The sequence below is a fragment of the Pieris rapae genome, chromosome 17, assembly GCF_905147795.1.
Source record: "Pieris rapae chromosome 17, ilPieRapa1.1, whole genome shotgun sequence".
Lineage (NCBI taxonomy): Eukaryota > Metazoa > Arthropoda > Insecta > Lepidoptera > Pieridae > Pieris > Pieris rapae.
Window position 1 is genome coordinate 6,560,420 of NC_059525.1, and position 71,670 is coordinate 6,632,089.

The window sequence follows — 71,670 nt, forward strand, 5'->3', positions numbered from 1 at the left end:
CAGTTTGCATAATCTTACCATCCTTTTTGACCTAGCCGCTTTAAAAGTTTCACAATCATAAATATCTCATGCTGAGAACGAAAATTGAATACACATAAAAGTGCATTTTCAGTTACTTCCACGCCATTTGTGCCAATTGATTGCGAAGAACAAAAGCTAAGCGTTAATGGCGATTCGACCGCGGAAATTGAACAGCCTGCAGGTCGAGGTGGCGACAGTAATTGCTACGGATTATACAACTGTTTACTCGTTTTTTTATTTCAATAGCAGTTCTATATAACTTAGAACTACTATAATCAACTAATGTGCCGTAATACACCTAAACAATTGCCTTTACATTCATAGTAGATTTCGTTGGCTTTCGGCTTTTTAAGTGGTTATATTAAAAGCAGGCACAATTTTGACTTTGTTTAAGAGTCAGCTAGACGCTGACACAATTCGTCGATTTTTAAATCTAAGACATTTTGGTTTACTCCTATTCCCATAGAAGTAAGTGATAACCGCACACACTAGACTAAAACTACTTTAAACCTTGATTAATGATAAAATGCTTTAAATATTTGTACATGGCATTCGAATTCGAAGCAATTCAAAATCAGCTTAAATTCAAATACCTCTCGGTATTTGATTAGTGTGAATTTTGTCAAACAGATTTGTTAAAGATCTATGCAGTTTACTATGAGGAATGAAAATGCACAATGTAAACTACATGAGATAGTAGAAGTTAATACAGCTCGTACTAAATCAGACAACCCAAGGGAGTGTTGATGCTAACCATAATTACACAGCTATAGTTTCAACTCATTGGCTTTAACTAATATGATAGTATTTCGTTTCACAAAGTACTAATGTTTAATGTTATAATTGCTAAATATGTATAATCATTATACTTTCATTCATGTTAGATTCATCTTTTTTATTATAGAACAGGGGACAAACGGACGGGAGTCTCACCTGATGTGAACTGACCCTGCCCATGCACACTTTAAAAAAGTGGGTTACGGAATTGCTACGCTCTTTTCTTGAAGGAAATCTATATGGAATAAGGGTGGTGTTGCAGACTAAAAATACCTAAAAAGATCCTGGACCAATCCAACCCCTGATCCGAAAACTCCTGTCACTAAATTCGGGAGACCCTTTACTTACTAACTACTTAGTAACTAAACTACTTACTCGGCGCTACTCGGAGTAGTTAAATCTAAAAATTATAAGGATTTACTTTTTTAAAGTACACCATACAACTGTTAACTCAATTATCAACATTACAATTTACTAACATACGAGAATATTAAGTGCTGAATAAGGCTAACCACAATGTTTGTGTTTTCAACAAAGAACCACCAAGGAGGCCGAATACTAAAAATATAATTAACTACGAATACTATTGTTACATTCTTTGATTAATTATGTTTGTTACTGAAGATAAATAATACTATTTTCGTGAATGTAATTTCGAGTTCGCTAGTATAATTTTTCCAACTCTCAGCTATAAACTCTACTACACTATAAACCTACAATAATATCAATGATTTTTAATTTTTGAAGATTATTTTAACATTAATCCTGCTTATTATTTTTTTGTTTCCTGAGTATATTTAAAAAAATACGTAAGCAATAGCTATTGTATTGACGTACCTACTTGATTGGACACAGGCATAGTCGCTACATACACACACATAAATAGATTTTAAGTTTTTTTATGAGATTAAAATTTTATTGATTTTATTAATTTTATTAATTTGTAAGTTAAAATAAAATATATTTTTTAATATTTACTTAATTTTTTAATATTACTTCTACTACTACAATAATAAGTAAATTTATCCTAGGGAAAATCCAAATACTCCTTGTATTTGGATTTACCCTTTACTTTCGCAACCAATTGGTTCAAAATGTCAACCGTCAATCATTTGTTACAAGTCAACTGCTACACTGACGGCTTGGACGTGGTTCTAGTTAGGAGGGAATTTTTTCGCGTTTTCTTGTATGAAATGTTACTTCCGATTTTTCCGTGACTGTAGTTGGAAATATCAAAGTAATTTAAGCTATAGTAAGAATTGAAATCTAGTTTTGGTTAAAGACAATTATTATTAGTAGGAAAAATTAACCTAATTCATGTACAATATTAACATAATACCAAATCATACGTTGTTTTTGCCTACTTAACGGAATTATTTATAATTTTGGATAACTCCTATTTTTATTGAAATTTATCAATTTCCGAATATTTTGGACATTCGTTGACGCTCTTTTCATTCAAAGGAGTTTAAGGGGAGTGTGCTCATTACGTCATCATTATAAATTATGACATTTGATATTTTTTACAACATATCAGTTACCAATATTTTTACACAAGTGATTGATGTGACACAATTTTTTGTATAATAACAATTATATTATTAATAACGAGAACCTAATAAATAATTTTGTATATAAAAAGAACCTCGTAAGTTATAATATAAAAAGCAGATTTCCCGAAATCAAAAAGTGACCGAAAATTCTGATTAAAGTCAGGGCGTGTGACCAAGAATCTAAACAAAGGGTTTGAACAACTGTACAATGCTCAAACTGAACCTGGATATAAGATATAAGCTTAATAATAATAAGTTCCTCAAATTCATGTCAATTTATCCGAAAATTATTAACGTTCCACATAGATATTGTCTTATCTATAACGTGTCTATCCGATCAATTAACCGCCTCCTATCCGGTCCCCGAGGTTTCTCGCTTCAATACTTGCTAACGATGTCAGTCAATTTCTATTACATTCTATGACTTATGTCACTAGGAAACTATAATCATTAAATTTAAAAAAAGAATTATAATAGACATCAATATTTATCGTATTTATGGATTGAATATAGAACAAAAGTATATTAATAACATCCATTGTAAGTTACGATTTCTAAAATATTAAACGTTGATATCACATGATATTTAAAACTACATCGTAGAGTGTATATGTTATAATTTTGGTTAAAATGGAACTTAGTTATAGCAAACATCGAACAGAAACAGACTTAAATAATTCCTAATAAAAAAATCTTACTATTATATTTTCTGATTAAATAGACTGAATTGATGAATACAATTAGGGGTATTGGTAAGTATACTAAAAACAAGATAACTAAGGTAAATAGTGTACATTTGTTGCTTTTATTTACTTACTAAAGTGAAATAACATTACGACTATGATTCCCGGTTGCAGGGAAGTTCATTCCCCAAGGCTTCGTTCGATTTCTGCGGTTTAAATGCTATTATCCAGCCATCTCTCTTGATTCTGTAAATTGTAAATGAGTTGAGTCCTGCATTGATGATATTCATAACAATAAAGAAAATGCTTTAGTTTCGTTAGGTTATAGAATAATTCCGCTATAATTTCTACATAGAAACATCATTGATTGACGCACCTTATACAGGACAAAAAAAATATTATTATATTATTAGGTATATTTTACATTTAATCTTAAAAAATATTACAATAATCGCTTCTATGATATTACATTTAAACTTAAAATCAAAATTGTCTGCAACAAACTGCATTTAGCAGTAAAACAAACCAATTGATGATGATGTAAATAAGAGTTTTATTACGTTCCTTTGCGTGTGTGCAATAACCATTATATACTCTCAGTATTCATATAGTATTTACCATTAGAAACTTCTTGACATAAAAGTAGTAAAAGTCACCATACCAATCCAAGTGTACGATGGCTCTGAACCACGATCTTATTTGCGAAATAAAACTCGTTAATAGGTTTTTATAAATGTTCCATTTATTAGTCGAGCGTAAGTGGTATAATATACATAATTACAAAGCTTTCTTCACCTTTTCATAAGCCTATGACTAACGTCTCACGAGAATGGCAAAAATAGATGTGCTTAAGTATATAATTACTGTATACCTACTTAAGTATACAAAACTTAAAGTAAGACCTAAAACTACACGCTGTTTAGCTCCAGGCTCCAGTCGCTACCTGCTCACCCGCTGACCGTTTCCTGAAACAACATAGATCCAACTTTGTCTCCCAACTGTCTAAATTATACTGTTACTATAAATACCATTTGTGATCAAATTTACTTTATTAGGTATTAGTGAATGGTTAAAGTAATGTTATTATCATATAATTTTTCCATAGCTCCATTGTATTTAGGATTCGCAAAATATATTTACTGTATAATATTAGATGGATCAACTTATATGGTAGGTAAGTACAAGTAAGAAGGAAAACTTTCCATTTTTACAAACAAGAAAGGTTCATAAAATACGCTTCAATAATTCCCAACGAGTTAACGAAGATCAGTGAAATTTGTCAGAACAATGATTGGAAATAACGAGGGGTCTATTGCGAATCGAAAATCGTAATCCCGTTGACAAAAGATAGATTAGCGAAGACACGCTGGGTCCGCGTGATTTTAATAATTCAACAGTGCGTCCGCCATCTTGTTAAGAGCAATACGCTTTAGGTTATCGGGCAACATCTAATACATTCGTCAATAATAAATAAAGATTTATGAAAAGCATTTGCAATTACGTATTGACTTTGACTTTACTTTATTGGGATTGCCAGGAAAAGGCGCCCGAAGAATTTTAGCTAAAGCTACAGCCAGTTTCAAGTTTTTTTTTATTAATAAATAAATAAAAAGCCTTTTATTTCCTACAAATTAATTTTACATATAACTTTTCACATTGACTTATTATTACGCTTACTTAACTAATTAAAATTAATACGTTTTATAGTACGTAATTTTTTAGATCATTATTCATGAATTCAGGCTGACCAATTTAACTGTAGCATTAACATTTAAGAAATAGATTTCGGTATAAATACCTATGTACATACATGCCATAACAGAGGACATTATTTTCACACTTCAAATTATATTCCTCCTTATTTCACTAGGCCGGAAATCATTAACGGAATGAATAGTATGAAAAATCTTTACCATTCACATATAAGTCGTTAAGACAAACGGAGAACAATAAGTCAGCTGTACCGGTAATGGGTATATTTGCGTCGCGAATCGGTACTAGCCATGATACAATAATATGCGGTATGAAAGCCTTGCAGATCTGCGGCCTTTAGATTATTCCTCTTGTGTGTAGTTTGCATCTGTAACTACATTGTCAAATAAATTCTTTAAGACTACGTAATGTTTTTCTATTCACTTATTACCAGTATATCGCCTGGCCTATTTTCACAAATGTCACTTATCGATCTACAGTCACAACATACTTATGTTTGAAGCATCAACACCACGCGCGTTCTATATTGAAATTTAAAAAAATCTGTATCTAATTGAACCGTTCTCGAAAAGAACATTTCTATAAAATAAATTACTATACCAAAACTATAGGGTAGTTGCTATACCATAATTTTACGAGACCTATTTCGTGCTAGTGACGATCCCCGGACGGAGACGCTCCGGCGCCGTCCCGACTGCCGGATGCTTCGTAACACTCTCACTTGACATACAATCGAGTGTGAACGCGAGACTCACTAGGGCTGTGACTATTTAAAAATATGATAGCTAAGGTTGCCACATTCCATTGTATCTAAAAGTCTGACGATTCTACTATAATTATATATACATAATATCTTTAGTGGAATAATACGGCGTCCTCCCCACTGCTTTCTGTTGATTTCTGTGTCTTTATTTCTGACATAAGTTGATATTATACCAGTGAGAGCCTACATTTGTGTATCTTTTATTTATTTCCCATTAATTTGACCAACGGTCAACTTATATGGAAAATAAATAAAAGATACACACTTATATTAGAAGCATTTTAGATGTGTTTCCTAACAAACAAATTGTTATATTTGCTACGTAAATATTTTATATCTTATTAGATACTATATTTACATGTTTTATTAATGGTACTCTCAAGACCACTTGACTATCGGCTGGCTTGTATCTGTAATACCTTTAATAAAGAAAGTATTTAGTATATTCATTTTAAAATGTAGGTACTCTTTATTTTCTTACGTAGTTATATGATCCTATCTAGTCTTTGTTGAAAGGAAAATGGCGTCGGAGTTATGCGAACTAATACAATTCTTATTTTCTACGTCACTTCATTTATTCACAAATATTATATAACTATATATATACTAGCGGACCTGACAGACGTTGTCCTGTGTACACGTCTTTCATTTGAAAATTTCAAACTTTTTTTAATAATCTAAAACATTCCGGACCATTTTGATGAAAATTATTATTCAAATGTTATGACAATATCTAACGATCCAGCACATGGTCTACAATAACACAATGATAACAAAACTTTTTTTTAATTTGACCGCAGCGCTATCTGTCGGGACAGACTAAAATTAAAATTCGAATATTATTTAAAATTTGACACTGCGATGGTAGTAGCGCCGTCAGTCGGATCCAATGTAAAACATTCCAAAATCAACAACAACTAATAAATTGAAAATTAATTAAAAAAACATTGTCCAGCGGACAAAATTGTGAATCTAAATCGGTCCAGTCGTTTAGGAGGAGTTCAGTCACATACACACGCACACAAGAAATATATATATATATATATATATAATATACATAGTATAAAACAAAGTCGCTTTCTCTGTCCCTATGTCCCTTTGTATGCTTAAATCTTTGAAACTACGCAACGGATTTTGATACGTTTTTAAATAGATAGAGTGATTCAAGAGGAAGGTTTATATGTATAATATCATCTATTAAATAGTGGAGAAGTACTGTTATTTTTGAGGTTTCTAATGTGATGTCGTAAATAGTTACATTTTTTCCGCTTACATTGCAAACGCAGGCTGAACCCTACGAGTTTTATCAAAATAATGTACTAAGTATTGTACACATTGAAAAGGTCTACAGAAAAGTCCGTGATGGTATATGTCTATATGGTATATGTCGCGTATATTATCGGGGCTTTCCAGCGACGGAAATAACAATACATAATAAAAACCTGCTTTTCATCGGCATTGCGAAGCTGGCGCGGGTCACTAGTACTTTTATAAATATAAGGATGATTACTATCAAAATATAATGACGTAACAATATAATGTAGAACTACTGCGACTTCAAAACCCACAGCGGTTTTCTTTACACTCCACTTCAATAAAAATATGGTTATTTAAAATTCAACAAAATTAAATTGAAATCAATACACAACCAATATAATTACAAGAAATAAATTACTAACTGTCATAGTATTATAGAACACCGAAGTTTCGATAGCCAGAACTATTATTAGTTGAATGGGGCACCTAATACGTTTGTTTACTGCCTCCTCGTCGACAAGGAAATGGGCAGTTATCGTCTCTCGAACGATTTGCTTCGAAACGGGGTCACAATTTCGATATCCCACTTCTAGCATAGTTATTATTTATGCTTGTATAACGAGGTTAAAAAGCAAAGTTTGATAACATTAATTGCTTGTCTAGGAATGTGTTTGTAAGGATTAAAGCAAACGTGTCACGGGACGTTTGCTTGACAAATTATTATTTATTTATTTACTAACACATGAATGTTTGAATGAACAATGAAAATTTGTGCACATGAATCATGATAATCTAATTCAAGATCAGCCTCACGTCAGTTAGTAGTTAGTACGCAAGTTAGGGATATGACGTGGACAGGTAATGTTTATACAGCAGAAATTTAAAGGAAGATAGAGGAGCTAAGCAAATAGTGACGGGAAGTGAATTCCATATCTTAACTGCTGAAACCTTAAAGGAATCGCCAAGAAAGGACGAGTTATGAGATGGGATTTCAAGGATATAGTTTTCGGAAGAGCGTAAGGTATAGTTATGGGAACATTGGAAATCATTTTTGAGATAGGAAGGAGTTTTACGATTGAACAGGATGGAATATAGGAGATGGAGAACATGAGCATCACGTCGCTGTCGAATGGATAACCAACCTAGCCGCTTACGGAACGCAGAGATATGATCGTACTTTCTTAGACCGAATATAAATCGGATACAGAAGTTTTGGAGTTTATTTAGCAATTCCTCGCTTAGATCGGAGGAGCAGGAATCGGCGTAGTCCAGTAAAGGCAGGAGGAGAGGTTGTGCCAGTGAGGTTTTAGTGCTAAAGGGAAGGAAATTACTGAGACGTCGGAGGATACTAGAGGCACCGTACAATTTGCGGCTAACTTCTTTAACATGCTGCTCCCAGGATAAATTTTGATCAAATAAGACCGAGTAAAGTTCAGACATAATAAAGTTACACCGTTGATATGTAAAGGTGGTATATTGGCCCAATCAATTCTCGTCGTGAAATAGGGGCTGCCAATAATTATGACTTAACTCTTGTTGGGAATGATTAGAAGACCAAAATTTTTGCTCCAGTCAACTATCTTTGCCAGCTCATAGTTAGTGGAATGTATGGCTTGCGGGAGATCATGGAGACTTGATTGAATGTAGATTTGGAGATCGTCGGCGTATAAATGAAAATATAAACTGACCTAAAGCGCTATAGAGCGCAAACCTACAAAATCTAATTTGCGCGGACAAATTATTATTTAATACTTATTTTATTTAACTACAATTTACGAATTTAAAATGTATACGTGAAGTGTAATTTATGAAAACAAAAACTTAAACGTAAACAATTGTTTTATTCATATCTATAATTACCCTACAATATTAATATTGATTTTTATTTCTAATATTCAAAAAACAAATATTTTGCAAATCTCCCAAATCATGAGTCGCCACTATACTTTCATATATTCGTTGAGTTTCCTGTTTCCATAGAACATTACGTATGTAAATACACATACTTTGCCAGTTTGCGACGGAAATTCGTATATTTCATTGGACGTGATAAAGCATCTCCTTCCTCCAACTTTTTTCGCTAAATGTTCCGTCGTGACGTCACTCCACTACTTGCGCACGAATAACTTTATATAACGTTGAATAGGAAATAAGTTTTGTGTAGTTTTGCAAATCTCTTTTTATACTTACTCATAGATGCGATATAGCGACCCACATTTTGTACGTCGGAAAAGCTGGATCTGAAATTCTAAAAGATACCACAAAGATACCTATCGAACATAACATTTTTTTTATAGAACAAACGGGCAGGAGGCTCATCTGATGTTAAGTGATACCGCAGCCCATGGACACTCTCAATGCCAGAGGGCTCGCGAGTGCGTTGCCGGCCTTTTAAGAATTGGTACGCTCTTTTCTTGAAGGACCCTAAGTCGAATTGGTTCGAAAATACTTCAGAGTGCAGATGGTTTCACAAAGTAGTGGTGCGCGGCAAAAAAAAATCTAAATTCCGTATTTGAATTTACCGTAAATAGTTGCTATAAATGTATTGACATTTGTGTACCTTGGGTTATTGTTCAAGCCCTACGCCCTAGTTTGAATATTCTGTAAGTGTCGAGTCTAAAATATTAAATGGATAACCGGACATCCTTTCACTAGACCACTTAAAGGCTAGGGCTAGTGGTCGCCGACCTCTGTATATGCCTATGATAATCTACTGTCTTTGATTTAAGCTAGTTATAGAGATTTAAATAAAACCAAATACATTATCGAATTAAATGCTAATTTATTATTAAATTTATCTCTCGCTGACCACGAAAGCTGATGCTCATTGTTTAAATTATGTAATTAATTCACTCATATTTAATTTTACTTACAATAAAGGTCCTAATGTAATAAAAACAGTTAGTTATATTTCAAATCTTAATACTACAGGACAATCTTATGCCAGGTATTTGAGTAAATCCACATCAATATTTTTACGTGTCAATTAGGTACATCGAAATATTAAATATTACGTGTAGTTGACAAATAGGATATTTTGATAAAACTGTTTACGAAGAAATGAAAGTCCAACTCAATTTGTATAAAAAATCTTGCCCACTCACTCGGCTGAACCAAAATACGACTTTCTAACTATGACAGAATAAGCGATTCTGAAAAAGTTACTTTTGTTGATTTTTTTTTATTTTTAAATAATTCGAACATATAAAAATCAATATTTTAATTAAAACTTGTTCATAAAGATAAAACAATAAGGTAATCTACTATGTCCAATATGGGAAAAAAATATGAATGTTATATTTCGCAGTATTTGGTATAGATGATGATGATGAACGATTCTACCGACTTCGAAGATGTCGGTTTTTAATTAGCTATAGATCAACGAGTTTGATTCTTTCGTTCGAAAATATAATTCTATATCTATATTAATATGATTAGTTACCGTTTCAACCAAATGTGTACAATTTAAAGGAATTAATTTTTATTTTACCTACTTACTTATGATTTTCTAGTTATAAGTTGATTTGTAATACCTTTTGCATAGGTATTACTGCTATCATTTCATTAAATTCACTTTGATATAGGCATTCATTTTTACAAAACAAATTTTGCGAACAATACTTACCACATTATATTTATAAGTTAAAAAAATGTAATATCTTAGATAATAAAAAAAGTTATATACTGTATAACTTTTCATAGGATAGCTATAGATTTTTAAAAATGTCAAAAATACTGCTATGAACATACTCGAGCGAGTCAGATATTGATAGCATCCATATTCTACGTATTTTTAATAATGAACATATGGTAATCTGGTTGTTTGGATGATGGGGGTGGTGAACGCAAGTGTTGAATGTGAGAAAAAAATATATTTGATCAAGCCGCGTCAGAGTTAAATAGGGGACGTTAAGTGAAGCTAATAAAAACTATCATCCAATAACCTGACAATTTGAAGTTTGGACGTGACCCAAACTCATGACCATTATCAGAATGTGAGAGCTTATCTGTGCCTTGAATGAAAAAGTGCTAGATTCAATAAAATACATAATAATTACCTATTTTTTAATTTCGAATAAACAACTGAACACAAATAAACATACATAATAGATCAACAATAGAGTATATTTCAATAATTACTATAAATTTTCCAAAAATATAACTTTGTACATAACAATTTCGGCTGCAACGAATCACAACGCAATAACCAGTTAACGCCATCTTGTAAAAACCAAATTGAAATAAATTGTTATTTTTACGCATATAGTTATTAATTCTTTATTGATTTACGTATGCTCTATATTGCCATAGATAAAATAAAACTAACTTACTAATAACTTCATAACAATTGCTGTTATTATACTTAAATTGCTTTAAACATGTCAGGATTGATAAACAGAAATATACACAATTTGTTGCCAAATAAAATGGCATTACAAATCCATTCCAAGATTCTTATATACATGGATAAAGTACAGATTGCTTGGAGTTTTACAGAAAACACTGCGGAGTTAATTATGTAAACTAAACCTTACTTCTAGTAGTTAGCACCTTTTTACGCAGTCAAAGTCACAGATCCAATTTTTTTCTGATTTAATCAAATTAAAAAAGTTGATACCTATAAGTACTCCATATGGATGCTAGTTACTATTGCCACACAGGCAGGTTGTTACATTTTACGAAAATCATATCTGTGACTTGAAAATGCTAGCAATGGATAGATAATTTGAATAAATATCATGGTTTAACTATTGTTCAATAAATACTCAAAAGATAAGCACAAATAGAAAACATTAATAATTGGCACACATACACAGCCATAACATTAATATAGGGATTTGCATTTTATTACAATGTCTTGACAAACAAAGGCTACTATGGTTGTCTTGGTTCTAACTTACTTATAAGTTTATAAGTTTTAAAACATAATGCAATGTACATAAGCTTAGTAAATCCATTTTACCAGTTCTCAGTAGTCTTAAACTACCTTTAGGGTTGACATAATAAAATCTGACCAGGATATAGGCCTTTACACAAATTCGATGTTACTGTAACATTTAGCCCTTTAGGACTTATCGCTGCAGCCGAAAAATATTTTAACTAAATTCATCTACTTACAAACCTATTCAACTATTAAAATAATTTTTAATGTGGTTGTGATACTTGCAGGACGACATTTAACATATTAAGGGCCTGTTTCACAATGTCCGGATAAGTTCCAAATAAGCTATTTATTACTTATTCGTAGGATAAATAGTATTTTTGCGTTTCACGACTGTCAGATAGCGCTATACGTCATGAAATTCGAAGTATCTTATTTGGAACTTTTATCTTTCGAATAATTTATGTGTTGCATAGCTATTTGACACTTTATCCATACATTGTGAAACAGGCCCTAAACCTTTAGGATGTATAAAATGGTATTAAATATCAATTATTTTTTGTATGGAATACATGGGCACACCTCGTATTTAGAATGATGACCCAAAAATTATCTCAAGCCTGTGATTAAGCACTGTCAAATATGTACAATATGTGCTTTAGTATTTGTATACAAAGGAAAACCTTGCATTGGTGCACAAGGTTCAGTTAAGTATACTTAATTCAATTTCTTGATGAAACAGTCAAAATATTTGTGCTGGGTCTTCCACAACTTAGTTATTTGGCCCCATAAGTTACAGTAATGACCTTACTAGCTTCTTTGTTTCCTAAATCTCAAGCATACCCTACTGCTTTTGCCCTAGTCAATGTATCATCGCACAAGTATCACAAAACATACCTTACAAACCATCTACTTCTCTTTTTCTTTCTCTTGTGCATTCTGTTTTTCTGTTTCGGGTCCCTGTATGTAGTGGTAGTTAATAAACCTAGCTCCCTGTGTCAACTGTGCGCACTCATTTGTCAAATGACATGCAAACAATAACATGTTTCGTGGCTGTACTCGCCACGCGAAACGCATAAACATCAGCGAATAGAGTGTTAAGGCTGAAAACATAATAATAATTTTGAAAGAGTTTATGGTATATATATACTGAGAACTATCGTTCCTCCTACTTATAGTATAGTAGCAAACCCCATATTAATGTTTTAAAAAGAATGAAAAGAAAAATTATGTAAAATTTAAAATTAAAACAATAACAGCACTAAAAATATATATAAATAGTTTAATCATTATGAATATGGAAAAGATAATGAAAAAATATATATCCTATTTTACACAAGTTGTGGGACCATAAATTTTGAATTAGTTTCAGACAAAAAAAAATCTTAATTCTACATAAGTATCAATAGCAGTGATAAACAATATTAGTACTATAAAGCACTTATTTTTATAGCCTTTGGATATCAGTATATGATAAATGTCCAAAAGATATGACCAGATTTCTATAACTCAATAATTATGCAATAATGAATAAGCAAATAAAGTATGATAAAATTATAATTCTACTTTTAGAATATAAAACATTTTTCAAATCTTTATGTCATAAAAATAGTGCAAAATTACCATAGTTGAATATTTTTTCAAATAATATAACTACATATGTATATCAAAGAAATTTGTACTTTAATCCATTTGAATACTTAGTTCTTTAAATGCTAATTTCTTATATGAAAACAAGACAACAGTTAAATGTTAATCTTTTTTGTGAATTCATTTTAAACAATATTTTTTTCCTATTCAGCAAAAGCATAACTTTGCTATGGCTAAATAAGACAAGACCAAAACCTTTTTAAATACAAACATAAGATTATAAGAACATGTAAAGATGAAAAACAATTGAACTGGAGATATGTTTATAGAAACACCTCCAGGGGCTATTGTTTTCAGATACAGTGTTTCATAATTCCAAGATGCTATATAACACTACAATGAACAGTGCCCCAAATCCAATCAAATGGTGTTATCAAATCTATAAGTACTACATATAGATTTCATAACATTATTCTTTTGTAAATAACAAATATTATCTTAATAGATATATTAAAATCTAACTCAAAATTTATATCATTGTTTTACTAAAAATATTCACATCATATAATAACTTACCAAATGTCATTTTACCACTAATAAACCTAGGGTCCTTTCTTGTGTCTGCTATAGCTGCTAGTGGTATACCCCAATTTGCTACTGGCCCCCAAAAATGTGTGCTGAAAAGTAAAATGCAGAAGATGTATTTACATTTTAGGAAATTAATTGTTTGTTTACCTATGTAGGCTTCAGTAATAATTATAAAAAAACTCGGAATTTAATAATTTTTGAATTGTCCAGTAAGTAAAGAAAGAACAAAGTTTTTATTTCACATAATTACTATAACTTACCTCATTAAATAATCCCGAAACTCTTTGCTTTTTAGCTGTTCCACTAACTTTTTTACCAACGACATTGTGGCTGAAAATGAAAATAATTAATTAGTAATTACATAAACTTGTGACAAATTTCTTATCAGTATAATTTGTAAGTTACGCATGACTTAGGGAACGTCTAATAAAGAATCATTTGTATGATAATACAATAATTTCTGCAATTTGTGATGAAAAGACGTTTGTTATGGTAATTGTTCGTGTCCCCAATCACCTCTGTTTTGTTAAAGGTTATGTTTAGAATTATTAAAAAAAAAATGCAATGTGTAACATTTTACTAGCTTGATGATCAAACTATACCTATTGTTCTATTTATAGAAACAATTATTTAAATTTAATATAATTAAAAGTTTTCACCAACGTCTTACGTTATCAAATATTTAATTGTACACTTATCAACTTTAGGCACCCCGCACCACAGAATACAGATAACGCACTTCCACAAGCTTGAAAGACAGGGACAGGAGGACTTTCGCAGTTCCGTACGTAATATTTTTAATTTCTGAATTGGGAGTTACCACACTAAAAAAATATTTATACTTATATAATATAATCTAAAACTATGATAGGGATATAGTAGCAAAGTCGCGCGCGCGTGGCGGGAGTTTTGTTTTTTAGTAAAATTTATAAATTTAATTTAATTGATATAAAAGATCAATTTGTATATAATTGTATGTAGTAGTTTAACTTAATTGTTTATTTTTTTAATTTGTGTATATATTCTTCAATATTTGGTAAGTTTTTATACTTTTTCCTCAAGGCCTGGAATCAGGCGAAAAAATGAACGAGCCCCCGGATATCGGGGGCTCGCCCCCCGAGGTTGCATGTAATATTGTAGTAGAAAATAGATTTTCTAAACTGGACGAGTCCAGTGTAGACACAGATGTGGATCAACGGAGTGACCGTAAAAGAATGAGATTAGGTAAAATTTGCAAACATTGTAATAAGAGGAAAAAAAGATTTGACCCGACGCGTCGTAACAAGCAAAAAGAGACTGATTGTTCGTGCCAAATACCGGATATTGAATTTCCCTCATTATGTACTGAGATTAAGAACGCTAACGATATAGATAGTTTTCAGCAAAAAAGTGACACAGCACATAAAACAAGTGTAACTGTTAATATCCAACAACACCCCCCATCAGATTGTTCTCAGTCTCCAAAAAATCCTACAGGCAGATCGTTTTATGAGGCCTATGACATAGGGCCGTTTGTAGTTCATGTGCAAAAAGTTTCTTCAGATACTGGCATAGCCTCCCTGCACCCAGTCCAATTTGGGTATTTCCTAAAGAAAAATTCATTTAAAAACATTATTAATGGTAGCATTAAAAGGATAGGCAGAAACCGAATTTCCCTATCATTTTCAGACCACAAATTTGCAAATGAATTTGTTAATAACCCTTGCCTGACAATTAATAATTTTAAAGCTTTTATTCCTTCATTTAATGTGACTCGAATGGGGCTTGTGCGAGGTATTCCCGCAGAATTTTTATTTATTTATTTATTTATTTATTTTCCATTAAATTTTCCTATCTTTACAGTTAAAACTAATGCGATAGAAATCCATTATACTACCCACACCAACTAACCTACATACAAACATTAAAAAATTAAACTAATTAAACTAAAATTCCTAAACCTTATAACTAACAATATAGCAAGCAACTCTTGTGAACTCAGCCAGCGTACAAACAAATAGGTCCACCTCAATGGAAATTTTGTTAATGATCTGTATTGCTCGCGTGAGTGGCGCTTTGCTAACCAAGTTGGAATGTGCGCGCGGTACATCCAAAAGCTTGGACGTAAGCCTCAGGTTTCTACTTGGTACCCGTAGACCCAGTCTCTCCATTATATCCGGATTATGCACCCGACCCGTAAGTATTTTAAATATATAAACGGTCACAGCTACCTCTCTTCTGAGGCGTAGCTGGTCATACCCCACCATACCCAGAACAAACAGGGTCGGGTACATAAGCGGATACAAGGGATACACTCCATACAGTCTCTTGTAGAGGTAGCGAGTGAATTTATTTTGTACTCGCTCTAACATGAGACTGTATTTAGCCTCATATGGGGCCCACACCATTGCGTTGCACTCCAAGTGACTTCTCACTAGCGCGTTGTATAAGATTTTGATCGCACCGATGTTTTCAAGGCCACAAGCTGTTCTTAATACGAACCCCAGATTTCTGTACGCCTTTTTGCATACCATCTCTACATGTCGCGCGAAACCAAGATTCGTATCAAAATAAACTCCCAAATCCTTGACCTCTGAGACTTGCGCCAAGGTTAGCCCACTAATGGTATAATTGTACCGAGTGATTAACCGTGCCCTTGAAAAAGATATCACTTTACATTTTGCCAAATTAAACTCCAATCTATTTCTCCTGCTCCAGTTAACCACTCGATCAATGTCTTCCTGCAGCCGAATGCAGTCATCTATACTCTCTATAGGCATGTACAGTTTGAGATCATCAGCGAAGAGCAAGCACTTTGCATTCTTGACAACTTTCGGTAGGTCATTCAGCATTATCAGAAATTCTAACGGTCCCAAATTGCTGCCTTGTGTCACGCCTGATCTCGTAAAGTAGGCCTCTGACCTACACCCCGCGTAATCCACGTATTGCGTTCGATCTTCCATAGAACTGGCCATAAAGTTTAATAAGTGTGGAGTGAATCCTATATGTGCAAACTTCTGCAAAAGCACGTCATTATCGACCAGGTCGAACGCTTTTTTGATATCAAAATAAGCAGCGTCTACCTGTTTTCCACTGTCCACAGCTGGGCTAATATTAGCCATATAATTCAAGAGGTTACTAGTGGTACTCCTCATAGGCCGAAACCCGTGTTGCGCTTCCGATAGTTGGGAACTCACTTGATTAAATATGCATTTTTGAAGTGCCGCTTCCAATACTTTCGCCGGACATGACAAAATAGCTATCGGTCTATGCTGTTCTACTTTATCATGGCATCTTACTTTAGGAATTGGGATCACCCGACTGGTTTTCCAACATGTGGGAAATGTTGCTGCTTTGAGACATAGGTTATAAATGTGGAGCAGTGGTTCAGCAAGTACAACGGCACAATCTCGTAATATATAAGGCGGTATACCATCCGGGCCAGCTGCCTTTTTTGGTTTAAGTAGCTTAAGTGCCTCCTGTACATCGCTCAATTGTAAGCTCCCAACATGAACTCGTGCAGCCCCGTTTGAACAACCCGCTGCCGCAACAGCTGCGCTGACGTCAAGCTTTGGCTTTTGTGTAGCATAAACAGAGCTAAAATACTTGGCAAATGCTCTAACACTATCATCAGGGGGTAACACCTCTCCGTTCTCAATAATACCCGATGGTTCTCTGTTGACTCTGTTACCATTAATAAACCTCCAGAATGACTTGGGATCTTCAATGATATTTGATTCAACAGACTTAGTATAATTTTCAAGAGCCAATGCAATTAATTTCTTAACTTCAGCTCTGCACCGGCTAAACTTTTCGTAATCTCCTGGGGATTTAGTAACTTTGTATCTCTTATGCAGCGTGGCTTTTTGTTTAATTCTTTTAATGACTTCCCTTGTATACCATTTTGGATATAAATACCTTGAGCATCGTAGGTTCCTGGATTTTTTTGGCACACATTCCTCAAGTACAGAGTTCAACTTATAATAGAAGCAATTGAGACTCTGATTTAAATCTGACGAGTACACATCAGACCAATCCACTTCTCTAACCTTGGAATACAACGAACTAAAATCGGCTTTCTTGAAATTCCATTGTAACAAGCGCTCGTGTGTTATGGAATGAAAATGAAAAGAATGGTCTCCTGAAGATATATTAGACAATATCTCCTTACCTGTAGGCAGCGGAGGAATAATAAAAATTAGACGCCTAAATTATAAAGTGCGTAACAGCTCCCCACCTGAGTGGAAGCCATCACAGACTGTTGTTATAACTTTTGATGGCCAAGCTCTACCAAAACATGTGTTTGTATGCTACAATGCCCTACCCGTGGAACTTTATTCATACCCCACTATTCAGTGTTATTCTTGTTGCCGATTTGGTCATACTAAGTCCAATTGTAACTCTCGACCCCGATGTTACAAGTGTGGCCAAGGCCATACTGGGGACACATGCAACATACAAGATGATGCAGCATCTTGCTGTCTGTGTTCAGGTCTACACTTTGCTACAAACAGGAAATGTCCAGAATATGAACGACAGACTAAAATTAAATTATATATGGCTCAGAAATGTGTATCTTATGCAGAAGCAAACAAAGTGTATGATCCTGTGTCAAAATCTTTTGCTGAAATAGTAAAGTTTTCAAACATGCATAATTCTCCTAATTCTCCTGTGCCATCTGTATCGCCTTCCTCTTCCTCGATTCCGTCGTATAGTAGATCTTATAAGAAAAACATATTTGTTAAACCAACAACCCCCAAACTAAAACGACTGGGGTATAACAAAACAGAACACTTCAGTTTAATAAAGGACTATGATGCTCCAGCTTCTCCTAACGGGATCGCTTTAATAAACAGTAACGACAACAATAACGAAACAATGTTCTCAATCTCTGATGTTATCCAACTTTTGACTGAAATAAAATCCATTTCTAACTCTGACAACAATGTAACCGAACAACGCCGCCCAACACTTGCTTCCTTAACTCAATTAAAATCCACTTATGCGTCCCGAACGCGAACAAATAATCCAGTGGAATTGCAGAAGCGCAATCTGCAATAAAAACGATTTAATCTATTTGCATAATAAATTTGAACCTTTTGTCTCAACTCTGTCGGAAACATGGCTTCGCCCGGAATTGACATTTCGAATTCCAGGTTATGTTATTATCCGACAGGACAGACCTGACGGCTATGGCGGTGTTGCCATAGTCATTAAAAATAATCTCCCCTATTCCTTATTTCCACTTCCCTCATTCGGTGATGACTTGTCAGTCATTGCTGCTATTGTAAATAAAATTTGTATAGTATCTATTTATTTTTCTCGTCCTAATGTAAATATTTTTTCTCATCTTAATCAACTGTTCTCCATCCTCCCAAGGCCTTTCTTAGTCCTAGGTGATTTTAATTGCCAACATCAATCTTGGGGAAGCACTTCTTCCAACTATTATGGAGATCAATTATTAGATATTATAGATTCTCATGGTATATGTATCTTAAACACTGGGCTGCCAACTCGTGTTACTGGTCCACGCGAAGGTGCAAGTGCGCCTGATCTATCTTTATGTTCACCTGATTTAGCTTCAACTTTGGACTGGCACCCTCTAGCATCTTCGTATGGTAGTGACCACTTTCCACTTGTTATTACTTTTCCTTCATACAAACCTATCAAAACCAATCGCTCTCCTCGTTTTAAATACAGATTAAACAATGCAGATTGGAAATTATTCAACCAAATAGTAGAGCAGAAAACTAATACTTATTCTCAAGAAGGTAGCCAGATCTCCGCAGAAATTCTTTCTCAGGTTTTGATTGAAGCTGCCGATGAATCTTTTTGCACTAAAACTAAGATCCGATCGCAAATTCCTTCACCTCCCTGGTGGGATCATGAATGTACAGCTGCAATAAAAGAAAGAAAACAGGCCGAAAAAAAATACTGCGAGCATATGTCAGAAGAAAATTTCGAGTTATATTTAGAATCTGCCCGTAGAACTAAAAAATTGTTTAAGAAAAAGAAATACGATGGTTGGCAATCATTTTGTGCCTCCATTAGTCCAGATGTCAGCCCGTCAGAGGTCTGGCGTAATATTCGTAGATTTAGATCTGCATATAATAATTCTCCTTCTTCTAAATTACCGAAAACTCTAGCTGATCAGTTTATGGATCATCTTGCTCCCCCTTCTGTACCGGAACAGAGATATCCTCCATTATCTATTCCTGCTTACATTTTTGATGACCTAAGTGGAATAAACGCTCCGTTTTCTTTGATCGAACTTAAAGGTGTGCTTAATAAGGTAAAAGACTCTACTCCAGGAGAAGATGGGATTCCATATTCTTTTTTGAAAAATCTTTCGGACCGTGTGCTGATTCTGTACTTAAATATTATAAATTCCATTATGATTTCTGGGTGCATTCCCAAGTCTTGGATCACTCAATCAATTATACCTATTTTAAAAGACAATAAGCCAACCGATGATCCTTCTTCTTACAGACCCATTGTCCTTTCTTCTGTTTTAATGAAAATAGCAGAACACCTAGTAAAAATCCGTTTAGAATGGTTTTTAGAGAGTAAAAATCTATTAGCAACGACCCAATTCGGTTTTAGAAAAAGTAGAAGCACAATGGATAGCTTAGCAATATTCACTACAGACATAAGATTAGCATTTTCAAACAATGAGTCAGTAGTAGCTACTTTCTTAGATATAAGCTCAGCTTATGACAATGTTCTTATTTCGGTTCTCAGGGAAAAACTGCTATGCTTAAACGTACCACTAATTCTAACAAACTTTATTATAGATATGCTCAGTGAAAGATACATAAATTTATTTATTGAAGATGTCAAACTATCTCGGACCGTATGGAAAGGATTACCACAGGGTTCTGTACTCAGTCCTTTGCTCTATAACATCTATACGTATGATTTAGAAACATCATTGCAGGCATCAACAAACGTACTACAATATGCAGACGATCTTCTTATATACAAATCGGGCAAATCGATTGAAAATAATTGTCAAATTCTAACATCTTCCCTTTCATTTTTAAACTCATGGCTGACTTCGAATGGTCTGGACATATCTGTATCCAAGAGCAGGGTTGTGTTGTTTTCCAGAATGCGTAAGCCTCCCCCGATCCAGGTAAAGTTTGATAATGTTTTGATTCCCTCAACTAATAATGTCAAATTCTTGGGGGTAATTCTAGATTCTAAGCTCACCGGTGTATCCCACTGTGAGTATGTAACAGCGAGATGTGAACGAAATTTAAATATTCTTAGATGTTTATCGGGCATCTGGTGGGGAGCGCATTCACACTCCTTAAAACTGATTTACAACGCCATAATCAGAAGTGTAATGGATTACGGTACTTTTCTGTTAGAACCAGGAAATGTTTCTGCTTTCAAAAAATTGGATAGTATTCAAGCAAAAGCAATGAGAATAGTCTTAGGAGCTATGAAGTCAAGCCCAATCAATTGTATGAGAACCGAATGTGTAGAGCCACCATTAAACTTACGCCGACAATTTCTATCTGATAAATTCCTTTTCCGCTGTATGCAATTTAGTAACCATATTCTTACACCTAAACTGACATCCCTGACGTATATAATCCACACTTCTCAATTTTGGAAAAACAAACGCACACCATGTTTGGTTACAAGTTACACAAGATTTACTTCTCTTAAGGCTCCTACTCACCAAGCGACTTCCAATCCTTTGTTCAAATATAGTTACGATTCCCTTATAATCTCTCCTGATATACATACAAGCATAGGTCTTGTTAAAATTGAGAAAAACCAAAAGTTTACATTTAATTATATTGTTGACACTAAGTGGCCACAATGGCATCGAATATTCACAGATGCATCTAAACATTCCAGTGATGGATGTGTAGGTGTTGGTGTAATACATTCTAACTACAATATTGTCCAAAAAACTAAACTCCCTCCTGAATCCTCCGTGTTCACTGGCGAATGTATTGGCCTATTCAAAGCTATAGAATACATCCTTCTACTGAAACTTCAAAAAACTGTAATTTTTACAGATTCACTTAGTTCTTTAAATGCCCTAGCCCGGTTCCCATTTGGCTCACATTATCAATTCCCTGTCATTTCCGAAATTAGAAACTTACTATTGAAATGTTTGAAAGAAAACTATTCCGTATCATTTGCATGGATTCCTGGTCACTGTGCAATATCTGGAAACGAAAAAGCCGACCGTATTGCCAATGAGGCAGTGGATAGTGGAGATGTGGATATTTTTGGAAACTATGCGCATGACTTGATGGCTCTTTCTGGGATTTATCTCCGGAATTCCTGGACTGAATCCTGGAATCAAGATCGTTCAAAAGGTCGACATTATCGTGCTATTCAACCTTCTATACCCATTAAGCCCTGGTTTTGGAGACTGAGATTCGGTAAAAGAGTTACAACAATACTGTCTCGTATGCGTCTGGGACACGTCTGCACCCCAGCTCACCTTGCTAAGTTTAATATTATTGACAACCCTACGTGCGAATGTGGATATGCTGAAGCTGATTTGAATCACATCATTTTTGTTTGTTCTCGGCGCGAACGGTCGGCTCTTATCGACGGTCTCATTTCCCTTCAAATTCCTTTCCCTTCATCCATATCCTGTTTACTTTCAACAATGAACCCACATATATATAAACTTTTAGCAGCTTTTATCTTAAGTAATGATATAAAAATTTAGATCTTATGAATGTATATATGTAAATATCTTTTCTTACACTCCTTTTATATCTATCTCTATAAGAATTGATCTTTTATTTTATAGATTATTTTCCTTTCCTTAATTCCGTTTCATCCGATACATTTATTTTTTTATCCGTTTCCCTGTTTTGACCCTGGGCCACAATGCACAAACCGTGCGGGCCATAATAAAAAAAAAAAAAAAAAAAAAACTATGATAGGAATTTAACTGCCTTCTCGAGAACATTTACTATTACATTACAATAATAAAGCTTAGCATTTATTATAATGAATAACAAAGAATTACCCTAAATTGAATATTTTTAATAGCAATTTATGAATTTTTAATTGACAATTATTTTTAATAATGGACAAATTATTAAGAGGCTTATTACACTATGCGATATTCAGACTGTCTTAGTAAGACTGTCTTAAAATCTAATTAGCAAGCTCGCTATTACACTGGACTGAATACCGCATGCTAACTCATTTTTACTCATTTGCAAAGCGTACGTAGTCGGTGACTTAAGAAACTACCCTAGAGTAGGAGTTGCCGAGTTTGAATGACTATTAAAATGTTATATTAGTAATTTATATTATTATATGTAATTTAATAGATACTCCATACATTCAATATGGCAATAAAAATGGCATGTCTCGGTACAAATCAAGAACAGAACCAGGCTGGCAGACTTTAGTATGTTGTCATTAGAGAATCGCAGAAAATTTATTTAAATTTATTGACACATCGTTTGCAGCTAAGATATTCTATAATAAGATTGATTGTACGAACCTTCTTTCTAAATTTAAGATTCATGTTTGTTTTTACCAATGTATCAGTGTGTCGAGCGTTGGCTAACTTTATCTATAAAAATTAAAAAAACATTCCAAAGTACTTTTTTTCTTGCAAACACGCCGTGGTGCACGCGGCCACAGAAAACAAACATGTACAAACGTCTTTGCTCTGTGACTGCCGCGCGCTGACTGAATGGTTTAGCGTGCTAAGTCTTATTACACTACACGATATTCAGCAAGTAAGCCAGTAAGCACCGCCGAACCCATTCGGTCGGTCTAATTAGACAGGCTAACTGGCTAACTCTTATTACACTAGGCTGAATCTTAGTAAGACTGTCTGAATATCGCGTGGTGTAATAAGCCTTTAAGAGCAAAGACGTTTGTACATGTTTGTTTTCTGTGGCCGCGTGCACCGTGGCGTGTTCGCAAGAAAAAAAAGTACTTTGGAATGTTTTTTATTTTTTATAGATAAAGTTAGCCAACGCCCGACACACTGATACATTGGTAAAAACAAACATGAATCTTAAATTTAGAAAGAAGGTTCGTACAATCAATCTTATTATAGAATATCTTAGCTGCAAACGATGTGTCAATAAATTTAAATAAATTTTCTGCGATTCTCTAATGACAACATACTAAAGTCTGCCAGCCTGGTTCTGTTCTTGATTTGTACCGAGACATGCCATTTTTATTGCCATATTGAATGTATGGAGTATCTATTAAATTACATATAATAATATAAATTACTAATATAACATTTTAATAGTCATTCAAACTCGGCAACTCCTACTCTAGGGTAGTTTCTTAAGTCACCGACTACGTACGCTTTGCAAATGAGTAAAATGTCGAGTTAGCATGCGGTATTCAGTCCAGTGTAATAGCGAGCTTGCTAATTAGATTTTAAGACAGTCTTACTCAGACAGTCTGAATATCGCATAGTGTAATAAGCACTTTAAGGAAAAGTCCCAATATATATAAGCATACTGCTGTACTGCATAGTAATATAGGTGAATTCTTTTGTCAATTGTCAAGTATCAAGCAATTTCAATGTTTAATTTTCAATTTTCAAACGACAAACAATCGTTTCGCTCGTGGTTCTGTTTTTATTTTGTTTTACTTTTTGGTAAAACATGAATAACATTATATTACAGATGTATTAATTGGATTTTTATTGTGATATTGTGGAAGACAGTATCAAGAAAAATGGAAAAGTGTAACACCTTTTTATTGTTAATATCCCTTTGTGCGTTGTTATGGGGTGTGGCCGGCCAGTATGAATGGCAAATTTGGGATGCTTTCGACGAAATTCGTGGAAGAATGGACAAAGTTAACCCGGATAATTGTTATATTACTCACTTAGACGATCTTTTTTTACCCGAAGACTCAGTATCTCACCATCCTGATGTCAAAGAAATAAACATAAACCCGGTATTTCCAAATCGAACAGCTTTGTTACATTTACATAATATGGCTATGAATAGGGCATTTTTCTGGAGTTACATCCTTCAATCAAGGTTTATTAGGCCTGCTATTAACGACACCTACGATCCGGGTATGATGTACTATTTTCTTTCATCAGCTGCCGATGTATCCTCTAATCCTTATATAAACGCCAGTTCAATTTATTTTTCCCCGAACATGTCTTACACGTCTTCATATAGAGGCTTCTTCAATAAAACCATGCCACGGTTTGCACCAAGAGCTTTCCGAGCTGATGATTTCAATGACCCTGTCCATCTACAGAAGATTTCAACAATGAATACTTTTTATGTGGAAGATTTAGGTGCTTTTGATTCTGGTAGTCTATCCAAAGATTATACTTCTGATTTCTACCGCATCAATGAATGGTATAATAAGTGGTTGCCTGACAGAGTTGACAAAAGACATGATACCAAAACAACATATCAAGTTGAGATAAGATATTCTAACAACACAAATGAGACATTTACATTCCATGGGCCACCTGGTAATGATGAAGTACCTGGGCCTGTGAATTGGACAAGACCATATTTTGACTGTGGAAGATTGAATAAATGGTTAGTAGCTGCTGTGTCACCAGTAGCTGATATATACCCGCGCCATACACAATTCCGACATATAGAGTATCCTACGTAAGTATATTGCATTTATAAGGTACTCTCACTAACATTAATGTTACATTTGTTTGTTTATTATTTCAGCCAACATCATTTAACAGCCATTTGTAAATAATAAAGAAAACTGAAGTAATAAGTTAAAATATACTATTTCATTCATTGATTTTGTAGATACACAGCGGCAGTGGTAATGGAGCTAGACTATGATAGAATAGATATAAATCAGTGTCCACCGAGTCAGGGGAATGATAAACCTAACAGATTTGTTTCAACGGCTCGATGTAAAGAGGAAACTACTGAGGTAAGATTCATTTTGAGTTAAAGACTAATATGTTTTTGTTTCAGCCACATAGAATTAACTGTTGTGTTGCCCAATGCCCATGAGTGGTTATTTTGTGCCATATAGCCAATAGCCAATTTATATGGCTGAGCAAAATCAATTAATAATTAGCATTTAACCATTTCATGCATAAATATTGCATATAGCTTAATGTACATATATACATACTTGGCTATGCTATGATACAAAACCAAAAATTTATTTTATTAATATTTTTCTCTATAACAGTCATCACACAATTGTTTTCATGATAGATAAAATATTACTATCTTAATTAAAACATGTTTTTTTTCTCTGATTAAACTTATCATTCTTCATACAGTGTGAACCATTACACGGCTGGGGATTCCGTCGTGGTGGGTACCAGTGTAGGTGTAGACCAAACTATAGACTGCCTGGCATTGTTAGAAGACCATACCTTGGAGAGATCATTGAGCGAGCCACATCTGACCAGTACTATAATAACTTTGACTGCTTACCTATTGGATGTATGTAAATTAATCTTTGAAATCACTACTATTTGGGCATATTATTTAATACAAATAAAGAAAAGTTAATTGTTAGAGTCTGAGTAGAAATAATTTCTTAGTCATATACATATAGTTTACCAGTACATATATATTTAATAGACTATAATACAATTCCATTTTAATTTAAACTGTTTATTATTAATAAGATTAGCTTTTAATTGGGATTATTATTATATTATCGCAGGGATCCAAAGACTACCCGTAGAGTGGAAAAAAGCTCATCCATTTCTAAGAGCATTGTATGCGGACCGTTATTATGAATATGTTAATGCTACCAGTGGACCTGCTGCTTTGCATACAGAGAGAATGAATGTATATGAAGCATTGAATTATATTAGGGGTGTGCAGCCGCACAATTGTTCCAAGTAAGTATTATGCTGTGTTTCAGAATTTCTAACTCAACCGCCTAAAGATTTTAACATTAACATACATAACTGTAAAATGCAAAGAGTAACTGTCTTGTGCCATGTAGGCATTCATATACGCCCAAACCCAATAACCTATCTGAATGCATTTTTTACCATCTGAAATTGATCTTAATCCAAATATTGATAAAAGTGTCCCAATAACCAATCAACATTGTAATAGCCATCTGTCAATACAAGCTATCCATGTTAAGACGGATCGATGTATGTGGATAGACCTTTGTATGACAATTGCAGTTCAACTGTCCCAATATCCTATCTTAAGATTTTAACTTACACCAGTTTTTAAAATAATTAAAAAGCTCTTTGATATGTTGTAATCATAGACATGAATATTTTAATATTATTTATATGGTTTTATTTACTTCATTTGGTGTCGCCAAAAATGGATTGTCTTCGTAGGGTTTGGTTATTGGGATGCAGATAGGAGATCGATTTACTGTCTGTGATCTGATTGAAAACAATCTGAGATTGTGGATTACTTATTGAGTTCGGACGATAGACAAGCTACTATAATGGTATCCCCATATAGAGTCCATGACTGGTAGAATAAGAAAATGACATTATTGTAAAAACATATGTGTTGCAGCTGGTAAAATATTTTTTAGAATTATAGCAAGACATAGGGCATTTCTAGACACTCAGGCATTGATTATTTTATTTTAAAGATTGCCAACATTTAGCCTCACTCATCAAGATGAATGTTACTATAAATAACAGTTACTTGCAATTTACGATAATTAATGCCAATTAACAAAATAATCTTTTGCCACATTTGTGGGATACAAATGTTTTGTTTATATAAAATTGAGGTTGCTAGTCTTTCCGCACAGAATATACAGAATTACAATCAAATTAAATTTCACATATTTAAATATTTTGTAAAGTTATGAATACCCTTATTTCTACAGATACAATCCATCTGATTTATTCCTCAATGGAGACATAGCATATGGTGCGGAAGAGCAATTTGAAAACCAAGCAAAAATGGCAGTGAGACTTGCAAACTTCATCAGTGCTTTCTTGCAGGTATACCTTGTTGATCTTTAAAAATCTTGCCATTATTACACATTACTTTGCTTCCTTGCCAAATTCTTGTCACGGACCAGAATTTTACATAAAAATAATTTACTTTATTTAGATTTATACCTTGTATTAGTTTTGTATTAATTAATTGGAGGCCATTAATTAAAAGAGAACTTCTATCAAATACTTGCAGTCTATGAAAATTTTGGAGTAAGTCTGGCTAATAGTACCTTATATTTATCAAAATTTTAGACTACAATTTAAAATGGCAAGTAATTATTGCTGCATTACATACTACATGCACCGAAATCGTTTATAAAGCTCTTCCCTGCAATAATGTTTTTCTCTACTTCTCTAATGTGATACTAATATAATAATTATAGATATCAGACCCTAACGAAGTCTTCAGCGGTACTCGAGTTGCTGATAAGCCTTTGACCGAAGATCAAATGATTGGAGAGACTCTAGCTGTTGTATTGGGCGACTCGAAGATTTGGTCTGCAGGTTCGTTTATCTACTGTGTTTTTTTTATATAAGTAACAAATGAGCCTACAGAGGAATCATAAAAGAAGGCTGCCACATCCCATGGACACCCATGTCACTGGGAGAGTTGCTGGCCTTTAAGATTGACTACTATTCATATGAAACATATTTTAGAAGTACCTACCTTCCACTAGGGATTTAATTATTTTTTTTTTTTCCAAGAGCGAATCGTGCAATCAGTCTTCTGACTATGAGCAGATAAGTTGTAGGAGGACTAACGGGTGGAGACATTCCTCAATAGGAATATCTACCATAATAATATTAGCTCAGACAATGTTGCCGAGCTCCAGGGTTCTTCGTCTTATGAGACGGCTTATACACTCGGGTAGGGTGAGTTAAACAGCTAGGTGGTTAGGATGATATTCCAGCCTAGTCTTGTACTTCTGGGCGTACAATTTTATTTCCGCTTTAACTGTAGGTATGCCCAGGTGTTCATGTACTTCAGCATTTTTAATGAACCAAGGTAACACAAAATTACATACTTAAACAAATAAGCAACTCGGCTTATTTGTTTAAGGATGTAATTGTGCGTTCTTTGAATTTTAGTTTTGTTAGAGTCGCATGTTGCTCCCCACAATTGTATTCCGTAGGTCCACACAGGTTTTATAACAGAATTGTAGATAAGGAGTTTGTTGTCGATGGACAATTTCGAGTTTCTACCCAATAACCGGTACAGCCTCAGGGATTTAATTAAGTAATTTGATTAAAAGTATATAATTATTATTTATTGCATATCATTAATATACCTAATATATAATTCAAGGGACATATTGGGATCGGAACAAATTCACAAATCGCACGCTGTTCGCACCATTCGCATACAAGACTGAATTAAATACGCGCAAGTACAAAGTTGAAGATCTCGCTCGGCTTAATAAGACTGGTAAGTGTTTGAAAAACATAGGACTTTGCTATTGTATCCCAGCACTAATTTGAGCATACGACGATTAACCACTCCTTATATGGAAATTGTAATTGTTTTTACAACAAACTCCCAAGCGAAATTAGAGTATTTCATCATCATTAAAGCATTTTACAAATTCGACGAATACTTAAATGATCCTTGAGATTAATTTGCTCCAGTTCAAATAATTTGTATGACTCAAAACTTAGCGTTTAAAGAGTGGTGGAGAGTTTCTTGCCCGCTCTACGTCCTTGACTTATGAACTGGTAGTAAATGTAAATTAATTTAAAATTAATTCCACATCTTTTTTGACATTCATATGTGTACTGAGTTTGAGTCGAATCTCATTAAGGGGCCAGAGTTAAACTTCAAATTATCCAGAGATCAAAATAAGTTGCGTTTAAGTAACCACAAAGGAGAGGGAGGATTCAAATAAATAACAGCTAGATCTAAATTTGTGATTTACTGTTTATATATTACTATGTTTAAAGAATTAAATAATATTATTCATAAATGTATGTTTCGAAAAAGACACTAATATTTTGTTAAGTGTGTATTGTGGCGAAGAAGCTTAGGGTAGTAAGACATTTCCTTGCCTTACTTATATTGATTGGAGTTCGCGGTTTTTCTAGAAAATTCAGAAACGAGACAGCTCTAACTGGCTCCAGTACGTCAAAAATATGTAATTTGATAGAGTTGTCTATTTAAAAATGATTACATTTATCTAATGTAATACACAAAATTTTCAGAGGAAGTCTACACAAACAAGCATTGGTTCCAGTTTCTTAAGCAAAGCTGGTCCACCAATTTCGATGGTCTTGAGAAGTTTTTCCTTAAAATGAAAATTCGTGATGATAGGGACGGCCACTACTTGAAGCAATATGAAAGGTAATTTCAACTGAATTCGACATTTCCTTATTCAAGTATAGAGTAATATAGTTGAGCAAAAAATTAAAATGGTATGTACACATCAAAATCTTAAATTAAATAAAAATGTTTTGGAAGTTTACACATACGTAGGTCACTCTCATAAACTCCTTTTTGAAGTCAGTTAATAAAAGTATACAAGAATATATACATAATTTTAATTTTCGCAGATACCCCACGTTCTACAGAGCTGCGAACTTAAAACACGGCCATTGGACTCAGCCGTATTATGATTGTACTGGACCTCTAAAACAGTGGGTCATTACATATGGAGCGCCATTCTTCGGCTGGGATAGTGTTAAAGTTAAACTGGAGTTCAAGTACGTAATTTTGACTTAAATTTTAATTTAATATTTAATGTCTGACTGTGAGTGGGCTAAGACCACATTTTCAAACTCTAAAAAACACTATTAGATAAGAGATTTTTCTTATTTTTAGTCCTTCTAGTCGTGTCTTAACAATATTTTATTTTAGGGGTGTGGTTGCGGTGACGATGCCTCTGATGTCGTTAGATATCAACCAGTGTCCGGATAAATCGTATACTCCCAATGCATTTAAGGGTACAGACAAATGTGACAGATCGTCTTCATATGTAAGTTCTTTTTCATTATGCGTAATAATATAAGAATGATGAGAACATGAAGATGTTTTTCTTTAAATATAAGAAATGTTCAAAAAAACTTTACAGTGTAAAAGATAAATAACATTACATTTTTCAAAACACTAGCTTTCATTGCAAACAATAAACATGTCACCAATAAACAAACTCAATCAACACCTAAATTACACAATTAGCTGATGAGATCTAGACTATCTAATTACTAACTATAGAGATATCTGTGACTTCATTTTAAAACATTTTTTCTATGAATTACCCCATTTCAGAATTATTTTCTTGGTTTTTTTAGTGTGTACCCATCCAAGGTCGTGGTTTTGAAGCTGGTGGCTACAAATGCGAGTGCCTACAAGGATATGAGTATCCATTTGAAGATTTAATCACATACTATGATGGTCAGATTGTTGAAGCAGAGTTTCAAAATATAATTCAGGATAAATTGACTCGCATAGATATGTTTAAGTGTAGACTGGCCGGGGCAAGTGCAGCTCAAAGTAGTTTTATTATTGTACTAAGTGTATTGTTTTTACTTATTAAGGTAAGATAAGCATAAAGAATTTGACATACAGAATGGACTTAATAATATTTAGGGGTAATAAATACATTACAGACGTATGTGTACCACATACCTAGTATGGTATTTCTACAAGATCATTTAATTAATAGTTTATTTTCTATGGCTATGGTATCCTCATGGAATGTAATTAAATAGATCAAAACTAGATGATTTAATAAGTCATACTGATATGCTGCCAATAGTTTAATACTGAAAAAGCATTGAGTTATCATAGATTATGCTTAAACATATTTTTCTATATTTATAATATTATTTTTTACTTTGCCATATTCTTAAATAAGGCATCTATAGTAGGTATGTATTTTCAGACTGCTTTTAAATGTGTTCAAACTAGTATGACATGTATGTGTAGTATATGTACTACATAGTATTGAGAGTATGTAATAAATGCTATATAAGGTCAATCTAATATTCTTGCTAAATAAGGCAGCTTTTTAAATTTCTTTTATTTAATATATATTATACTTATATGAAAAACCAATTTGTTTGTAGATCTGTACTTATTTTATAAATAATGTCCTGACTGAAAGTTTACCTCAGTATAGTAAATATGAATCTCATATACTGTCTTAATGTTAAATAATAATGATAATTTAAGATGCTTCATATTATTTTTGTTATATCACCTATATTTATACTTATCAATAAAATATACATTTTGTTGTTTAATTTTGTATATATGTTTCTTACAATTGTTTAATTTTTCTTGTACCTATAAAAGTTAGACATTCCAGGTTATGTTGTAAAAGACTTAGTTTTACTATTCCGTCCAGGTCTGTGCCTTTTATAATAAACGTATTTTATAACTATTGTTTTAACTTTTATTATCTTCCTTACAAATCAGCTGTGTAGTCTTCTGGTAAGCTGTCAAGGAAAAAATTGGCTTTTAAGAATAAAAATATAAAATATATACTTTATATTTCTTTAGTTTTTGATTACTTAGAAATAATGTGAATATTTATAAATTTAAATTAAATCTACATCGAAATTACATAATTTAAGCTACTTTTATTAGGGAGAAAATTACAAATTCGTACTTATTGCGATCGAGCAAAACACCACGTATATAAATTAGTGTTCCAACTAGACCTAAATATAAAATGATGTATATGAGCATGTAAATGATGACAAGTGATCGTAAAAAACCCATAATTAAGAAAAATTCATAATTTAATACAGTAAGTCTCCATTCATTTTTTTCCCTACATTTGTTGCAAACATATTATAGCGATTTTACTAATAATAACTGTTTATTGGCATTGCCCATTCTTGAAATAATTGTTTTTTTTCATATTGTGTAATTTAAGAGACATAATCGAACAAAGATTGTCTGTAATTAGATTAGTCAATGCAGCCCCCTGCTCAGCGGCTGATTGTAATTTTTTTCTTTTAGCTGTGAGTTTGACCAATAATAAGCTTATGCCATAAACCTATGACAGTTTATTATAATACGACGTAGAATATAAAAACTATGCTAAACTGGCAAATTAATTAAATTAAAGGAATATGGTGATTTTTTATTTTCTAATTTGTAAAGCGTAAAAATAAGATAATGTTTGTTCAGACTTAAGGTCTGAATTTACCCTGTGGTAAATTAAACTTCATTAGGAAGTAGGAACTCTTTTTTTTCAAGTGATCTGTGGTATATCTCTATCTATGTATCTAGAGTCTGTACTCCATTTAGAATTCACTACTTGTCCTGGCTTAGTCTATGGTTTTTTTATATGCTATATTTATCTACATAGGGGATACATTTAAATTTTAACTCTCAATAACATTATTAATACGATAAATTAAACAAATTTTAAAAGTATATATATATATATATATATATGCAAATCAAGTATACAATATCAAAGTAACTATAATTAAAGTGAATTCGCAGGCTAGCTAGGCTCTTAAATATCTTATATAAATCATGTCTGGGACACTATTTCGTAGGTTATTTTCTAGTTGTAATACATTGTAAATATTTAAAAACATCTGATTCATTATTTAATTATGTTATTTTCAGGCTCCCTATTCAACAGTTTGTCTCTATATAATTGTACTGCAACGGTAAGTATAAAAACAATATTTTTTAATAAATCTCGAATTAAAGATTTTATTAATCTGATATTGTTTCATGTACAGCGGTCTCTACATACAGCAACTGTCTATTATGCAGCTCGAAAAGGTACAAGGGCTAAAGCTCGTGCAAAGAAAGTCAAAGTGGAGATCACTAAAGTTGGATTTATTCCACACAACCAAAGGGGGAAAGACAAGTACGTTTTTACCAAAATAATTGTACTATTAATTCTTGTTGTATATCATAACTTTATAATTTTAGGTTAGCAAAGACAATCATAAATAAACATCTTGATGACTCTCACAAGAGTGTATCACTGGATAATGTGTACCCGCTTAGGTATTATCGCTGGCCTGTATATACAGTTGAGGAAGCTGTCAGGGCACATCAAGAAACACATCATCCATCTATGTATAATGAACCTGAGGCTTTTGTATATGCTAAGGTTGAACTTAACATGGAAGGTGTTAAGAAGGTATGATTTGATTGATACATCCACAAGGTAAAACTGCCCTTACCAACAATAAATGTTATAATTACAGAACCGTTATATTGACAACTTCTCTCGACTGACATTGCTTCCACACTATTTTCCTCAAGATGAAGAGCGCACAATTTTAGCTTTCTGCAAGGGTCCTGAATTGATTAAGCAGGTGGCAGAGGCTGGAGCAACTATGGCAGGAAGCACAGAGCTTGTTAAAAAAATTCAGGTAATAAGGATGATTAATTGATTTTTCCTGTGGTTATGTTGTATTAATTTATTATTATTATGTATATTCATTTTTATTACTACCACAAAGATTTAACATTGCTTTTTGAAATATTTAAATCAGCACTGTTAACTTCCAAAAGTAATAAATACTTCCATATTTAAGTTTTGTACATAAATAATATTGATGTAGATTTTTTAATTAAAGCTGCAATGTTCCAAAAAAGGATCTTTTAGTGCTAAAACTCAATACTTAATTAATTACGGTCCTTTAATGGCAAAATTCTAAATAAAATGTTTCCTATACAAGAGACACTGAACAAATCTTTTATTTCTTTCACAGGAAGGCACAGTCAAACTCGGTGATTATGACTATATAATAGCTCACCCAAACATCATTACAGATTTAGTACCAATCCGAGGACTGATGAAGAGACGCTTCCCTAATATCAAAGCTGGTACTTTGGACACCAATATTTGTGATTTAGTAAAAAAATTTGCTGCTGGTATCCAGTACAGAGTTGTCAAGGATGAAAATCAACAAAACTTTGGTTCTGTTGAGGTTCCTATTGGAAGGGTTAGTTTAGAATGCTGTGCCTCAAATGATTTAAAAAAGAAACAGTTTGTGACAGGGATAACAAACTAAGTTCAGTTAAATTTGTGTGGAAAAAATAAGACAACCATATAAGAGTTAATCATTTTTAATATACCCAAAAAAAAAAATCATTGATAGCCGGTCATAACTGTTGGAAAGTATTGTTTGCTTTATAAGTATTGAACTTTAACATCTGTGGCCTTTTAATGATTATTAAATAAGCATAAGGGCACAGAATTTTGCTGCAGCTTAAAGAATTCCTATGTTATTATTATTTATGTAATTTTTGAAGACATATGTAATGCAATGGTGAACTGGTGTTGTTTGCTAAGGACCAACAGGCAAGTTGTACAAAATATATATCTAATAGTCTATATATCTTTCACAGTTAAACATGAGCCCAAGCAGTATTGCAGAAAATATTGACAGATTACTGAAAGATATTCAAACTGTAAGGCCAAAGAGAGATGGACTTTTTATAACAAGGTATTGACTATTGGGTACACTTATACAATTGTTATTGTTTCTTTAAAAAAACACGTTTAATTTTATGTAAGTGTGTTTTTTTAAGCCTAAGGTTAATTATACTAAATGATAAACATATTATGTGAAAGTTCATATTATGAACTATTTATACTATCAAGAGATAATATTATAGCCTTAATGATACACCAGAGCTCATGAAGATCAGGGTCAGTGGTTGACTAGTTGTTAACACTATTTATTTTACTCAAATGATGCATTGAAACACGATTGTAAGTAAAACATAATTCGTATTTCAGGTGTATTATACTGAGCCCACCATCGTCAGAAAAACTTAAAATAGATCCATTTGTATATGTTGATCGTACATTATCTAAAGAAGTCCAAGAAGACAGTGATGATGAAGACAATGTTGCCGCTGCTACAGCATAAATTAGATTATTTTAATTAGAAATTAGCTTAATACATAATGTTTGTTAATACGAAATAAATCGTTTTTATTTTCCTTGATTTCTAACAGCAAGGAAATTTAGTTTTAGAATAAAAGTATTTATAAAATTTGATAAATTCCGATTATCAAATTTTTAATGTATATAATTTGATAATCAGAATTCAAATATTTGTTTTGATTTCGTTGTCAATTAATAGAAAAATTGAGATGACTGAATACAAAGTGTCCATGAGCGGCGGTATCACTTAACATCAGGTGAACCACCCGCCCGTTTGCCCCCTGTACTATAAAAAATCTTGTTTTGAAAAGTAATAGACAATTTATGCCATAGGTGTATATATATTTCTTGGCTGAGCGTCCTAGTCTTATGTATTAATTTCTTAAAAAATGAATAATTAGTATATGTTAATAAGAAGTGGCCACAATGTGTGGGAATAAACTCTTAAATATATCGTGTAGGATGTTTACCACTTTTACCTTAGATCTATGAATGAAAAAGAAAACGTATTTGTCAACGTCAAAAACAACAAGTTTGACGTCCAACGTTAAATTTTAAGGCGTCAATAGGGGCGTAAAATAATCCGCCATTTTGTCTCTGAGACAAAATAAATTTTTATTTTAATAGTTAAAGCTGTTTTTATTCAACTGATCCGTTGTCGAAAGTGATATTAGTAAAACTGTGCAGTGGATTAAAAGTCTGTGATATTTTTGTGTACAACTATTTTTGTTTACGTTACTACAATCTTTACGTTATTAGTTGACCGATCTTGACGTCGAAAGAAGAACTACTATATAAAATGGGTACAAGAGAGGACGAATATGATTATTTATTTAAAGGTGAGATAAAGTTAGTTTCATCGCAGGTGTAATATTATGAATAAACACTGGATATGAAATAAAAATGTCTCTTGAACTACTTTGTTATGTGCTTTGTTAGTCTTGTAATGACGTATAATAATTAATAACGGTACCGAAATGCTATGAAATATTTATTTGGTAATTTTAAACTAAAATTTCAGTCAGTAATTGTAATTTTTCTAGCCTCGGTATTTTGTACCTATATCTTGTCTTGTCCATCAGCTGATTGTATGGCAAATCGATATAAGTTTTCTTATGAGTCACCTTGCTACTCATCCGTGATATAATCAAAAACCTGTGATATCGACCCTAAAATTTCGTCATACTGAGCCTTGACTTAACTATGACATTTTTTAATGTATTTTCTTTGTTTCAGTGGTGTTGATAGGTGACTCAGGGGTGGGGAAAAGCAGTCTTCTTTCACGGTTCACTAGAAATGAATTTAACTTAGAGTCAAAATCAACAATTGGAGTGGAGTTTGCAACAAGGAGTATAGAGGTAAGCCTCATGTTTTTTGTACATTGATTATACAGGTGTCAAGTTTAGTAATTGATACTTAAAAATAAAATCGATATCTTTTAAAAATATACAAACAATCATTTAATTTTTAGTCAAATATTTTGTAATGCACACAATGTAACGGTAATAAATATTAATACATCTGGTTTTTTTATCACAGGTCATGGTCTCATAAAAGTAAATAGCCTGTTTGGCCTTTTGCCAAAAGAGTTTGATAACAGAATAATACATAAATAGCTTTTAGTATTTTATAAAGCTGTCTTTGTAATTTGTTTTCTATATAGTTCAATTTTTTTTTCTGGTTATGTGTATTTCATAGTGAAAGTGAAATGTAGGACTTTAGTTTCTTTTTTGTTGAAGCATCTAAACATAATAGTAAGAAACATGACATTTACCTATAAAAGTCTATAAAAAAATTGTTGTTTTTTGAGGTGTTAAACACTTAATTGAATGTTATAATTAAAAGTCATTGTGCTGGCTGTTATGGACTCCATAGAACAATTGTTTATACAATTATTGTTGTGATGATACTACATAATTATATAAACCTTCAAACAGTGCAAATAAAATAAAATATTAAAAAGCTATATATTTCTTACATCATGCTGATGGTATTTGCTAAGTGTATGTACAATGAACTTATTGTCTTAATACTTGATTTTTGTATTTCATATTGGTTTTAATTTACTTCTTTTGTCTTGAAATAAAATGTATTGTCACGTAATGGCATTCATTCCTTTACCAATATTTTTTACTATAATAATAAATATTATGTATAAAACTTTTGATCACTTTAAAATAACTTTCAGAAACCTCTCAAATTTTACTTATAATTTTTTTTCCACCTTATTAATCATTATCCCATTCCTATGACCCATTGATATTAATAATAATAAGAAAATCTATTAAATGAGGTTTTTTATAGTAATCACATTCTACAAAAGCCACAATGAATTTACCCATCGAATTTCTAAATTGTTGGGAAGTAATTCATTTTCTTGAAACACTGCTAAACATTCAATACATGTTAATGATGTGGAAGTTTTTATGACTATGTGGGAAGATTGAATCACAAAGATTTGCAAAGTAAACTTGTTTGATATGATGTCATTCACTAGTAATGCCAAAAAGAAACAATTTATTGGATATAAATATTTATAAACACATTTTTTTTACAATTGTGTCAATCTTATTTACATTTGATGTGTTTTTTTAGTTAGTTTTATATTCTACCTAATCTACCTATCTACTACAGTTATGTTCAATTCCATACAAGGAGCCAACATCCTCTTTTATTTAAAAATGAAAGTATGATAAGAGGAAGTGTCAGTGACCTTCTAATTATATTCACTTAACCTCACGCACTGACGTCTGCGGATTGATAGGAATAGATTGAAAATATCGCGATTTTTAAAGACATCCAGAATATCTTCAGTAGTGGTTATAACCATCATGGATTTTGTGAAATTCAAACAAAAAATATGTACATTTAGGCAATTTGATAGTATCACATCATTATTTAATAGACATCTAAAGTTATGCTTTAGACAAGGTTATGCTTTATATGTAGATATCACAAAATTAATAAAATCTTTAACTTCATATCAATTACATTTAAAATTCTAAAACAATAATCTATTAATGCATACTTATTTGTTCACCTGAAAAGTGTTTATCCAAATATGTTTATTATAGTCCAACTTTTATTTTATTTGTATGAACTCTTTAAATAATTATAGTTTCAATACAAAAGAAATATAATTTTTCTTTAAAACTTGGAAAAAAGCATTGTTTCTTTTATTTTTAGCTATATGTATGAAATTTCAGGTGGACGGAAAAACCATAAAGGCACAGATATGGGACACTGCTGGCCAAGAGCGTTACCGCGCAATCACGTCGGCGTACTACCGAGGCGCTGTGGGCGCTTTACTTGTGTATGACATCGCAAAACACTTGTCTTATGAAAATGTTGAACGGTGGCTGCGTGAGTTAAGGGATCATGCGGACCAGAATATTCTAATCATGCTTGTCGGGAACAAGAGTGATCTGAGACATCTTAGGTTATACTTTATGATTATTACACTACAATATCTTTTGAGTAATATTAAAAATATCTATTTGGTAAACCTACCGCTTACCTTTTTTGATGCCCTATGCTATTTTGCTTTACATATTGTTAAGTTGTAACATAAGTTGCACAAATCCATATTTTTTAATCTAAAATGATGAAGAAATTTCAGTTGGAATAGATTGACAAACAAGAAGTTTGTAAATGTGAAATTAAAACAATGTTCTTAAAAGTGTGGTGTTAAACAATGTATGCATTATGCAATTTCAGATCTATCCCAACAGAAGAGGCAAAGGCATTTGCAGAAACAAATGGTCTTAGTTTTATCGAAACATCGGCACTTGATTCTACAAATGTTGAACCGGCATTCCAAAACATTCTAACGGGTAATTATAATAGAATTTGTTTAATTTTATAAAATAGTAATATATATATCTATAGTTAAGTGTATAAGGCAATTCTTTTGTTCAGTTATACAACCAATTCAATAGCGCCCAGTGCCTCCAGATTTAACTAAGTGTATCTTATTGAAAAATATTACACTCCAAATTGAAAACCTAATTAGTTTTTTTTTTCAAATTGTTTAAAATATATGGATTGAAATTAGTATATTATGACAAACATATAACTAATCGAAAAAGATTTAGATCAGTCAATAGGAATTACTAGGCCGAATGACAGAATGTGACATTCCTTAATGTTGCTCTGTAAGTAATGTTATGTTATTAAATTTGGTTGGATTGGTTTTACATTTACTAGACAGAACTAGGTTATGATAAATGTTTTTCGCATATTTCATATGTATCTCGCAATCATAATGAAAACCGTATCCAAAAATTAGTAAAGAGAGAAGAGTTTAATTTTTATTTTATACTAAAAATGATAAAACCATGGCTCCTAATTTAATTTGTATTGTCTTTCATAAAACTTCAACGTTAAATTACGTTCGCGATAAAACCAGTAACCACTTGTTTATTGAGAGACAATCTTGTTTCAGAGATCTACCGGATCGTGTCGCAGAAACAGATGCGCGATCCTCCGGAAGGTGACGTCATCCGACCTGATGCAGAACCGGCTGATCTCCGGCCATCTGCCGCAGACTCAGTGCGCAAACAGTGCTGCCAGTAGACAGGTATAGCAATACAATCTGAATATTCAGTATTTTTTATTAATACGTATGCCAAGGAAATGCACATTTAAACCTAAACGTTAACCACAGTGAACAGTTATTTAATTTTAAAAAGAAAAAAATTAAAAGTAAAAATACTAGACAAAATAAAAAACTAAGGTTTAAAAAATGTTTTTTTTATTTCACTATGTTATTAAATTAAAGTACGTTAGTATAAGTTCGCCCACATATAGCTATTAGCATCGTCCACAATTATTGTCTAATAAAAAAACATGTCTTTACTTCGGGTCTTCACATATCCTAAGTTTGAGACTATGTACTTGAAAAAGAGTGATATCTTATTAAGTTTACGATATTGGAGTCATACCGCTGATCACGACTTTAATAAATCAGTTTGCTCTCTTTTACTAGAGTGAACATAGAAGACTAAAATTGTGACGGTTAATGCCGACGTGTATCTCGCTCGTATATGCATATTAAGTTTATCATATCATAAATACATTTTTCTAATTAGAAATAAAGTTCTCTAAACATTACTCTAATAGGGAAGAGTCGCGATCAGACGGTCAAATCTCTTTGAAAAGTTTCGAAACAATTATCAGCACCACTCAAGCCCCAATACCCAACATACAGTAAATAAATTATTTCATTTCCATACCAACGCCTATTATCAAAATATTAAGTATTTTTATTTTAATACTGGTATACAATTAAATTAAATAAAAATTAATTCTGTTTTCAGGACTGTCAATCAAGTGGAAGAATGAAAGGAACTTTGCAAGATCATTCCCGAAATAAGTTGCCAGACATGGTACACCCACAAAGCTCTAGACAAGTTCCTTATTATTAGTGAGTTGCTGAAATAATTCCAATATCCTCTTTTTTGCCACAAATGTATTACCATTATAACAACTTAAAGAAGGTTCCGTGTAACCAATGTAAGGTTTATTAACTATGTTATTGGCTTCAAATTACTTCTAGCTAGAAACTTAGACACAAATTATGTGTTTGTTTTTATTTTTTATTATTTTTATATATTTTATCTTGTGGCAATTGAGTGATCTTCATATATATCTTGGCGTTTTTCTATAAAAAGGCACTTGACTAGATGCGTTAAGCTGGCAACCCAGTGCGAGCTCATGTAGATAGCTTTCTGTAATTTAGTGTCGAAAAATTCAACCTAAAAAAATTACCAGGTGAAACTTTAACATTTCAAATGGTAATTGCCTAGCCAAGACGTCAAAAATATTTTGTCCCTTCTCATTTGGAATTTAATGGGATTTCTCTATAATAGTAAATTGAAATGAAATACTAAAAAAAAAATATCAATACAAAAGTCTTCAAGAACTTGACAGAGAATAGAATGGCGTCTTGACGAGGTTCTAGTTTCACTGAAAAATGTGAAAAGTGTGTAAACGCAATGCACTTCGGTATTTCATTGTCGCTTTAACAACCTAAGCGGTTGTCAAATTTAAGTTTCTTTTATTTCTGGTGAGTTTATTGCCGTTATTCTAATAAAATCGGTTATCTTTTGCATGGTAACCCTAATTTATTAGGGTTATCACAAACTCCTAAAAACGGTGTAGTAGATAATTGATATTGTATTTATTTAGTTAATAAATCTATGTAACATCGAGTATTCGTTCGTACGGAGATACTGAGCAATAATTTGGGCTGATATAAATAGCACACAATAGCTTCATAATCTGATTGTTCGCCACGGTTATGTGTAAATTATAATGTTAAGTTAATAGTTAAAAGTTATGTAATCGGGATGTGTATAATAAACCGCGATTGCAAAAGACCTTTGTTTTATTTATAAAGTCAACAAAAGCTATGAAAGCCCTAACGACGGAAATGTATAGGATTGATTATTTTCATGATTTTATATGGTCTATAATATACACAAAACCGATTAGCTAGTAGTATTGTACTAAGAGAAATGTTAGCTTTTTTAATGATCATTTAGTTATTGATATGTGCCTTTTGTGGTCAGTAAGACTTATTTATTGGCTTTTTTTTTCATTGTTGACAGCACTTTACATTTTATGTTATGAATGGAATGTTACTTTCAATTTGCCAAATAAATTTTAAATTAATAAAATTTCATTTTTAAATATAACACAGCTGTAAGGAAGTTTTTTTTATATTAAATGTTAGCAGCTTTATAATAAAGTTTCGATCCCATTCGTCTACAATTTATTTCACATACTTTTTTCAGAATTGAAAGTATTATTCCTATGCCATATTTCAGGGTGTTGCAATAGTGTCGTTGTGTTGCCATCTCAATACTCAGCGTTATGGTGTTGCCATATTGGTCTGTTACAACGGCACAAGCTTTGAAGATGTATTAAAATATCTACATATGCATGGTTATTTTTAGTGCCTATCTGTAATTACTTTATTAAAGACAATTATAATAAATAATGTAAATGTCTTGTTTTTTTTTAATTACCCTCTCATGATTTTACGAACTCCTAATTCCTATTTTATTATGTCTACCCAAGTATTTTTTATCTATAATATTTCTACAGAAAGAGTCTCAGTTGGTTCTGCTATTGATCTTTATATTGATAAAATAACTAACCCCAAATGATTTACGCCCAAACCCAATAACCTATCTCAATCCATTTTTGACCATCTAAGATAGACATCTTAATCGAAATATTGATAAATAAAGTGCCAATAACCAATCGACGGATTGTAATACCCATCTGTCGATACTAGCTATCCATGTTAGGACGGATCGGTGTATGTGGATAGACCTTTGTATGTAAGTGACAGTTCAACTGTGCCAATATCCTAAGATTTTAACTTAAACCAGTTTGAAAAAATATTAAAAAGCTATTTGATATGTTTAGAACATTGACATTATATTTTTTGTACGGGTTTATTAACTTAATTTGGTTTATATCGGTAAAATGGAAAGACAAAATTGCAAATTGCATTCTATCCGTCGCCAAAAATGGATTGTATTTATGAAGATGGGTTTGGTTATTGGGATGCAGATAGATCGATCGACTGTCACGGTCTGATCTCATATTGTGCATTAATTATTGGATTCAGGCGCAAATCTATAAGATAAAGCAAGACTAAATGCTACCATGACGGCGACGCAGCCATATTATAATTTCGAAGTTCAGACTTACACAAACAATCATTAGAAAGCATCTATTAATAAAAAGAGGTTTGTAACATCAGATAATTTATTGTGACCTTATTCTACTTCTTATAATAAATTCTTAAAGCAAACGTGTTGAAGGATGGAGGTAAAAAATACTATATCAATCAAGGACCATATCAGAATGCCAGTGTTTAAATTATGACTGTTAATTCCACAAATTTAAGAGGCTAAAATACTGGAAACTACATAGGACTTTTACTTCTTAAGCATACTTTCGACAAGCGCTTTGAATGCATCTAGACCTTTCTCATTGGCTTCTTGGTATCCGGGAGCTGTAGTCTTGACTGTTTCATACCACCTGAAAAGACAAAAGTTTTCAATGCTTGAGTAGAGGGTAACTTCATTTAAAAACTGGACTCAATAAAAAATAAAAATAAACATGTATTAAAATTGGAGAGATATGAGTATTCCGAGGTAAAACGACAAATGTACTTTTTTCTTAGAAGTTGACTCAAGACATTCATTCAATATTATATACATATTTATAACTTTTTACACTCATTAAAAATAATATCTACATTATTATACTTTGAATACTTAAAAACTTCTTAAGGGTAAATTTTCTAGAAGAGGTAGACATAAACAAATTTAAAACTCATCTAATTCTTTATAAATACAATGATTATGCTCATTTAAAGTTACCTTTTAACGTTAGCGTATTTCTTGAAGTCGATGTCAGATGCCTCAAAGCTGGAGACCCCAGCGATAATACTCAAGTCAGCCAGAGTTAGATTGGGCCCGGCTACATATTTCTGTCCTTCAAGGAAAGTATCCAACAATTTCAGGGCATCCTCTACTTTTGCTAGCTTGTCCTTGTCGGCTGGTGCGCCGTAGAATAAGTGTGGGTACTAAAAAAATATTTATCTGTGTTTAACAAAATGCTATATCACTAATAAGTCATTTCCAAGCAACACGAACATTTTCAATTTTGTCATTCAGTTCTACAATACATATATTATTTTTTTGTTTAGACCGTAGAAGTCTTTGCATAATTAAAATATTTCGTTTTAATATATTCACGAATAAATTACTTTCAAGGGCGACTTTCTAAAAAACATGTTAATTTGACACTTCATGATTTAATTGAAATTCATTACATATTTTTTTAATTACGAGTAGGTACGTTGGAGCGTGGGGCAACTAAATCCGTGGGGCCCGTAGCATTTGCTACGCAACCTACGTGGCTAATCCGGCACTGGTCATTATATTAATTCACGAAGAAAAACAATATTTTTACGACTATGACAGACTTAACGTCCATACATGGTAAGGTACTTACGAAGTAATCGGCAAATCTGTTGTACAGAGTTCCAAGATCATAGTTCAGACGCATGTCAACCAGGGCCCGAGCTTTAGGGTCTTCAGGGTAGAGGGTACTGCCCTTGCCGTACTTGTTCACTAAGTAAGTCATGATAGCTCGGGACTCGTAGATAATAAGGTCGTCATCTACTAGAGTCGGCACTGTGTGTTGTGGGTTGATCTTAAAAAAAGAAGAAATGTTTTAACTGACTGAAATCTGTTGCCCTTCTATAATGGACCGGCAATTAAGCCTCGATAAAAATAAATTGTGTATTTGTATCTAAATATGTATATAATATATAATATTATATATATTTGAATAAATGTTATGAATTTTTTTTCTATGACTAGAACTAATAATATTGTGTAGTAAAATGTATTTATTTATGCCGCTGAAATTTTATATCGTGATAACATTTAATCTATAAAGAATATAAGACCAATTTCATAGGATAGTGATTAAAATCTCTTGTTTAAGATTCAATTCGATCTTCAATGTGCGTAATCCTACTCAACGTGGACGCATTCCGTTTGAAAGTTCGATTAAAACAAGTACGAGCAAACGAGGACGGAATGCTTGTTCACTTCTGACCGGTTTTACCAATAGCGTGGCACATAGTTTATTATACTTATAACTTATTAAAATCGCTGTTAATATATTTTTATCACAAACATATTTTGGAATGAATTGGAATTATTATTATTGAATAATTAATCAAACGTATTATTGTACATAACAAAATATAGGGTGTTTATAGAAAAAACAACTTTAATTTTTAATGTATACATCGTAATGTATATGTACTGTGTAATGTACCGTAGATATGTGTGCTCTACGGTCAATATTGGTTAAATACGCGTGCTTATCTACAAGAAACTACACATATAAAAACGTGTGTAATAATGACAATTCCTAGATTATTTTATTCAACAATGCATGTCTGCAATATGTATTTTAATTTCTATAGCAACACATGAAAAAATTGTTGCGTGATCTACAGTAAAACCAATTAACCGACAATCGCTCTTATGAAGTGACTTTTGAATTACCTTCAAAAACTCAGGCTTAAGATGTTCTCCATGATGCAGGTCAACCAATTTCAAGTTCAGGTTGAGGTTAAGGGCTCTCGCTGTCAATAGTACAGCACGGCATGGAGCCGAACCAGGTACGTAATACAAATCCATAGGCATCCTGTAAAATTCATGAACGTGGTAAAATGATTACCCATTTAATTTATAAGCCCTAAAAGTAAAATATCAAGTTACAAATCATACACACAAACCTAAGCTATATTAGAATAGAAGTTTTTAAATTTTGATGTTGAAAACAGAAACATTGAAAAACTTTAAAATATAGGTAGTTATACTAATTTGTACTAATACCTATTATAAAGATAAAAATTTGTTATATGACCACGCGATGACGGGACAGGCCGAGGTCATGTAACAATGAAACTATGTATATTTATATAGGTATTGATTTTATTATGTGAACACTACGGAATCAATTTTGGGACTACAATTTCTTTGACTTATGTATGTATATCTCTTTGATAATTGTTTATCCTGTCTCATAAATATATGGATATGACACTCCGATAATCTATACTTATACCTAAAAACCAAATTTTAGTGATTCATATCTAAGAGGAACAACCCAGGGTTTCTTTGTATTTATCGAAGGCCATCATCTAAGATAAATGCTAGGGAAAGTTTCGCATCAAGGTCACAGGTAGTGACTTGTAACAAAATACTAGTTGAGGTAATACTAGTAAGATTTGTATTTACTTTATATTCATTTTGTAAATAAAGTTATATGTCGTTTTTGATTTACGAAAGCGTTTAATAACGGATAAAAAGTTTGTATGTTTATTTGCCGATTCAACCTAATATGAGATTGAACCTAAAACTGATAGATTTTTTTGCAAACAAACGATATCTTGCAATAAGAATTTGATCGCTAAAATTTAAATCTAGAATGCATACGTAATATACATAATATGTAATGTTATTATAAGCTTAGGCTTAAATCATTTAAAGCTTACGACCACATTCAACGCCTCACTTAAGTTTAAAAAGCAAAATGATAACTTACATCGATAAATAAAAAAACTTTAGTCAATTTTGTTCCAACACAATTCTCAAAATTGAGGTCAACAAACGAAATTGAAGCTCTGACTCTGAGAAACTGAATTTTGCAGTTCGGGTCATTGAATCGTATCGCAGGTAGACAGGAAGTATAAAACCAGTTAATGGAACTAACAAAATTTTTAAGAAAATTGATTTCCTTCTCCACAAGCCACTTTGTATTTTAATAATTTTGCATTATAATTACCCTTGCAAATTCAACAAAGATACAAATTGTGTAAGCCCTACTGCTAGTACGAGTAATCAAACTAGGTAAAAATATGGATAGACACAGCATAGCAGATAAGTCGTGTCGTAATTTATCATAAAACAGCTAAAACATTAAAATAGGTCATTACTAGTTACAACAGCTCTTATTGTTGTAATGTGATATCTTATTATTAAAAGATTATTTTTAGACACAGATTTTACTCGACTCCCAGCAAACCTTTATAATGATAATAATTATCAACTTAAACATACCTATCTAAATTACGTACTTAAAGATAACATGCAATTCCAATCTACAACTGTACCTATGTATGTAGTAGGTAGGTACAGATCGTTGAAATTGTCAAACAGTTTTGATGGTGGTTACAAAAAGGTTGTTTACCTAAGCCATATTTATTCAATATCTTTTACTTTTTTCAGTGCATGTTCTACATTCAGTAGCCAATGTAATAAATGTAACTATAAATTCAAACTAAAAGTTTCTTTCAACAGAAATCCAATTTAGTCATTTTATAATAAAAAAAACGCTCTATTAGCTGATTCCGAGAAGTTTATAACTGACAACTCTAAATTTATAATACATAAAATAATTGTATTCCGTGACAATAGCCAATATCTTAATAATACGTGGCTCATACACTTACTTAACAATGGCAACTCAATCGATTGGAAAAATATACCTGTCATTTTCATTAACAATATTTTGAATGTTTCAGGAATTAGGATTGTGTTTTTATGTATAGATAACTCTTATCATTGTTGAAGATCAAGGACACGTGACTTGTGTAAAACACAATTAGATAATGATTGTAAAAAGATAATTACGAAAGAAAAAATACTGAACAGGACAACATACAACAATATCAATGATTGGTTAGTTTTGAGGAAAAAAAATTAAGACATCTAAAGCAATATGGAAGCTTCTAAACATAAATACAGTCTGAATAAGTATCAATTCTTTATGACTAAGATATAGGCATCTAATGAAGCTTTCAATACACCAAGCAAGCCAAGGCCGATGGGTGGTAAAAGTACGTTAAATTGTATTAAGAAAACGTTAAAATTTGTTTATTGTCGGGGTACACGACCTCAATAGGAAACACGCAATCCCCTACAGCATAGATAAATTTTTATTTCCGCTGTGATTCTTTTCGGCTAGTAAGTCTTCAGTCAAAGAATCATTCCAACCGAGAATCAAACGTAGTACGCCACGTGCGTTTGCAAATATGCCACGGAGGTTTAAAGTAAATTATTATTTATAAAGAACTGGACAGACGTCTGGCCACAATCCCATCTGATATTAAATCAGATGTGGCCTGTTGGGCACGTCTATCCAGGAGATAGAAATGAACCCATATTGAATTGTCTAGGGAAGAAGAATGAGAGCAAGCACTCCTTTTTCTGGGGATGATAATAACGAAACTCCAGCGTGCTTCAAGATATTAAGCGTTGATGGTAATATATATATGTTGTAAACGCTGTTTCGTTACAAGTAGGATATTTCAAACAACTGTTTTTTCGTATTACCTTGACAAAACTAGTGCGTGGGAAAGTAATTAATTGTTTAATGCCTTGTACTTAATAATAGCGTGTTAATATTTAAACCTAACATGCTTTTGGTCATATATCACACGATAAATAATTAAATAATATTTTAATAAAGTAAATCTTTGAGGTTTTTACCAATAATAAATGTATAAAATATACTGTTGTTCCGACTTAAATAATAAACGGAATAAATCACGTGTTTCGGTTTTTTAGATTTAACAATTAATTAAGTCCTTTATTTTTTTTAATATTATTCTGTTAGTGCTCAAATATACAGTTAGTTACACAAATATAAGATTCGTTCACTTGAAGTAAATTATGCAATTAGGTATTATTAATATGTAGTTTCCTTAATATCCGCGCTATTTAAAGAAACATAGATAAGATACTTCTGTACAACGCGGGTGACAACAACTTAGATATAAATAAGAAATATAATGTCTATTGGAACTACTAAAAACTTTTAAACCTTTAATTTATTTATAAAGTATCATATAAGTATGTATTTGCAACTTTAAAAGAAATAAAGTATCTCAATAAGATTTTGGTTTTAAAAAACTATTTATAAATATTCTAAATTCACCTCACACTATCCCACAACGAAACTACACTACACAAAAAACTTACTTTGAATGTTTTCGTTGACGTGTTAACACTATAGCAATCTCACTGTTTGTAAACGGTGTTCGTGGTAGGGAAGTCGATTTATACCAGCCAGTGACGCATACTTACCGCACGAGTTTTTCCCATTACAAATTATACTGACTTCTATCCGTGACTTTACATGTTATTTTTTCTGTGTAATGTATATAAACAAAATATATGAACAAAAATCTTCTCAACAGAAAGTTCTAATAATGTTAATTACGAAAAACTTCGTGTGTCTAATTGGGCGTATAATTTCCAAATGTTATGTTTATGTGAATTATTTTATTAGTTACATTATGCATCATAATCTAATGCAAAGACACTTTACAGATAATCAAGATTTTCAGATTCAATTAAAACTTATGTATTATATGGAACCCGATAAACTTATGTATTTCAAAAATACTTTTTCTCAATAACGTAAAATAATAAGGCAGAAAGTGACAGCGGTAGTAGGTTGTAATTATAATAAAATATTAGTAATCTCTATAAAAATTACGATAATTTTGAATACATTAATTGCTTTGAAAGCCCAATAAATGCTCTGAATTTTTTATACATATAATATTGAATTACTATTGAATAAATTTTTTGGACACAAAAGTTCAATATTTAATTTTCTATTTACAGAACTTCGTTTAAATCGATTTTTAGTAATCATGGTCGGAGACTGTATGTAAAGTAATATACTATGTACGTACGAGTTTACAGTTAAATATTAAAATAATATTATATTTGTTAAAAAAAAACTCAAATTTATTATTTACAATTTATTTTAAATTTATTATTTAAAATTTAACTGAGCATCTGCACTCATACGTGCAAACAAAATACGGAATGAATATTTGCAGTGTTTAATATGCACTTACACCTTAATTACTTAACAAATTAAGGGTGCATTTAATGAAAGAAGTTGTCGTTTTATCAGTTTTTCCTTATACAGCCAATGTTGATTGCCAAACTTATTGATTTCCTTAAATGTGTGATTATTATTCATATTATTATGCAGAGAACTTAAGCGTATACAAATAAATTTGGAACATTTGACTTGTAACATTAGTTATTTTACCTGTGGTAAAAATATAGAGTTTTTTTGCAATTATTCGTGACTTGCAAAATTTCTTATCGATGGAACTATTTAATGTACAGATAATTATGTATGTCACTTTTATTAGATTATTGCTATACAATAACAGATAAACTGTACCAGACTCTTTGTAATCCAAAAAGAATTAAATTCTTATTTTTCAGTTCAACACCATTTCACATAAACGGTTTATTTATAGGATTTTTATTAAGAAAGTTCATTATTACAGAAAAAGATTTTAAACAATTTTATTTTTAGGTTTGTAACTCGTCGATCATTACAAAAAAATATATTTTTTTAACTCAAAAATATATTTTTATTGTTAAAAAAATATATTTTTTTGGTACACTAAAGATACTTGAAGCCTCAGAAGTCAGAACCTCAGAAAGTATCTTTTGTAATATAATCGTCTAACATTCATAGAGAATATCAAACCTCTTCATTCTTCGACATAAAATATATTTTTGTTAGTGATGTAAACCTAATATTCACAGACTGTAAGTTATGTAATAAATTTACATTAATTCGTTTTACGTTATTATTTTATTTTATTATTAAATATCTAATATGAGTTATTTCGAACTGAAATCAGAAGACTGATTATGAGGAAAATGCCGTAAATTAATAAATTTGGAAGTCTGGCGGCACTATCTGGTATGAACCGGATTGGATTTTAAAATTTAATATAGGTACATTTGAAGTGAATTTTAGAAGTAATTTTTGAGAACTTATGATTCCATAAGATCAAATATTGAGGGCTACTATTACGTAAGAGCCAAAATTTTTACAAGTTAATTAATATAATTTCTTGCAAGGATGGTTAGGAATGGAATGGATATTTATACAAGAATGTTATGGTGGTACAAACGAAAATTCGCATATTCTGCCACACATAATGCGTGCAAATTTGTCATAAAAAGAATTTTACATTATGAGTCATATCAATTAGTCAATTCTTATATAATTTGTAGTGATAAAATGTCACTGTTTTAAAATATATTGTTATGTTATTACAAATTAATATTAATTATAGTGTTTAACGCAAATAATAATTTATAGAATAATACATTTTCTCCAAAAGTATTACATTAAGTCGATTTTAATAACTCTAGTATGAAGTTCTTACAATGCTTTTAGTAAATTATTATAAACTTTGATCGGTGGCAAAAGGTGTTTTTTTTGTATACAATTCCAGATTAATTTTTGGCACAGCCAATTTCTCCCATGTCTTCTTCGACATATGTTTATTACCGTTCACTTAAAAATATTTATGGTTTTGTGAATGAATAAGGACATTTCTAAAAAATACATTTATGGAAGAGATAAAATGTTTGAGCTTCTTAACAAATTTACTTCGACTGAATTTTCACAAATTTTAATTCCATATCTAAGTACTTATTAATGAAACTTGCATGATAAGCAGCCAATACCGTATCAAGGTTAACTGTTACAATTTGTAGTGAAATATTACCCATTAAAAAGTAAATTGTGTACGCATTGTAAAAAAATTAACGCCTTGTACACGAAAACTCCAATAAATAATAATAAAATGTATGATAATACAGGCTTAGGGGTTACCCTAATATTTATTTAAGTTATTAAATACAATTCGACTCGAACTAATGACAAATTTTGACAAATGGTATCAGACACTAAATTTCACCTACACCCGAACCCAATAATTAATCCACAATCTCAGATAGAAAACAAGTGACAACTGACAGTCGCTGGATCTCCTATCTACATCCCAATAACCAAATCCTACGAAGACAATCCATTTTTGGCGACGATTAGAATGCTATCTCTACTCTCTTTAGACTCATATTTGATAATTAATATAAACCAAATAAAGTAATTAAATCCGTACAAATGATATTAAAATATACGTGTCTATGCTTAAAACATATTAAATAGCTTTTTAATTATTTTAAAAACTGGTGTAAGTTAAAATCTTGTCGTGTTTTGTCTTTGTCTTTATCTATTGGTATGTCTCAGATGGACAAAACTGTATTGAGATAGGTTATTAGGTTTGGGCGTTCCAGCTTATGACACGAGAAACTCACAACTGAACGGAACTGTTAATGTAACTAACTTCATCAAAATATATATTTAGGTATGGTTTAGATAAGGTAATAAATAAGGTGGTAAGGTTATTCTATGATTGACAGCCTTCTAGAGTGGTGTTCATTGTTCAGCGAAATTGATCCTCGGTCAACGCCTGTAGCCTGGCTAGACTTCGCCCATATCGCATAACCACATTCAAAAGATTCAAACCCGTGACGAACTACAATGGCAGATCATGGCATTATTATAAAGGTATTTTGTGTTATTGTGAAATAAACTCCATTTCCTTTCGGATACGACTTAAAATTGTATAATACAGGTATGGTTTCGTTAATAACGTTTTGTAGGCGTTTAAATATGTATTGTTTGGGGAGAGTATTTCTCTTGTACATTGTACACAATAAAACCCACTTTATAGGAGAGCTCTTATATTATCTGCATAAAATTTAAAAGTATATAATATGTAGTGACATGATATTTTTGTATGCGTTTGGGAGGGGCCCTGGATGGTTAAGATACACATATCAGGCCGGCAGATGGCGCTGCAGTCGGTACTCTCATACATTCCGGGTCGGGTCGGGTCCGCTACTTTAGAATAAATATCCTTAACAAACACTTTTTCATAAACAAGTTTGGATAAATCATTTATTTCTTATCACTAACACGCCTTGTATGTATCACCAATGCTAGCAAATGTCATTAAATAAATTATACATTGCGTAAAATAAAATTAAATGTTAAAGATTTAATGAAAATATGTACTTAGAATTAACTACTAACTGCCGCTCATAGATAGCGCCTTTTACTTCACGGGATTCACGGATGAGTTGCTGGTCTTTCCCGACCCACCCTGGAATAAAAACGTATTGGATTTCGATATAACTCGCGGTAAGTTTCTTAGAAATCGTAGGGGAGGTTGTACTGCAGTCGACCCATTATAAAGTGAGTCGTCCGGTAATAAATGTCACTAAGAATGTACACGCTATGCAACTCGTTATCGATACTTAGGTCCCATGATGAAATTAACTTATATTAAATAAATTATTAACTATTTAAATATTTATGAATATAAATATACCTTTAGCGTATGATATGTAATTAATCTACGTTTGTTTGATATTTCATTTTTTATCTACGGTGGTAATTTTAAAAATTCACATGTTAATTGTCAACATTTAAATATTTTTATTTTTGTGAATGGTGATATGAAATCTTATGGTATAATAAACATTATAAATTCCTAAAAAACGTCAATTAATTATACTGGAAAGAATGATTTTAAGTAAATGACGTAATTGGTCAAATATCCATTGATGTAAATACCTTAAAATGGGTGATAGCAGTGATTCTGAAGAGTTCTATGATGCGGAAGACTTCACACCAGCAAGAGGCTCAAAGTAAGGAAACAAATGTTTCCATACAATTTCCTTTTTATCCGGCTTTAGGTTAAAACTGTCTCTGTAAAATATGTGTTTTTATATAGGTTTTTTATGATGTTTGACAAGGTAACATTTGGTCTTGCTAACAGATGTTGCACCTGCCTTGAACGTCCTTGCACATACTCAAACCATAATTACGTTCAAAACAAATGTATAATTATTGAAACTGGTCTGTTAATAGGTCAAAAGGATAATTTATTGAAAGGTAAATTCATTTTGAAAGGTGCTATGACTGAGTTAAGCAGTCCTTTCATAATGTATAAAGCCACTATTTTAAACTACTTTGTTAAAAAGTAAGAGAAGACCACTATATAAGCAACCTTAATATGTCATTGATTGTGTTTATTTAATTTTTTGTATTACACTGTTTTAAAATTGTATTTCAGAAGATCATCGCTTTGTAAAAGTATCAGTGTTACCGACAATTCTAGCAGTTCCGACAAAGAGAAACCATCAACTTTAAAAACTGAAGAAGTGCAGGTTTCACCAGCTGTTTGTGCCACCAGCCTAGCTACTAAAGAAACACCTGTTGATGAAAGGTCAACTGTTAAAAATGTAAGACAAATATATACAATCTAAAATTTATTTTTATTTATATATATAGAATATATAAAACTCTTATTGTATGTATTATTAATGAAGATAGTATGGAAGACATAAAATCTAAATACTCTTGTACAGAGAAATAACTTAAAAACTGATTGTCCTGATCATATTTGAAAAAGGAGAAAATCTCTTTAATCATATATATATAATATAATGAAATAAATATTTGAAGGTGGTGCAAGGCAGACGTAGGTTCCAAGAGCTTCGCAGATGTATGCAAACTGAGGAAGAAGATGAGCCGGAGGTACCTCAAGCATCAGAACATACTTATGCATTGGAACATCCATTCAAGTAAGAGAAAGCATGTTTTTATAATATAATTATGCTTTCTATTTGTTTAAAAACTGTATTAATTAATTTATTATAAGACTCCTTTCAATTTAAGTACCACAATAAAAAAGTAAAAATAAGTATTAAACAATATAGAAGACATTGAATAAACAACAAAGTCTTTAGATTAGCATAGGTTCGCTTATTTAAATATGTACAACATATATATACACATTTTTAAAGAAATTTTATGTTTCCCAATTTGTTTCTTTTAACACTTTTACTGTAATTTGGTCTTGAAAGTTGACTAATTTGCAACTCTGCAACCAACTATGATTTCATAGTGTGATCTGTGGCAGAAATACTTTATTTGATTATTAAATAAATAATAATTTTAGCTGATTCAAGTTACGATAGCTTTTTTTTTAATTTTTAATTGTAACTGATGTTGGGTAGTCAACATCAAAGATGTATATAATCTACATGTACATAAACTGGTTGATTATATTATCATGATCCTGTTCAAATAATATATTTCAATGTAATGCAATAGTTTCGCTATAGTAAGTAAATGGTCAGGTATAGAAATATATATGTATAAACAAATATAATTTTATCTAAATTGATAAAACTAGAAATTCTCATATGATGTAATTTATAAACTGTTTTTAATTGAAGTAATATAATATTATATATACATACAAGAATATACTTTTTTCCACTATTTTTTCTATGGGAATAGAATTTCCTACAGAGTGTGATTGGCTACATTATCCTTTCTCACTAATCACCTCCAACTCAATTGAAACTGTGGGTCGCGTCAGCTTTCTACAAAGAATTCGATTGCATCCCTCATATATTGCTTATTTGCCCCCTGAACTATTTTATGTTAAGTTGATATTAAGATAGTTTTATTTAAAAAAATTAACAACCGTTTTAGTTCCCGATTTTCATTGCAATTTGTATAGTCAGGATGGCCGAGCGGTCTAAGGCGCTGCGTTCAGGTCGCAGTCCACTTCTGTGGGCGTGGGTTCGAATCCCACTTCTGACAGACTTTTTATTGCATTATGGATATATAAGTTTATTTTACATTTAAACATATAAGTATTTCACTGTAAAAGTGGAATACTTTATTATTTATTTGATGATAAGTACAGAGAGTTGGCAGTCGGATACTGTTATATATTATAGACTATTTACTAATAAATTATGTAACTAATTTATTATTACAATAGTTTTATCAACGTCTTATATTAGAATTGTATATATATATATTTATTTATTTTGCGATAATTCGATAAAATTCGTTGGGTAAAGTTTTTTAAAGCCGTACATTATAGATACATTGGTAAAAACAAACACAAAATACAATTTTTAATGTGACAAGCACTTAGAGGCAAACATGACATAATATTATTGGTATGTACCTCAGTTTTTTATGCTATATGAACTATCGCCGAAAAAAACGATCGTGATCCTGTATATATGTTGGTGAAAAAATATTGAGGATCACAATACTGTAAAACTATATATTAAATTCACTTGCAATACCACAAAATGATTAGTAATATTAAAGTGGGACGAACAATGCACGCGATATTTAAAACAACTATTATACAATAACTAGTCTGTAATTCGCCGATGACAAGAAACAATATTGTTAACATCACCCAGTTCAAAGTGGTCTTTTTGCGTCTAAGTTAATAAACATATTTCGTGTGAGGTGAGTTGGCAAGCGTATTTGATATTATTAGAATGCGAAGATTTGTCTAAGATAGCTATCATAGAAATTAAGTTATAATAATAATCAAAAATTTCTCTCGCCTATGTTCTATAGAATCTTGTAACAATTTTACTTAAGAACTATATGTTTTAATGTTTTTATGTTTACGTTAATTGTATGGCATGTTTCAACCAGATATGGATTAATCCTGCCTATTAATCCTTTAGGCTTCTGTTGTAGCTAAATTTAATGTAGTACGGACGCAGCACCTATCCTCTGATGGCGTGGACATCATCAGCTGTAATGTGTTAAAACAATTACCTTGATACTAAATGAATACTTACCCTTTCAGAATTATATCCCACGATACGATGAGCTTGCAAAGTATGACGTCTTTGGGAAGAATCGGTAGGATACTAAGCGGAGCAGCGGAATCACATCGTAAGTGATTAGTATCTACTTATAAACGCCTCTTAAGATTTTTTATGTTGAGTACCGTCCAAAAGGCAGAGAACGGTCTTAGCTGTGTCCTTAAAGATAGTAAAAGTAAAATAAAACTCTGGGCTCTACCAAGTTGATAATTAACAAGTTTTACTTGTGAATTCTTAGGTCTATATTTCATGTGTAATTTGTGATTGATGAAATTTTGATGTAATGCTTAATAGTTAATTGTCATAGTTACTCTCCTCTATTGTCGCTTCTGTTATTTTAGTGAGACAAAATCTCTATAAAAACCCTCTTATATACTACAATTACTATGGGATCCTTAAATGAGATTAACTTCTTATGACCACGTAGTGTTTTCTGGTTTGGTTTCAGCCCAATACCTGCTCCATTTTGTATTTCGGTATATATTTATATTTGTAGGCAAAAATTGATAATTAATTTACTTATTAATTGTGGGACAGATATTATCCATGTGCCATACAAGGAGTAAAGTACCGTATTTAAACAATTCTTTCAGCAAATATACGAGAGAATATGCCAGCCCCATCTTCCTCGTCTAGGGAACCCTCAACATCTGACGATCCACTTGCTACGGATCGGACACAAAACGGTACGTTTTCAAGATACTAATTATTTCGATAATTTTAATACTCTATTTTCAGCAGGTTCAAAGAAAGTAATATATTGAATGTTGTTGGAGGCTAACCTGATGTTAAGTGATCCCGGGTCCCTTGGGTAGAATGCCTAGCGAACCCCGAGGGCCCATCTTAAGGGCGTGTGATGGGCTGAGGTGGTTTTAGTGGGTAGGGTCTCGCTACCCCTCTGAATAGCAGAGGGTTTTGAGTGTAGATCCAGCCCCACAGTCCCCGCGTCAAGTTCGATTGATGCGGGCCTGCAGAAGTGCATTTCCACCTCATAAAAAAAAAAAAAAAAAAAAAAGATGATAAGTGATACCGCCGCCCAAGGACACTATACCAGAGGGCTCGCGAGTGCGTTGTCGGCCATTTAAGAATTGGTACGCTCTTTATTTGAAGGACCCTAAGTCGAATTGGTTTGGAAATACTTGTGTGCAGCTGGTTCCACAAAGCGGCCAAAAAAAATTGTCTTTGACGTTGAGGTGATCCGGGTAGAATTTCGTATTCTGCCTCCATGACCGATGATGAAACTCAGCTGAAGGCATTAATCCGAACAACTCCTATGAACACTCCATGCTGAATGCGGTAGAAGATGCAGAGTAACAATTTTCGTCGTTGATTCAACTCGCGCAAAAATTTATCAGCGCTAAGTGTTCCGATGGTGGCTTTAAGACGGGTGTCTTAAAAAAGATATAGAGAGTGTTTTTCTATGTAGAAAACGCGTAATCTTGTGTCTATATAATAATCTATCGTGACAATAATATGGATACAAAATGGACTGTGTTGAGTTTCAGGTTTTGTCATAGTTCGTTAGTTAATAAGGACTAAATATAATATTTGAAACAAATACGCAGTAGATATTTGTAAGAATGGTAGTCCACGATTCATTATATAATTTCTCGTTGCTTGAGTCAATTCTGCAGTTTTTACAAAATTTGACCAATATCTTTTTCAAATAACTACAAAATCTCAAAAGTGTACAATTCGGTATTTATTAACTCTCCTGTGTGTTCCTATATATTTTCTTTTATTTACCTGTGCACATTGAAATAATTCTGTAACGGAAATACACCAGAATTTATTATTATTAGGTTCGCGTCCAACACTATGTGAAGCTGCAAACTGAACTATTTCCGAACCAATTCGACTTAGAGCTAAGAAAAGTTCGTAACGATTTTTAAAGGACGGCAACGCACTCGCAATCACTCTGGCATTGAGAGAGTCCATGTGCGGGGTCTGACTTAATATCGAATGAGCTTTATACGTGTTTGCTTGTATAAAAAAACCTGTGTGTATTTATGTATTAGAAGTTATACTTCTTTGGCGTAACAAGATAAAAATCTTTTTAAAAATCTTGTCTTGCCTTATTCTACGTTTGTAGAAAAAAAACTAAAATTTTGACTAACTTTAGAGTGTCGATTTTTTTGTGACGGTGTGTTGTTTTTCCTAACGCGCCAAAAGAAGTTTAACTTCAATAATGTTTCGAGTGTTTTGCAACTATCGTGAACGAAGAATTTGTGGTTACAAAAGAAAGGGTGTAATGTATGTTTGTGTTTGAATGTTTGAAGCGTCGTAGCTCCTAACGGTTATATTTGTTAGAATAAACGTGATCACGATGATTCTTAGCTGCCATTTTAAGGTCAATACTTTTTTTCAGACTCATTTCCTACCTAAAAAAGAGCTCGAATGTTGTCGTTAGGTATTAAATTTGTTTTTATATTAAAGTGCTGGCGATGGCCGAGCCGGATGTGATAGCGAGTACGAAGGCCAACAGCCTCAAGCATAATAGAGGTTCGTCAGCAGTTGTAGCTGTCTGTCACACCTCTTGTCTTCCGGCTCCTGTAGCGCCCCCTCGGAAGAAGAAGCGCAGTAAGTTACTCTTGAAGGTTCAGCTTGCAACATTTAAATAAATACATAAACAACTATACCAATACGACTTAGGTATCGAGTCCTAATAGGCAGGCAACGCACTTGAAAGCCTTCTGGCGCTGGGAGTATTCACGAATGTTGGTGGCACTTAACATCAGCCATTCAGTTCTTTCTAAAAAATATACTCAATAAATGTCTTGCAAAAAATGTATATTTTCACAGGTTTTTAATTTAGTATGTAATTGCTGAAGTATGACTAGCAGTTGTCAAAAGCCAATACGTGATACTGAGCCGTAAGCCTCGACTTGGGCCCGTATACTATAATCATTTGTCATATCTGACAGCACTCAAGTTTATTATAGATTTTATTATATACACATTGTGATTTCATGTGATAATACATAAATAAATAAAGAATGTGCGTTTACCGCACAAGACGTTATGCGACAGAATTGACATATAAAGTTCTATAAAATATTCAATTCTAAAGTTCTGGTATGTGACTTAAAATAAAAAAAATTCTCGATCTCCTTTACTTTCTTTCTCAATCTTTATCCCTATAGTTCTCTCCCACCTCTCGCTCCTTGGCACTGTGTGAGATCCGACGTTTGCTCTATCTCAATCTCTCTCTATTTTTCTCACTTGCTCTCTCCCTACTCTTAATTCGTTCGCTCTTTAAAATACGTTTATTTTCGAACATAAGATCATCAAGGTATCACTTATTCCACGTCATTAAATTCGATGCTGTAGGTATCCCTACTCATCGGCAAAGAAGACAGAGGGTGTAGGCTTTCTCACTCTCAATCGGTCTCAAACGCTGCACATCTTCGTGACGCTGATATTATTATTATGTTTCATCCGTACAAACCCCTCCGTAAAATACCCTCATGCGCCTATAGAAGTTTCCCTTTAAAAAAGTCATGGATTTTGACATACAGGAGTTTGGCCTAAGTTTCGACTCTACAATAAGGACTCTATAAATCGCTTATATTTTTAAAGGTCACTTAACACTGAATAATTACAGACAAACTCCACGGGTCCCAATCGCTATCAACTACTGAGGGTGATAATCTCAGTGTGTGTACTACTGACACGGATGATCTACGATACGTGAGGCGGGATAAGCCACATCTTGATTCGTTGAGGGTTGAGGTATGGTATATTGCGTTTAAACCGAATAAAGAGGTTTTATTGTAATGCGTAAACCAAAGACATTTACAATGTCATTTACCCAAGACAAAGTAATAGAATTTTTTTATAGAATCAGTACGAACTTTTTAATTAACTGTATTTAGTTAAATTATGAATTGTACCAGTTCGCGGGCTTAAAATTTTTGTTTGGTATTTTATCCATCAATTTTTTTTTCTGAATTTCATGTATGTACTTATCTTTTTTATTATAGGCCGCACAACCCATTCCACCGAATCAATGTATGGCTTTACCAAGTCCCGCCAGCACAATCGAATCACTGACCAGAGAGTTCCAGGATTCATTAGAACTCTCACATTCCAAATATGGTATGTGTTTTTAAACAAAATTTTAGTTTTTGCCCATTAGGTAAATTTCTGTGTTTCCTGATTATTTTTTCTTACTAGGCAAGTCAGTGTAATACTTCTCTTATTCAATAAAAAAAAGATTATTTAAGTATTAGAGTAGTATGGATTCCCGGGGACTGTCTCACATAAAATTTGCTCATGGTTGACCATGTGACCATGGTCGGCCATGATTTTTAGGTTTGGTCAGCCATGAGCGGGACACATAGTTTCATATTTTGATTAATTAAAATAAAGAATTAAATTCCAGCAAGTGATATGTCTCTACCAGAGACGTGGTCTTCCCCGGCTGCACCTCCTATTCGGTCTAATGTTGCAACGGTAGCACCGCATACTAAAGATGCCTTAGCTGTTAATGGTAATTTCTAGGAATTATTATTAATACTATTTAGAACTAGCTCTTTAAAGAGGTCTGTCGACGTTTCACACAAGTAAAGATTTGATTTTGATGTATTCTATAGTCTATGTCTATATTACTTACTTTTAAAAAGTCGAAACGGATTTAATAAGCTTACGTATTGCAGCTAATTAGAATTTAATAACACGCTAATAACTTTCGAATTGTAATTATTAAGGATAGGGTAGGATTCTAATGGTTAAAGATCTTTTTACTCATTTATATTAAAAAAAAATCACAGTTAAACAAAAATCTAAATGTACTAATAATATACAAAACAGTTATGATATTTTATATACCTTTTTAGCAGATTTGTCATAATAATATTTATGCCATTTTTATGCGATTATGGCAATTTTATTTATTAATATGTTATTAATTTACATATTTTTTTAAACTGCTTTTAAATGATATTTTAATAATAATTATACTAAAATTAATACTATAGTTTATACTCAAAAGTGCTGCCTAAAAGTGCTCTCTTAGCTTAGCTAAGTGTTAATCAATAAAAATATAATATTCTAGGTGCTCGTAGTGAGAGCGAGTGTCGTACGTCGCGTACGCACAGCGAAGGACGGCCGCTGACTTCTAGTTTAGGGTCCAATGGCAGGTAACTATTATTATATATAAAATAAACGGCGTGATTCTTAAAAAACTATTGCCTCAATGCTTTATTGGGAAATGCCTTGGAGTTTGGTGCGTGTATTTGGAGAAACTTAATGTATAAACTATTAGTATTTGAAGTTCCCTCACATTATTACTTAGTAGAGCTCCTGATTTAGATTTCTGAGGAATTAGTAATTGTTAAATTAAAATGCACTGTATTGTGTTGGAACTCACACAAGCTTCAATAAATGAGCGTACCAATTCTTAAAAGGCCTGCAACGCACTCAGGAGCCCTCTGGCATTGAGTGTCCATGGGCGACGGTATTACTTAACATCAGATGAGCCTCTCGCCCGTTTGTCCCTTGTTTTATAAAAAAAAACATTAGTCTTTATTTTTATTTTTTTTTAATTATCAAGATTACTATCGAACTATACAACGCAACATTGTTGTAAACATAACATCGTTACAGTGAGCGTCCTCAAATCCCAATCTCTTACCGTACACATCATGCGTCCCTACATCTTATGAAAGTTTGCAAATGAGTAAAAGGGACAAAACATTGCAGACGTTCGGAAACGTCGCGCGCTCGTCGTCGCTCAGCGGGCGATTCGCCTGCCGAAGGCGAGGGAGAGGGTCTCAGGGCAAGATGCGTCTCCGGAAGGCAGCTCTCAGATATAGAGATACTGGAACAGGTCACTGTGCTTAATCTTGATACTGGTACGTATATTAGTATAGAAGTAGAAGAAGAAAGAAAACTTTATTAGACACGATATACAGGATTATATTTCTAATTGCAACATATGTGCTTAAATATAAATAAAAAATATACACACATACATTAAAAAAGGAAAAAAAAAATATTTTTATTGATATAATCAGAAGGAATGTACAAATTAAATTATATAATAATTAATTGGTTAGTCGAAGAAACGGTGTCACAAATTATCTATATATAAATAAAATGCTGTCTTTTTTATCTAGCTAAAACTAGAGAATGGCTATACCGATTTGGCAAATTATGATCTTGAAATGTATGTGGAAGTCCAGTAGTAAATAAAAATACTTAAAACGACAATTGAATTTTTCGACTTAAATTGTTGCTTTCATGATAAATTACATTAAATTATCGAGGATAAGGAATCTCGGACCTCAAATTATCGCATGTTAGCGAGCGAGATACTATTTCTAAAATACTACTTATAAATTTTATTCCCAAGGGGACCAATTAACATTGATTTTATCTAACTTATCGACTATATTTCAAGGAACGGAAATAAATTAACGACTGTTCAATTATCTAGTCGACTGTACATTTATTTATGTGGTTAATTAAGGATTTTTAGGGCCTGTTTCACAATGTATGGATAAAGTACCAAATAGCTATGCAACACATAAATCCAAAATTCCAAATAAGATAATTTGCGTTTTTAGTTTTTATCCTACCAAAAAGTAATAAATAGCTTATTTGGAACTTATCCGGACATTGTGAAACAGACCCTTAGTGTAACACGAAATTAGTAGACGGGTATCACAGACCCAAAGTGTGTCCTGTTCTAGGAGAACGCATGCCGCTAAGCGTCGCCGAACACAAGTTGCCTCAATGCATCAATCCCCTGAGTCTTCACATCATGCGACTGACTTCAGAGTACATAGGACGGACTAACGACGACGAACATAACAGGTATGTTATCGGGTGTAAAATACCCATGGTAGGGTGTGATATGCTTTATATCTGAATTATTTAACATTTAATTGATCTGGTATTGGATTTTAAAGTATGCTTATTTAGTACTAATTCTAACACTAAAACGACACAATTGTGGGTTTATAAGGTTTTTTTAAGTGACTTCTTGTTAACTTCATAGGGGCCGTTTACGTCTTACGTAAGCAAATTTACTGCAAGTTATTCCCCTCCCCCCCCTTCATGTTGTAAACAAAAGTACGTACATAAACGTATGACTTTTTTGTATTGATCATATCTTTGATGAATCTTCGAAAATGCCATTTCGTTTTTCGTAAAAAAGTAAAAAGTAATTTGTTGACGTAATTACCAAATAAGAAAATCAAACCTTCCCCCCCCCCCCCTCCCCATAGTGCTTACGTAATACTTGAACGGCCCCATAGATGACACTAATACTATACTAAACTCATAACTTTGAGACGCTTTTAGATTTTAAGATATTACGCGAATTATATTAAAACAATTTTTTAGTGAAAACTAGTTTTTAATTTATGCACAAAACATTTTGTCTGCATGTGCACGACAGATTTTTTTCTAAGGTAATAATACTAGTTACGATTATTTAAGTAAATTTAGCGTTTAAATAAGTAATCTATCAACTATTATGAAAATGGTGGCATTTAAAGTTTTTTCAATTTAAAATAACGTTTGAATTCTTTAAAACTTAAAGTAGTCGGTCAAGCAGTCCTCTCGTCCAATTGAGGAGACGGCCCATGAGTGTGTGGAAGCGCTGGTCGATTTACAGTACTGGGGTCTTGCGAAGATCGCCTTCCGCGCCCCTACATCTGACCCAGTCTAGCTTCTCCATCGATAATAGGTTAACATTTAGATTACTGGGCCTTGTGCTGGTACATGCAATGAAAGATGTCTTTTTATATCTTACTCGTTCGTTGAGTGTGACGTCATTATGTTACACGCGCAATAAACCTTAGTTCGTTCGTTATACGTTCATTGTACGCAAAATTATTTTATATTTTTTAACAGTCTTAATATTATGAAGATATATATTGAAAAGACACTTTCAGTGTGAGCTTACAGCAGAGCACAGGTTATATTATCAGAAATTTTGATAAATTGTTATTTTTATACAAATTAAATATTGAAATATCAAAATTCTGATAATTGACTGCGTTTAAAGGCTTTGAATTGTTAGTCGTGGGTTTTTTTAGCGAATTTTGAAATATTGTAACTGTCGAATTTATTTAGTTTTGATTTATTTTCATCGTAAATTGTGTACAATTTGTCTCATCCGTTGTTTAGTAAACCCGTGTATAGCTTTAAAACATACGTAGCAGTTCAATGTTCGCTTTTTGCTTGTATACAGTCTTTTAAATGTTTATGTAGCTTTCAACAATCAAATAACCCAAAAATTCAGACTCAAAATTGTTGTTTATGTACTAAATGTGCTATGTAGTTTGTCATCCTAACATTTCCATATATTGTAGAAACATTTTAATATAATATGCAAATTGGTGTAATTTATGTAGTGACTGACCAATATTGCGTACGAAGATTTATCGTAATTATATTAGGACTAACTTTGAATGTTCAGTTTAGTAGAGAGAAGGGTGAATCCTGTATGTATTCTCAAATATTTTTGTTTTTCAGAGAGACAGACGAGGAAAGTGAAAGTGTCTGCGCCGGTGGCGTTGAAGATGAGACAAAAGAGGCGAAGAGAGAGTCCGCTGACCGACAAACGACGGCCATCAAACGGAAAACTGACAAGTATGTATTTTTATATTATGTTTATTTACCAATTTTTTTTTTCAAATCTACACATTAGATTTATCGCGGGCATTATTAAATAAAACTGTCTATTTTGTATAAAAAAACAGTCAAATGTGATATAGAAAAATCTAGAATTCTATCCTACTATTGGACTGAATTGGTTACTAACAATATCAAGCCAAAATTAAGCCTATCAACAATCAGGTTACGAATATGGTAACCAACTCGATTACAGGCCTCGTTTTGAAATACAGACTCACATTGCAGGGACTTAAATATTTATATCAAATTATTTTGTAACCCAAAAGAGAATTCCTAAGAAGAACCTTAAGAGATTCACGAATGAACGATACTGAATACAAGAGTGATTGAAAGTGAACGTAGAACCACTGTTGGAAAATTATCATTCTTAGTTCTAATATAATGTTGAATATTCAGTGTGATCCGCGCTGAACTAGTGAAGTGTCACTCGCACGACAACATTAATATCAGGTGACAGTTTTTCACAACTTGCTTGATGTTTGCTCTCGAACATTGTACGAGTTAATTCGCCGCTGACGGTTTCTTTAAAATCATTTCAGTATTAAGGAGAAAGTGTTTATGACGTTACCGTATTAGTCTGCGTCTGATGTTAGAAGATTACTTATTTTGCCACTAGAGGCGCTGTCAGATTTTTTGGAAAGACATAGACAAATATGGTAGCGTTTACAAGTCAACTCATAGGAGTTTCGCTTTTCGAGAATGCTTCATTTGGTTATAACTAACATTGAGTCTAAAAAACAAAAGCCTTAACATAACGAACATACGCTTATGCGAATCTTACATAATAAATATTTTAAACAATATGCCTATCATTCCGGCGAAGCAATTATTATTTCAGTGGTTCGTCATCATTGTAAACGCGGCTTTATGTCTCCGTCTTACAGTTATGCAATGAAAGTGTTGTATATCCTGGCTTTGACGAACTTGAAGGCAGATTACTTGTTTATAAAAATGATCTGTAAACTGAGAAACAGTAAAAATTATTTAGTTTAATATATATGTTTTATAGATTTTTTTTAATTTATTTTGTTTGAAATATTAAAAAATGCTTGTGTTTTTATAACTGATTGGTACTGCGGTGAACATAACATGCATTTATTGTTTGAGGTGAATTTGCATGATTTGATATCAAAACTGTTAAAAGTAATTTTATCCTCATCTTAAGGTCGCTAGAAAAATTATTTGACATATCTAGAGACTAGGTATGGGTCTGATTTGCGTTTAAGTATACAAACAAATTTCTGAAACGGGTCATAAATATGACTACACAAGTACGACGACTTAAATACTAAGACGCATTATTGTCGAATTAAACTCATCAAGACGTTTGTTGTTACCTGCTAAAGGTAACAAACAACCCATATATTTGAACATTTTAAAATTTTAACTGTTCTTAAGGTTATATACCAGAAAAGATCCGGTTGTTTTATTAATTTAGTTTTATACCTCTTAAGCAATAGATACCAACATTTACAGGCTGAAGCGATTCTTCGGTACAACAGTAAAAAAGACAGTTGACGCTGCAAAATCCCTCGCACAGGAGGTGTCTCATGCCAGACATAAAGAAGACGTGGCAGAAATTGCAGATGACGTTCGAGGGGAGCATAATATTAAGCTGAAAGCTTCGAATTCTCATAAGGGACCTTATGACTTTGATGGATGTGTGAGATATGTTCAGGTATGTTTGACTTAGTAGTAGTTAGTAGTATATTTCATTACAAGTGCGGAAAGCCTGTCATTGCAACGAGTTCCGACGAATGTCTACCCGAGCTGAGGCGCAGCTGAAGGTGAGGGTTGACAGTCACAGACATCAAAAAAAATAGTCTACTGAAGTAGACTATTTTTTTTGAAAGAAAACCAAATCTAACTCAATGAATCCAATCAGTAAATCTGATATTGAAACAAATTAGTAGCTTATTTTTAAAATATTTGCATGAATCATAAAAACTTCTGTCATTTTTTTTAGTAAAACCTTCATGGTTGGTTTTTTCTCTTTAATATTTTTTTATTGATATGAAATAAAAGAAACCTAACCTAACTAATAGAACGTAAACTTTTTAGAAATACGTATTTGCAAAATATATTATAAAATTATTTTTAATTAATATGAAATGAAAAGAAACCTAACCAAATTATTGAATCCAAATATTATATAATATTTAGAAATCATATATCATAAAAACTTCTATGGCTCTTTTTAATAAAACCTTCGTGGTTGGTTTTTTCTTTTTAATGGACATTGTTTTGACAGTTGGGAATGATAACGCACTAGTGCGGGAAAGGCAAAGAAAAAGCACGAGTGTGTAATAGCCATCTTTCCGAACGCTATACTTCCCTGCAATATGCCACTTTTTGAGCAACTGTATTAAAAAAGTATTTTTGTTTATTTACTCGGTGTATTTAATATTGTCAAACGAAATATAAAGGAGCTGGGAAGTATGGAGGCGGGCGTGGGTGGTCACGTGGGCGCGGTTTGGTGTTGCAAGTTCAGTGTGTGCGGGCGATTGCTAGCCACCGCTGGTCAGGACCGATTGTTGAGGGTCTGGGTAACTAGGGACGCACACCATATGTTCCAGGTGGGTGTGACTTCATATAAAGTTGAACCTTGGCTGGTATTTGAATAGTTTAAATTAATAATTTAGTGTTCGTGGATGTTGAATCTTAAGTTTTTTCTATAAAAAAATAAGTTTAATTTTTTGATTTTGATATTATTTTTTGCGAATTCTATTTTGTATGTTAGACTGGTTTCATTCAGTGTTCATTTTGGTTTTAAGTTAACTGATAAATTTTTAACTTGCCTAATTGGAAGAACAATCTCATGAACTAAAATTATTGTTTCCACCGGAATTGAACTAAATCTTTGTTTTAACTGATAATTTTGAGTAAATTTGCGTACTGAAAATTTATTGAATCATGTGAAGTGAGGCAGGGTACTGATTACTAATCAAGCTTAATTAATAGCTAAATAAAATCTGGTTTCTATAACTTGTTAAGAATCGTAGTTCCTTGTAGAAAAAAGAACGGCGATCAATGCGCGATATAGAAATTCAATTCATATCTCTGTAGATATCTCGCCTCTAATTTATATAAAAAGAAGTGTTAGTCTTAGAAATATAACATTCCAGGATATGCGCACAAAATACAACGCCGAACAAAAGTCATCACCCACCCCCTCCCAAGAATCTCTCGCGTCCCTCGCCCCCCCTCCATCTCCCGATCACCTTCCCCCTCTCGGCCCCGGCGCTCCTTTCTCCCCCCACCCCTTCTGCGTATACTCCGGACATAACTCGGACCTTCTAGACGTCTCCTGGTCCAAGAACTACTTCATACTGTCCAGTTCTATGGACAAAACTGTCAGATTGTGGCACATTTCGAGGGGGGAATGTCTCTGCTGCTTCCAACATATCGATTTTGTGACGGCGATCGTGTTTCATCCCAGGGATGATAGGTACTTCCTGTCTGGAAGTCTCGATGGGAAGTTGAGGCTCTGGAATATTCCTGATAAGAAGGTAAATAGTTTTGAAATAATAATTGCTTTTCAGTAATAGAACTTCCTGATTTATTGTTTTTGTATTTGGATTTAAACTTTGATGATAGCTTTGATTGATGAATAAGTTTGTACCACATTTTTAAGTTATATTGTTTTGAAAGGTTTCGTTATGATTAGTTTACATTGAAAAATTGTATAGCTTTGAAAATTAAAATTGTTGAGCAACAATATTAAATCAACGTGTTTGCGGAGTTGCTGGCAACATTGCGTGTTCTAGAGGTAACAAAAGCATCTTGACAAGATCTCGTGCGACGAGCGGCATCTGTTTATCCACAATTTTCAATATTAAGCGTAGAAATCAAATTTATGTGTGCAAGAACACTCGTTCGGTTGGTGAAGAAGGGTTACCTCCGGGTTATCATGGACACAAAAATTCTACTGCAGCGTGTGTCAGGTATAGAAAACTGATCACATTCTTGCCTATTAAGATAAACAATCACGTTTTGTACAGACATTTGAGGCCTAGAAATTGTAGCCCCATATTCTGACACTACATTTTCGTATACAGGTAGCTGTGTGGAATGAAGTTGACGGCAAAACAAAACTCATAACCGCGGCTAACTTCTGTCAGAATGGAAAATTCGCTGTCGTCGGCACATATGACGGCAGATGCATCTTCTACACGACAGATCAGCTGAAATACCACACACAGATCGATGTTCGATCAACTAGAGGAAAGAATTCGACGGGGAGGAAAATCAGTGGAATCGAACCTATGCCCAACGATGACAAAATCCTGGTGACGTCAAACGATAGTAGAGTCAGGCTGTATGATCTAAGGGATTTGAATTTGTCCTGCAAATATAAGGGAAAAGGTATTGTTTTGTTTTTTTTATTTGGACCACAAAATTAGGATATACACGTTAGTTATTTATACAAAAGTCAAAAACTCAATACAAACTCAAGTTATTAAAAGTAAACATTTTTTTATTATCAATGGCAAAAAAATTATAGCTGTCACGGGACGCCTGGCAGATGTGAAACATCGACATTATTTTGTAAAAGTAATATGCAGAAAAGAACAGATTGTGATAGAAACTAAATATGTCATAATGATAAAATCAAATATTACGATTTTTTCCAGTTAACCATGACTATTTGTTGAATAAACATTATTTTCATTAAATATTTTTAATGTGAAATTTACTACTGCATTTAGACTGTACCTTGTTTGATGTGTATATCATATAGCGTGGCGACGCGTCGCCACGCCAGAAATCGGTTTTACGTGCGGCTATAGATGTTTCACATCAAAAATCACGTCTAAATTAAAATTTTTCTCTTAAGACGATGACTTGTTTTTTGTGAGAGTTAATACCCTAACAAAGTGATATAAAATCCTGTTATAAAAAGAATTAAAAGGCCCAGAGAAGTACAAACCATACTAATCCTAATCCAATACACATACTAAATAAATTCGCGCAATTACTTCAGTTAGATTGATAGGAGATAAATGTAGCCGAATGGCATTAGGGAACGTATACAGGCCTCACAGCGTGATTCATTAAATAGAAGAAAAAATATATTTAATTTAAAAAAATAGGCGTGAGACGAACATAGTTAATCGCCTTTTGACGTAATTTATTTCTCGAAATGACCAACTGTGTAGATCGCTTTGTATCTATGATTCAATTATTAACTGTATTTTTTCCAATGTTTTATAGACACAAAAAGTTTATTAAAAAAATAACTTTTCATCTAACTTGGCATGTAGTCGTTGTAGTTATTAATCTATTTCAATCAAAATTTCTTAGTTAGTACCTTTATTTTAGGTTACGTAAACGTATCAAGCCAAATAAAAGCGTCATTTTCGCACGACGGAAAATACATAGTCAGCGGATCGGAGAACCAGTGCATCTATATCTGGAAGACCTGCCACGACTACTCCAAGTTCACGTCAGTCAGGCGGGACCGAAATGACTTCTGGGAGGGAATTAAGGCACACAACGCGGTGGTCACGTGTGCCATATTCGCCCCTAACCCTGATAATATGATTCGGACCATCAATGAGAGAGAAGAGAAGTTGAATGAGAGTCGAGGGGAGAAAGAAGAAGTGGTAAGTTTCTTTTTTAATAATAATTATTTATTGACTAAATTCTGTGACTTCCCAATGGCATGTATAGTGTTACAATATATTTAAATAAATAATAAAACAAATTAAATTAATGTATGATATTTATTTAATAATTTTTAGTAGATTCTTCACATCGTCATAGTTAAGTGTTTGAAAATTCTTACGCGCAGTTGAATTTTTTCTTTATATAAGTCGTGCTTTTGTCACTAACTATCACAGCAATGGTAATACCTTCTTAGTAAAACAATTTTCATTATGTTATGTTACATACTATCATTGGTAGAGTTGTACATGTGTATAGTTTATGTTACCACTACACTGTAATGCTATATTATAAATATATAACAAAAAAAGCTCTACAAATGTGATATATATTCGTGATGACTGTAAATTATTAATTAATTTTTTTTTATTGAAATATAGACAAAAAAAATCTTCAATTCATTGTGGCTTATAGTTTCATAGTCATCGAAGTTACTCCATTTTTATACAATGTTTCTTGCTAAGTCTAAAAATCCTAGAACGTACTCTTTGTAGCTATATAGTTTTCACTATATATAATTTTTTTTTCAGAAGGCCCCGGAGGGCGGTATGGTATCGTCATCTCAAACAGGCCACGTTCTCGTAAGCGC

At 32.5% G+C, this 71,670-nt stretch overlaps 6 protein-coding genes and 1 non-coding gene across 17 annotated transcripts in view; 5 read left to right on the forward strand and 2 right to left on the reverse strand.

The window, feature by feature from the left end:
- Positions 1-12,166: 12,166 nt before the first annotated feature.
- On the reverse strand, positions 12,167-14,616 carry LOC111001577 (mitochondrial pyruvate carrier 1). Of its 2 annotated transcripts, none has more exons than XM_022271511.2 (4): positions 14,498-14,616; positions 14,088-14,157; positions 13,816-13,916; positions 12,167-12,752 (listed from the first exon to the last, which is right to left on the reverse strand). In XM_022271511.2, the coding sequence occupies exons 2-4, from the start codon at positions 14,150-14,152 to the stop codon at positions 12,559-12,561; spliced, it is 360 nt and encodes a 119-aa protein (XP_022127203.1). In that variant the 5' UTR covers positions 14,153-14,157; positions 14,498-14,616; the 3' UTR covers positions 12,167-12,558. The 2 variants fall into 2 exon arrangements, with proteins under 2 accessions (XP_022127203.1, XP_022127205.1); XM_022271513.2 differs by having other exon boundaries at positions 14,491-14,542.
- Positions 14,617-24,352: 9,736 nt separating this feature from the next.
- Positions 24,353-32,099, forward strand: LOC111001580. Its single transcript, XM_022271515.2, has 11 exons — positions 24,353-25,415; positions 25,572-25,701; positions 26,063-26,228; positions 26,455-26,635; positions 27,607-27,724; positions 28,105-28,225; positions 29,028-29,147; positions 29,918-30,056; positions 30,266-30,415; positions 30,570-30,687; positions 31,004-32,099. The coding sequence occupies exons 1-11, from the start codon at positions 24,508-24,510 to the stop codon at positions 31,256-31,258; spliced, it is 2,406 nt and encodes an 801-aa protein (XP_022127207.1). The 5' UTR covers positions 24,353-24,507; the 3' UTR covers positions 31,259-32,099.
- Positions 32,100-33,070: 971 nt separating this feature from the next.
- On the forward strand, positions 33,071-35,630 carry LOC111001575 (50S ribosomal protein L1). Its single transcript, XM_022271509.2, has 8 exons — positions 33,071-33,225; positions 33,303-33,346; positions 33,422-33,552; positions 33,618-33,831; positions 33,899-34,066; positions 34,409-34,642; positions 35,049-35,146; positions 35,443-35,630. The coding sequence occupies exons 1-8, from the start codon at positions 33,207-33,209 to the stop codon at positions 35,573-35,575; spliced, it is 1,041 nt and encodes a 346-aa protein (XP_022127201.1). The 5' UTR covers positions 33,071-33,206; the 3' UTR covers positions 35,576-35,630.
- Positions 35,631-36,141: 511 nt separating this feature from the next.
- Positions 36,142-42,605, forward strand: LOC111001574 (ras-related protein Rab-11A). The gene is made up of 6 exons (XM_022271508.2): positions 36,142-36,431; positions 36,829-36,950; positions 38,799-39,031; positions 39,310-39,425; positions 40,037-40,171; positions 40,911-42,605. The coding sequence occupies exons 1-5, from the start codon at positions 36,392-36,394 to the stop codon at positions 40,165-40,167; spliced, it is 642 nt and encodes a 213-aa protein (XP_022127200.1). The 5' UTR covers positions 36,142-36,391; the 3' UTR covers positions 40,168-40,171; positions 40,911-42,605.
- Positions 42,606-43,360: 755 nt separating this feature from the next.
- On the reverse strand, positions 43,361-49,303 carry LOC111001578 (glutathione S-transferase 1-1). Its single transcript, XM_022271514.2, has 5 exons — positions 49,185-49,303; positions 45,702-45,843; positions 44,632-44,832; positions 43,995-44,200; positions 43,361-43,650 (listed from the first exon to the last, which is right to left on the reverse strand). Exons 2-5 carry the CDS (start codon positions 45,840-45,842, stop codon positions 43,548-43,550), a joined length of 651 nt encoding a protein of 216 aa, XP_022127206.1. The 5' UTR covers position 45,843; positions 49,185-49,303; the 3' UTR covers positions 43,361-43,547.
- A 4,233-nt stretch (positions 49,304-53,536) lies between these two features.
- The window catches only part of LOC111001576 (WD repeat-containing protein 44), a 19,334-nt gene continuing 1,200 nt past the window's right edge, over positions 53,537-71,670 (forward strand). Inside the window, exons 1-21 of one of the 10 annotated variants that reach the window (XM_045631889.1) lie at positions 53,537-53,753; positions 54,182-54,350; positions 54,574-54,692; positions 56,747-56,835; positions 57,359-57,451; positions 59,202-59,345; positions 60,370-60,497; positions 60,749-60,863; positions 61,150-61,257; positions 61,822-61,906; positions 62,469-62,620; positions 63,446-63,584; positions 64,315-64,461; positions 65,253-65,369; positions 65,811-65,864; positions 66,891-67,092; positions 67,841-67,990; positions 68,540-68,923; positions 69,473-69,779; positions 70,737-71,020; positions 71,612-71,670. The exon at positions 71,612-71,670 is cut by the window's right edge and continues 1,200 nt beyond it. In XM_045631889.1, the coding sequence (XP_045487845.1) occupies positions 53,686-53,753; positions 54,182-54,350; positions 54,574-54,692; positions 56,747-56,835; positions 57,359-57,451; positions 59,202-59,345; positions 60,370-60,497; positions 60,749-60,863; positions 61,150-61,257; positions 61,822-61,906; positions 62,469-62,620; positions 63,446-63,584; positions 64,315-64,461; positions 65,253-65,369; positions 65,811-65,864; positions 66,891-67,092; positions 67,841-67,990; positions 68,540-68,923; positions 69,473-69,779; positions 70,737-71,020; positions 71,612-71,670 (3,113 nt within the window). In that variant the 5' untranslated portion in view covers positions 53,537-53,685. The remainder of the gene's footprint in view (positions 53,754-54,181; positions 54,351-54,573; positions 54,693-56,746; positions 56,836-57,358; positions 57,452-59,201; positions 59,346-60,369; positions 60,498-60,748; positions 60,864-61,149; positions 61,258-61,821; positions 61,907-62,468; positions 62,621-63,445; positions 63,585-64,314; positions 64,462-65,252; positions 65,370-65,810; positions 65,865-66,890; positions 67,093-67,840; positions 67,991-68,539; positions 68,924-69,472; positions 69,780-70,736; positions 71,021-71,611) is intronic. The other 9 variants (XM_045631890.1, XM_045631891.1, XM_045631892.1 and 6 more) reach the window with 9 other exon arrangements.
- Trnal-cag lies at positions 55,639-55,722 on the forward strand. Its single transcript has one exon. It is a non-coding gene; the product is annotated as a tRNA-Leu (tRNA).

What these genes read in the sequence shown, in the direction of transcription:
- LOC111001577 (XM_022271511.2), bottom strand. Translation starts at nt 14,152, where the DNA reads ATGTCGTTGGTAAAAAAGTTAGTGGAACAGCTAAAAAGCAAAGAGTTT. An exon ending in TTTCGGGATTATTTAATGAG is followed by an intron (nt 13,917 to 14,087) that starts GTAAGTTATAGT and finishes TTTACTTTTCAG; the next exon opens with CACACATTTTTGGGGGCCAG. An exon ending in TAGTGGTAAAATGACATTTG is followed by an intron (nt 12,753 to 13,815) that starts GTAAGTTATTAT and finishes TTATGTTTTCAG; the next exon opens with CCTTAACACTCTATTCGCTG.
- LOC111001580 (XM_022271515.2), top strand. Translation starts at nt 24,508, where the DNA reads ATGGAAAAGTGTAACACCTTTTTATTGTTAATATCCCTTTGTGCGTTG. An exon ending in CGCTCGGCTTAATAAGACTG is followed by an intron (nt 29,148 to 29,917) that starts GTAAGTGTTTGA and finishes CAAAATTTTCAG; the next exon opens with AGGAAGTCTACACAAACAAG. An exon ending in AAAGTTAAACTGGAGTTCAA is followed by an intron (nt 30,416 to 30,569) that starts GTACGTAATTTT and finishes ATTTTATTTTAG; the next exon opens with GGGTGTGGTTGCGGTGACGA.
- LOC111001575 (XM_022271509.2), top strand. An exon ending in TATATAATTGTACTGCAACG is followed by an intron (nt 33,347 to 33,421) that starts GTAAGTATAAAA and finishes TTTCATGTACAG; the next exon opens with CGGTCTCTACATACAGCAAC. An exon ending in AGCTTGTTAAAAAAATTCAG is followed by an intron (nt 34,067 to 34,408) that starts GTAATAAGGATG and finishes TTTCTTTCACAG; the next exon opens with GAAGGCACAGTCAAACTCGG.
- LOC111001574 (XM_022271508.2), top strand. Translation starts at nt 36,392, where the DNA reads ATGGGTACAAGAGAGGACGAATATGATTATTTATTTAAAG. An exon ending in ATATGATTATTTATTTAAAG is followed by an intron (nt 36,432 to 36,828) that starts GTGAGATAAAGT and finishes TCTTTGTTTCAG; the next exon opens with TGGTGTTGATAGGTGACTCA. An exon ending in ATTCCAAAACATTCTAACGG is followed by an intron (nt 39,426 to 40,036) that starts GTAATTATAATA and finishes ATCTTGTTTCAG; the next exon opens with AGATCTACCGGATCGTGTCG.
- LOC111001578 (XM_022271514.2), bottom strand. Translation starts at nt 45,842, where the DNA reads ATGCCTATGGATTTGTATTACGTACCTGGTTCGGCTCCATGCCGTGCT. An exon ending in TTAAGCCTGAGTTTTTGAAG is followed by an intron (nt 44,833 to 45,701) that starts GTAATTCAAAAG and finishes TCTTTTTTTAAG; the next exon opens with ATCAACCCACAACACACAGT. An exon ending in ACAGATTTGCCGATTACTTC is followed by an intron (nt 44,201 to 44,631) that starts GTAAGTACCTTA and finishes ATATTTTTTTAG; the next exon opens with TACCCACACTTATTCTACGG.